The sequence below is a fragment of the Bactrocera dorsalis genome, chromosome 4 (assembly GCF_023373825.1).
Source record: "Bactrocera dorsalis isolate Fly_Bdor chromosome 4, ASM2337382v1, whole genome shotgun sequence".
Lineage (NCBI taxonomy): Eukaryota > Metazoa > Arthropoda > Insecta > Diptera > Tephritidae > Bactrocera > Bactrocera dorsalis.
Window position 1 is genome coordinate 46,721,003 of NC_064306.1, and position 64,869 is coordinate 46,785,871.

The following is a 64,869-nucleotide window of genomic DNA, read 5'->3' on the forward strand; positions in this document are numbered from 1 at the left end:
AGCAACGCCAGGCCGACCAATCTATCTTAAGACGTGTTCGTCCTCAGCTACGTTTTCATGTGGCGAAGTGTCGAAAAAGAGCGTTCAGGGTTCGCGTTCGTCACAAGAAATGTATAGAATATGCGAAGAAAACTATGAATTATGGGGTATAGGTCTATGGTATATCGCAGTTCTTCAACTCTAGAAAAGCGAGTCTTCAAATTTTCGCCGATTGTATCCAACAGAGGAAACTGCTCTGAAACCCTGTAGAATCCGCCACTGATTAAAGTCATGTACGAATACTGTAGGAAACAATGTTTCCATATTTCCATAACATACAGTGTGCGACAAAACTAAAGCACGAATTCTACCTTATCGGTATTTAACTGAATAAAATCATAAAGTAGGTATTGAATGATGTTTTATTGAGTTGTGTATTAGCTCATGTATTCTTCTTTTAAAATTAGTAAAAATTAAACATATTAACTTATTAACAAAAAATATAAAATTCCAATATTTTTAATTAATTCACTTAGTTTCCAGTTTTTAAAAACATTTTTAAGTCAAACTCATGAAAGACTTCGTAGGAAGGTGTTCTATTTATGTGTGTCGCCTTGAAATCTATAATCATTTGAAATATCAAGATATTATTTTCCTGTATTCTTCCAAGAGTTTGTCTTACTATAAATATTTGATCGGTGGTTTCTCTTCCGGCTATAGATATAATAGGAGAATGGCACTATATGGGAACCAGGTGAACATATTCTAATTTTAATTCATATCAAGCTATATCTAGAAGGTTTACCAGCTGACCAAATTTGACTCGGACTGAGTCAATTAAAGTATATGCCAATTGGATTAAGCATTGGCATGTTTGTACGAGGGCTGCTATATATATTTCTGGCCTAATAATGAAAATAGGAATATTTATCAACGAAAATGGTTTTATTGTTTTTCAAAATATTCTCAATCAAGATTTATACACTTTTGCATGCGCTCAAACCAATTTTCGAAGCACACATGGCCAGTTTTGCCGAAGAAACAGGCGACCATTTGCTTCGAAGTGCTTCTTCCACGAACAACTTTCGTTGGATTTGGCTCGTCTTGGAAGACCCACACGGTCGATTGCTGTTTTGTTTCGGGCTCATACGCATAGATCCATGATTCGTCACCTGTGACGATCTTATAAACGTCTTTTGAAGCACCGCGATCGTATTTTGTCAGCATTTCTTTACACCAATCCACACGAGCCTTTTTTTTTGAGCGATTGTCAAATTGTGCGGGATCCAACGAGAACAAACCTTTTTTACGGCCAGGTGTTCAAGCAATATCGAATGTATGCTGGTGGGAAAAATGCATAGGCATGCTTCTATCTGAAGGTATGTTATATGACGGTCTTGCATTATCAGTTCACGTACGGCATCGATGTTTTCTGGCACAACGGCTGTTTTTGGACAACCTTCACCGAATTCGTCTTTGAGCGAGCGTCGGCCACGATTGAATTCGTTGTAACGTTTTTTCCAGTGCTATAGGATGGTGCTTCATAGTTAAATAGCCATTGGCCAAGATGAATTTTTAATTCCCTGTAAATAAAACAATTCACTATTAAATGACAAATCGTTCTGAGTAATGTTATGCTAAAAAATGTCAAACTTTCCAATGGAAATGTCAGATTGCACCTGCAAACACTTAAGTGTTGCCTAATCCAGAAAATATATATATAGCAACCTACGTACTGTCTCAAAATGATCGTAAAGGCGACAGTAAATATTTTTAATCTTGTTTTATCAATTTTGGTCAGACGTTAGATATCATTTTATGCTTAATTTTACACTAGTATTCTTACAAGGCTACCGGCTTTTTTCTGAAATTTTTAGTGCTCAAGCTCCTTCGTAATATTATCTTGACTTTTTTGTATTTTAAACTTTTATATATTCGATGTCGTCGATGTATTTGATCTATTGAATATGATATGAAAAAATTGTTATCAAATTAATGAGTATAAATAATCCATAGTTGCATATTTAGAAGAGTTTCACCGCTTTTAAAGGCTTATTCCCTACTTTATAAAATAAAAAAACATAGAAGCTTCGAATTTAATGGGGAATGTTTACTATCACAAGAAAGAACATTATTTGGTATTCATTTTTTTAAGATTATTTCTTTCAAATGTTGGCCGCGGCTACGTCTCAGCTGGTTCATCTGATGAGTTCTATTTTCGATGACTCCTTCGATCTTTTTGACCGGTAACTGGCGAATGACGCTCATGATGTTTTGTTAAAAGACCTGAATCGAAGGAGGATTGTCTACATAGAGCTTAGACTTTACACGTCCCCACAAGACAGAGTCTAACGGTGTCTCACGATCTTGGTGGTCATTCGATCTGCCCAAAACGTGAAATTATTTGCTCAACGAAGTATTGTTGAAACCAAATGTCGCTGAGATCACGAGTCGAATCGTGGTCGACTTCAGCCTTCGGGCCTCTACTTGGATCAACGTTATAATTTTTATATCAGTTTTTTTTAGCACCGGTGCTATGGCATCTTGGTAACCTTATCTAGAAAAACTACGATCTCCTAAATCCGAGTTAATCGCAAATATCTTAATTTAAATAACAGCGTGTTCGATTCGCCACTTTTCTTCGCGTTGAATATACAGCCTGATCTTCTTTCAAGAAAATTGCATGTGATCTCTCTGGAAACGCCTCTCTTGATAAATATTTACTTTTTATATGTAATTTATTATTTCAGTCTATGAAATCTATACCAACTCTTGGTATTACTTGTAACTTCCAAGACTTTGCAAGTCGAAGACAACCACTTTTTCTACACTGCATATTAAAATCCATTTAAATCGAACGTACATGCTATTACTACCAGTATCGATATTTATGTACCGCCCGGTGTATAAATTGCGGCGCGACATAATTATAGCACACGTTGCTACTTTTTAATAACCATTTAAATTTCACACTTCCCGCTGACCTTGGGAGTGGTGTGGTCGATTTAAGTTATCATTATCCAAAATTAGCTTTTACGCGATAAATACTTGATTGCTAGTTTATTAAATACGAAATAACGTTACGCACTTACACTCGCTTAATCCAGGTCCAACTCGGTGGTGGAATTCTTCGCAGTTTATAAATAATAAGCTAGGGAGATGAAAAGCGGAACCACACAATTTATATGAAAATTTTAAAATTGCCTAGACGTAACTTTACTTAAATATAGTATGTTTATAGGCATATATGTACATATGTGAGTGTTATTACAGAAACGGTTAAGATAACTTACGCGCATGCGTCGTTATCTTTATCGCGCGGCAGCCAACACACGATGATTGCCGGATTGAATTGTAATCAACTGTGACGATGAGGCCACGGCGATTATAACAAAAACATACTAGATTAAACAGTGCAACAACAAAAAAGATAGTGCAAGGTTGGATTTATTAGTGGCTGTACATTTTTATATGAATATGTATAGGGTGCTTTTTTGGATTTTTTTTTGAAAGGAAGGAGCTGAAAAATTAATGAAATTACAAATATTTATTTGGTTTATGTATTGTTGCTTGGTTTTATTAGTGGACATATGTACGTTTTTATGTGAATTTGTATAGGGTGTTTTTTTGGAGGTAAATTTTTTTAACGAAACACGGAAAAATTAATCAATTTACAAATATGGACTTGTTTTTTGTAAAAAAATTTTACGGTTGTTTGTTTTTAAACAGATTTTCGGGCATAAGCTCACTGAGGCTTATAAGTTCAGTCCAATTTTGTACAACTTCTTCAAATTTAATTGATTTTTAACAGCTGATAATAGATTGATTTCCAACTCCATAGTAGCGGTCGTCTGGTCATCATAGTCCATTTACTTAAAGGATCTTTAAAAAAAAGAAATGTCATGGAGTAAAACCGTAGAATTTAGAATCAAATTTGCTGTTCCATTACTTGAATGATTCGACCCCAAGTCTTTATCGTGCAAAAATAGATGATTTCGTGCCCTTCATAGCTTAATTGTTAACAGAGATTCGACGATAAAGCAGTAAATTTAGGCCTCCCATACAGTACAAGTATAGTAGAAAGTAAATTTCCTGGGTTTTTATACACCTTTGTGGATTAAAACCCGATATCAATTCGCAAGGGTAATTTTCTCTCCCTCTAGATTAGTCTATAACTCTTAAAACGGCACCCTTTATTTATATAGGAAATAAAATTTAATAATTTTATGGCTTGGCTACACTTTCTACTGTTATTTTTTTTTATCCAACTGAAAAGAAAACTAGTTATGAACCAGCCTGCAACTAGTACCACTTCGAACCTTACTAATTTTTTTTTAAATCCATATTTCCATATTTTTCTGGAAATATTCCCGTCCTAGACTATGTTTCAAATACTCGTAATATTTCGAAAGAAAAAAATCGAGTTACTTCCTACACATGTCAGTTCTCTTCGAAGTAGGATTGCATTTTAGTTCAGAAAAACTAGATAGAACCTTTTGTGACTAGCTTTCCATTTGTGGTAAATCAGTAAATTTCTGTAGAGCTTCAACCGTCACTGCTGGGTATGTATGTATGTATATCTACTTATGCATGTGCTAGTTAATCCATATCTTGTACACCCTATAATTGTTGGCAGTTATTGACTTGGTAGCTGTTATCCTTACGTGGCGGCGCGATCGTCTCAATTAATCGCATCACCTCTATCTGAAGGCAAATTTTTTGCAATCAAGTGGATTAATGAATTTTTATTTACACACTCAAACGTGATATCGATCGATTTATTCGACAGATTGTTGTGCTTTTCCACTTGTTGATTCCCCTTTTGTTTTTTGGCGTTCATTAAATTGCTCAATACTTGGCCTTACTACTAGTGCTAGCGTGACCACTTGAACAAGTGCATATATTGTAGAAAAATTTACTTGTAATTTTAAGAGGCGTTACTGAATTTATTTGGGTTAAGAGATAATGAAAATTGGCAAAAATTCCAATTTAATTTTCAGCGTCTGAAAAGACATAAAAAATAATTTATAAATCGTATAAATTTTGCTGGTTATTACTTTAATAATTTTATTATGCGGAACTTTCAGAATTAATTCAGTAGCGATATCAATAACATTCGAAAGATTGCATTTGAGCTGAAAAAATTTTGATGTAAGTTTGAGGAATTTATTGATGATAGGGTTCTATTCATAGATAATTTTGTACTAATTAAAATTTGAGAGAAACTTGTTATTATTAAATTAGATTAAAATTATAATTATTCTTTCTTTGATTAGAGTGGATTTCTAGTCCGGTTCCGGTAACTCTAAACTTTTTAATACCTTTTACATTGTAAGGAGTATCTGCATGCAGGATCTATATTAGACTAGAAATATCCGGTAACGAGTGTTATGAAACCACTGATATAATCCCAGTATTCCAAAGTTTCATATCTAAAATATCAATTTGTTGCAACTTGGTACGCAACTTACCAATTATCATTATTGGGAATGAAAATCAGAGAATATCCAGATTTACTTCTCACATGGGAACTCACGAAGAAAATTTAAAGAAATGATGAAGACTCCGTGCTGTATAGTATGTATATAGATTTTGACAACAGAGTACCCGAAAATTGTAAATATTTAATTATTCTTGAATATTTATTTTGTCGCCTCCATTTAACAAATTTTGTTGTAATCTCTTCGACCGACTGAAAACAGATCCCACGGAGCGTCAAGTTCTTTTTGGGGACCGTAAAAAATAACTGGTGAATACGATGGATCATCGATGGTATTCATTGCATTTTTAGCTTTAAATTTTGTCACAATCGTGGCTCGATGTGATGGTGCATTATCGTGTAAAATCCATGAATTGTTCTTACACATTTCCGACCGTTTTTGACGGATGTTATCACGCAAACTCCTCAATACGGCCAAATAGAACTCCTTATTGACCGTCTGTTCTTCCAGAACAAATTTATAGTGTGTTAAACCACGAATATTGAAAAAAAAACAATCAGCATCACCTTGACTTTTGAGCGTGTTTGGCATAGGTATGTCCAAAGAGACCTGTTATGGTAAAAAAAAATCAGTTTTATAGGGACAAGTCGAGTAAGAACGCGTTTCATACCCAAAATGTCCATCAAAATCATTCGAATGAATTCACCTGGGATGTCGAACTATCTTGCTATCTCTCTACCGCTTGCCTGACTATTTTCAAGCATCATAACCCTCACCTTTTTAATATTTTCATCAATTGAAGATTTCGAAGGCCGTGCAGAACAAGGCATGTTTTCAACGATCTCTCGACCGTCTTTGAAGGTTTTGTACTACTCGTACTAGCTTGTGGTTTTGATTATCGGGGGAGTTTAATTACAATTTCTGGGTGCTCTTTTGTCACGATGTATATAATCTTGTTGTATAGTTTATATCCTTTTCGAGGTCCCCAAAAAGAGTTTACATTAATTCTCTATTCTCGTCTTCTTAATAAGCTACTGTGCCAATAATGCATTCAAAAGGTTCATAGGGGTATAATCCTATAATTCATATTTAAGTATGATCCGATTTTCAGTTTTACTATTTATATATTTATATCTATTCAGGGATATTCAGCTCATCGAAATTGCTTTAAAGGTATGCTAGCAATGTGGTTATATTTTCAATATATATTTTTTTATGTTAATGTTCTGTTTCATAAATATTTCTGTCTCTTGCTAAAGTAGTAGGAGCGCATCTGCAATCTCATCAGCATAAATCTCCTTGCTGATCGCTTTTTTTTTTTTTGTTTGTAAATTATGTAGGAACTCTGCCGTAAATATTGTTTAAGCTCGTGTCTTCTTATCTAATATTCAAATCAGCAGTTTGACCATTTTTTGATATGAGTTGTTCACCATTCTAGTTATTACTTCATTTATCTCGGCGTCATAAGCCAATTCCCAACACACTTTCGTCTTTCCGATATATCAGCATCTTGGCATATACTTCTTAATTTGTTGCAACCTAATATGTAGCTGATTTTGATGTTGTTTATTCAGATGATTAAGTGCCATTTTATTTGTTAGCTGGAGTTACATTTTGATTCGTGGTTTATTTTCTGTGATCAACTCAGCAGCAAAAGGGCGAACGGTGTTGAAGCAAGTGAAACTGAAGCCAACAGAGACAATAATAAAATTAATATATATTAATATTAAAAGGTAAGCACGACGCTGGTTTGAGCAAGTCGAATATATTAGATAAGCATATAGGGAGACGACAAATATTAATTGTAGATATTATCTACGAATTTTATGAGACAAAACGAGCAAAACATGAGATTACAGCTGCGTGTCTACTTTGTAATAGTCACATTACTACTTAGTAGGGATATCACAGAAGGATCATATTCAAAATAATGGCATAAGAGACTAGACAGAGTCTTGTTTTAGTATATAGTACATTATTCACTTGCAGTTGTTGTCTTTTATTGTATAATTTGTTCTTTTTTGACAAAGAGAAATGCCTCAGAAGATGATACCGTGTTTAGTGAAAGCTAAAAGATGGAGAAAATACAGCCTTTTGATACAAAATTATATTATAAAATCTACCATTCGCGAAATGTTATAAAAGTTCCGAATAAAAACCTCAACGAACTGGGCTTAACAATTTATAAAATGCCGGTTTTTGAACACGCGACGTATTTTGCCGAAAGTTGCTGCATATTCCAGCCAACCTCCAACTAATGGCATTAGATATGCAGAATACTGAACCTTGATAACATCGATATCTCAATATGAATCGAAAGCCCGAATGAGTTTACTTAACAGCGTGATCCTTCTCCTCTCCATTTCAGAGGTTGTCGTTAGTCCTGTCGCCTTCCGCACTGCTGATTTTTTCATTTCTTTTACTAAACTGTCAGAGAGGACTCAAACGAAATTACTTCATCCAACGAACATTCCATTCGGAATAAATAAGACAAGACCGCTTTCGCTTTCAACTGTATTAGGACAGCTGTATAGTATGGGCTCTCTGCCAGCTTCCAAAGATGAAGATATTGGAATAAATATCTATGATCACTGAATCAAATATTCACGGTCTTTAGACCCTCACATTAATGTATTTAATAGTTGTTAGATTAGGTTAAGTTACGTTAATCTGGTAGGCCAATGAGACACGCATAGATTAGTTTTGGTCCTTTGCGATACCAGATGGGGTCCAGTTACTAGGTCTAAAAGGATGATTATCCTTTAGGATGCCTGCGCTTGACTCGAATTAAAACAGACTCTGTGACCTCACTATCGATACCTTCTCCAGTGTATCATACAGCGTAATCTTGCAAATGCGGGACAAAAGCGCTCCCTTGATTCTACGATACGAGGTTACTGCATTGATTGCTGCTTGGCTGTCTACGTAGATGTTGACTTTGGAAATGCAGGTGAATTTAAAGATATTGGAGGCCAACTTCGCGGCTTTCACAATAATAAAGACCTCAGCTTGAAATACATATACTGCAGTGGTGTGGCAACTTTAAAGACTGCCTCTGGATAGTATATCCTCGCACCATTTTCATCGTCCATTCTCGTGCCATCCCTATAAATGTTTAGAGTGTTGCGCTTTTCCTTTGTTTGCTTTGAATTTTCTTTCCCAGTTGACAAGTGGGTTCATTTAGTTGGTGTTTACCAAACCGCACCACCCACCGAGGTATGCCCGAGATTCTATATGTAAAATCACCTGTTAAGTCTATCATCTATTATTTGACAAATTTGATCGATGATCTCTTTTCTCATTAGTTGAAATTGAGACTGATAGTCAGTACGATGATTTCTAGTTAAATTAAGTATTTTAGCTATGAGACTCTGGACTGCAGTCTCTCAAGTTAACATAACCTCACTTTCTCATTTATTTATTTATATTTTTTATATATTTTTCAAGCTGTCCACTAAATTTTAAAATTCCCTACAAACTATTCAACTTCTTAAACAATTTCCATACACCATAATAAATCACATTAAAATTACTTTACCTACAGACTTCGGTCTTAAAAGCTTCTCAATTAAAGGCTCCTAAGTAGATGAGTATCTGCGAAAGCCAAACAAGCAATTTGCAATCGTTTTCAATATCAAGCGATCGCTTGTTTTCGGCTGCATCGATGAATCAATCGCTTGCATGTATCGAACTAATGGCATGGCATTGCATAATGCAGCCGACAACAACAAAAAACATTTCGAAAGGCACTGAAGACACGCTTAATTCTATGCATTGCTTGTTGGCTAATCTTGCGTTTATCGCATGTTTGCAACCTCTACGGGACATGCTTTATTACACATGCCACTTGAGTGCGATGAAACACACACGCATGTGCACCAAAATATGTAAATCCATCACAACAACTACACACCAAGAATTAAGCAACAAATCTAAAGATTTTTGGACGCTTATCAACGCCACCAGCATCAGCAGCCAGTACACACATTAGCATTAGCCATAACGGCACCGCCGCGACTGCAACAAAGTGAAACGCTTCAAATTCATTCGTTGCGCACGCGCATCCTGTCCGCCGCTCTTCGGCAATTTGATGTTTGACTGTTTTTCTTGAAAAATATGCAAATTAAATGTAAATAAGCTTGCAACTATTAAATGAACGCTTTGTTGCACGTTGCCTCCACTTGCAACTTGTGTTTGTAGCGGCGGCAGCGGGTGTACCTCGCGCAATCGCATTGATCATTTGCTGTTGATTGGCTGGCTAAATACCGCTTCACGTTCATTTGGCGTATTTCATTGTTTTGTGGCACTTCGGTTGTCGTTATCGACAGTTTTCTCGTAAAATTTAACAGTTTTGCATGCAATCGATAATGTTGCATCTTTTGCGTTGCATATTTTATTGAACATAAATCTACAATTGTTTTGTCAACGCGATAATTCTGATAGAGAATCGGCTTGAGGCATTAATTAACTCTCCCTTTCGGGCAAAATGTCCCCAAGAATTTTATGTGAAGTTTTTCTTTATTTTCTGTCATCAAAGTATTATCTCAGTTTGTCGTGGAAGTTTTTCAGTTCTTCGATCGTCTCGTAGGTAATGGTCGCCAGTGGCGTTGTGTTGTTTTGAGACCCATTATCGAAATTATATAGAATGGTGATGGCGAGATGGTTAGGTTAGGTTAGGCTAAAGGTTTGATCTTCGCACCAAAGATAACGATAGTTTTCACTCATTTTTTATTGTACTGGGGTTTAAAATTTCTTCTTCCCTCGCGTAGAAACCGCTTACGTGGTTATAGCCGAGTTAACAATAGCGCGCCAGGTTTTTCACCACCTGATCTCTCAAATGGAGTAGAAGTCTTCCTTTTCCTTTGCTTCCCACGAGGCTGATCTAGCCAGCATAGGCGCTGTCTCTTCACTCGCTGAACTATCTCAATGTCTTCGTATTTCTCATACAGGTCATCGTTTCGACTGCGATATTCGTCGTTACCAATTCGCAAAGTACCATAAATTTTCCACAGAACCTTTCTCTGGAAAACTGGTTACGTCTACTCATCAGATGTTGTCATCGTCCATGCCTCTGCACCATATAGCAGGATGGTTTCCTTATTCAAAGTCGATTCCCATGCCAGCCGGTTCTATGCACCGGAATTGACCCGGATTTAATCCGCCCAAGGGCTGTTTTTTCGGCGAGGACTTTACTTTTCAATTGCCTACTAATCCGAAGTACCACCTGTTGTCAAGTGTTATTCTGCGTTAGAGTTCGAGGCTGACATTGTTGTTGCTGCCAGACCCATTTGTTTTGCTTCCCTATCCAGCAGAACTGACGGCGCAGATATTAAGACCAATGATATCAATATCATCGGCGTACGCCATCAGCTGTATATCGGCATAAAGGCAGCTCCTTTTCGAACTGTCAAAAGCAGTTTAAAATCGTCGAAGAGGTGGTGTGTGTTGATCCTCTTTTCACGGGTCTTTTCTAAGATCTGGCGCATGGTGAATATATGGTCAGTTGTTTTTTGGCCAAATGTGCTCCTTATCTGTTCTTCGTCGCCATGTTTGAATAGCTGGGCCGACAAACCATTGACCCCACCGCTTTGTTGTTTATCAGACCATTAATTGCTATTCAAACATTTTCATGGTCGGGCAATGGAATGGCCGCTGCATCGTCGTGGATTGGGGTTCATCATATCCAGGTGTTATACTTTCACTTCCATTCAGCAGAATAGAGAAGTGTTCCTTCCTTCCTCTGGGGGTTCTAAAAGAGTATGCCCCGATCTTGAAACCTTCTGTTAGTCGCCACATCTTTTCGTAGAATTTTCGAGTATTATCCTTGTCGGCCAGTTTGTCAAGCTCTTCGTACTCATTAACTGATTATGAAATGAGAAAAATTAGCTATTTATTAAAGAGAAGATTACATTTTCCCTTACTTAAGCTATTTTATTTTGAACAGAATTCAACCACATCACCCGTTGAGTCAACCTCAACAGAGTGTTGTGTGCTTACTTCAAAACTTTTCTAATAATTCTTAACATATTGGGTAAGAACTGAACTTAATAATATTTTAAAACCTGTTAAAGTGATATTATGGTTCAGATTTGATGAATGTTATGGGTCGTTTGCTCTGTACCTCGCTGCTAAGCTTCGCTGCTATGTTGATCGATCAGTTTATGTGCGTTACAGCATCAATATATTATACTTGAGAGGAATATGCCAAATTTTGCAGCAAGTTATCTTGTTTATTCATAAAGAAAGTTCAGCACTTTATTTGTTGTTCAAGCATACTGACTTTATCTCCTAACCTTTGTTTCCCTCCTATCCTCTCTTCTTCAAATTGTTTTCAACATAAATGTCAAATAGGAGGAGGTCGTAGTTATCGTTTGATTTCATCAAAATTTTGGATATTTAAGATGTTTTTTCTCAGCAAGTTTGGTTGAAATAAACCTATTAGGAGGCAAGGTCACTTTTTGTTAACTATTTAGTTCATTTTTGTATTTTAATTTGGAGTTTAGTGCTTTAAAATTTACATTACTTCATAATTTTTCAATTTACGGCATTTTGTGAATGCGGCAATGGCTCGATTCTGGTCATCTGTAATACCAACAATCCTATGGTGGCACTTGTATTTTTAAGGTTTGTTTTTATATACCTCAGACTTAAAAAAAACTAATATAATCAGATCGTAAATTTTTGCCTTGACTAAAAATTGAAATTTTTCGAAAAAATGCATTCACATGCATATATATTTCTTTCTCTCAAATCTGTCGAACACTTCATCGCATACACTTTTCTAAAAATATAAATAAAAAACTGCTTCTATCCGTGACAATGCTTCTCTGGTAAACATTGCCGTGACCAGGATTCGAACCTGGGTTACTACGGCCACAACGTAGGGTCCTAACCACTAGACGATCACGGCTATTGGAAGCTTGTCTCAAACCGCATTAAATACTCGCATTCAGCCAGCTAAATATAAGCCAATGCAAATATGAAAAAGTATAATAAAAGAAACCCGCTCCACATAAGTATGTAAATCAACGCAACAGCAATTCAATTGCGTCCAACTTCAAGCGTAGAAAATTAAGTCATTAGAAAAGTGAAAGGCTGTGAGGTACACAGCAATTGTGGCGTGATACACTTGGTGCGCATAGGAACAGACACAGACGTTGGTTTTTTGTTGAAACCAAAATAAAAATAAGAAAATTGCGTGCATTATTCCGAAAACTTGAATATATGTATGTATTTTTATATTACCACTTTTGGAAGATTAATACTTTACTTTAAAATTGCTCGATCCGATATACACTCAATTGGAAATACTTTTTCTCCACAAAACATTATCTTTTTAAAATGAAACTCAGTTTTAGTCCTAAGATATCCATATTGTGGCACTGTTACAGAATTTGTCATTCAGAAATATTTATTCCACATTTGAATCATACTGAAAAAAACTACATTTTTACTTATTACACTTCAAATCATTATTAAAGCTTCAAAACAGGTTCCTAAGTCAATCCAGTCATGACAACTCTTAACCCAATTTACGAGTTATAAGCCTCGGCTGTGATAGCCTTCAGTGAATTTTTTTTCGGTATCTGCTCATTTTTGGAGCGTGATGAATATAGAGCCCTCAACCACATTGTCAACTATTTACATCGAAGTCGTTTTTGCACAAGAATCTGGTCTTTTGGTATGAGTTTGGCGTTCACACGCTTCTTACCTAAAACATCAACCAAGATGTGTAGTGCCGACCCATAAGAGTTTTAGCGATCCACTGCTATATCTCTGATATGAACACAACGATTTTCAAGCAGTGTTTCCCCTACTTTTCGTTGTCATCGCCATTAACAGGTGGTGGATGGTCGACTCTTTCTGCCTTTGGGAAGCATTTGCCCGATGCATCTCGCATGTGCATTTGTCCGACGGCGGGCAGGATGAAGGAAACAAAAAATTAAAAGAGCTTCCTATTTTTTAATAATTTATCTTCTAGTGAAACTAAAAAAATTCCAAAAAAAATTTATAAAATTTTAGAAATTTTTTAAAAATTGAAAAAAGTGCTTTTTGACCAAAAAAATTTTACTATATGTTCAAATTTGACTTTTCTTAGTTTTTTTCAGTTTAAATAGAAGATTATTTAATTCCAAAGCTAATAAACTTTGCCGCAATTTCTTACGACTTTTAGTTTTTTTCTCTATCCTGCCGCCAATTAAGAAAAATTGTAAAAATGAAAAACCGAGAAATCGCGCGTCAAAGTTTTCGCTTTCTACCCAATCATACTTTCCTTCTAGCTTCGAAAATATTTCAAATTCCCATCTTAAACTTTGGGGACATATTCTTAGATTATTTTTTCAGAGATTTATGCAAAAAAAAAAGATTTTTTGAAGCCTCTAGCAGGCTCCCCCTTAATTTACATTAGATTTTTTCACTTTCCAACATGCAAATAAATCACCAATGAATATATCGGGATAACCCTTTGCCCGAAAACTGCGCTTAGACCATCTTATGACCAAAAATGGTTCAAATAGGACCAAAACTATTCAGGCCATCAGATACTGAATACCAATCAAAGTTCCGGCCCATAAACCGCACCAAACCGTAATTTTTCCGGAAGCAATGGTGACTCATGGAGATTCGCCAGAAGCCTCATCGCTGAAGATGATTTTTCGCTGAAAATTTTTGTTTTTCAAGTTGTTGCTCGGCCCAATTCACGAACATACGACGATTCTGGTTATCAAGCGGCTTCTTACATCAATTTAATCTTTTAGGGATGTAGACAAAGATCGTTTCGCAAAATTCACCACAACAATTCCCAACGCTTGAAAAAGACCTATGAGAGACTGATTTGGGTCTTCCTCAATTGATGCGGTAACGCTAGCAATATTCTCGACACTCTTCTCAGCGCCCTTAAACTTGGGACCACTGACTCCGTATTTCGGTACTAAATTTTAATAATTTCGATTCACTGTTGGATCGTATTTCTTTTCGTGATAAAATGGCTAACTTAACTGAAGAGAAGTGTTAAAAGAGTAGGAAAAAATTTGGCGTCGTTTGAAAATTTGGCGTCCTGACAGTTGATAAAATGTTCGGTTACATTCGAATTTAAGCCTTCCTTATTTGTTAGTTTATTGGTATCAAAAATCTTCTTTAGATATATTACTATATATCTCTACCTTTGGTTCGTGTTTGGAAGTGTCTATATTTCTTTAAAGGAAATTTGTAATCTTTTGAATGAATTTCTATATTCCTTGTAAAGGAATTTGGTTAAAAGTTTAGATGAAATTTTCTACGATTCTATCCTCTCCTCTTCTAGTATAATTTAGTGTTTCGGCATAACATAGCAATTTTAGTGAAACTCACATGGGAACACTCACTAACTTGTATTTATAATTTTTTTTAATTGTGCGGCTTACAAATAAATATATATTTCAAATATCAATCAATTTAATATTTCTGAGAGGAATAAAAGCAAAGGATTTCACAAACGAGTACACTTATCTGTAGTTCATCAACAATTACAGGCTTACAACGATTTCCAGGCAATCGTGGTGGTCTTTTTACAAACGCACTAATAAAGTACTCGTACGCTGCTCGATCGTCCAATTGATTTCTTTGTATATGATTGATTGGCAAACTCCAAAAAGGAAAAATCAAAATCACTTGAAATCTCAACAAAGAAACGATAAAAATCGCTTGATAAAAAATCGCCATAATCAATGCTGATCTCGGAAGAGACTGCAAATCAACAGCGACAGCGCTCATTAGTGGAACGATGGACGCACAGCGATGTTCAAATGCACGCACACACACACTTGTGTACAACTGTGGTGGGTAACGAACGCGGTGCAGATATAAATCCTAATCCTGCAACTGCAAAAACATAATAAATCCTCAAGTGAGCGCCTCTTCGCATTCGCGCATGTGGGTACACGTAGCATTACAACAGCAATCTGGCCACCACTTAATTTGAAATACATCACAGGGGCGAATTTGTCTTACTTATGCGCTGGCCTCGTCGCTTTACCGTTGCTTACAATAAATCACGCAAATAAATTGCACCGAAGCAAATAAATCGCAATAAAAATATAATCAAACAATCAGCGTCCAGGAAAAAAAATCAAAGAAATGAAGAATAAACAAACCAAAGTTGCGGAAAAACAATTGGTTGCACGGTAGCAATAAAAATAACAACAATGCATTGCCAAATTGGCCACAACAATTGATGAGCGCATTTTTTGGACCGCACACAACGCATGCGCCTTACGAACCCAGCGTTTTGCCTCTGGCCAGGCTTAGTACACTTGCTGCAGGCCTTCAATGCCTAAAAGCCTCGATTATTTAGGAAAAAAATCAATTGCTTGCCAGTTGGCGATTTCTTATTTTCTTTGTTTGATTTCCAAATGTAAGGTTGCCGTTGGTCCCACATAGGTCCTTAAACTCTGTCAGTTGGTAATTGCTTGTTCTTGCGGATGAATTTAGTTTTTATTTAATTTATAATATTTATTTATTTGTAACAATGGGTTAAGCTAAAGTATCAATATTTATTTTGTCGCCTTCAAATTAATCCCCACCTGATGTAATACACCTATGTCAACGATTTTTTCAGTGCTCGAAACACTTTTCATAAGCATATTTTGGGATGGCACTCAGCTCTTTCAGCAAGATGTTTTATCTCTTCGACCGCCGGGTTTCGCAGAGCGGAAATGTCAGTTTGAGCAACAAAAAAAAACACACGAAGTCAAAGCTGGTGAATACGATGGTCGATCGTTGGTATTCATTGCGTTTTTGGACCTGTTTACTTTACTCTTTTTGAAAAAAAGTTGTGCTTTATCGAGGAGTCGAGCAACAACGCGTTACATACCCACAATATCCACCAAAATCATTCGAACGGACCAGAAAGATATCCGTAGTGTCGTCAACTGTTTTCTTGACATTTTGGCTTTCAATTAAGCTCAAACTTTCAATAATGGATTGGCGTTTGCTGACTGCGATGGCCAATAACCATAAGATTTTCTTTTTTCCATTGAGTACAGAGTCTGTTCCTATTGCTCCTAACTTTTGGATCTGTGTAAATATTGCATTGCACAGTTGACATTTTCCTGCTCCTAGCAATTTTTTTTAACGTGTGTCTTGGAATGTAGGAGTTTTATTACAGTTTTGCTGTATTCGATGTCAGATCTTTGAAGTTTGTCCCATATTGTATTCAAAGATGCGAATATGACTTCTTCCGCCAAGGAAAACGATGAAGATTCTGAAGAAGAAATTATTCAACCGTCATTTAAAAATTATGTAACACTTTCCTTTGCAATTTTAAATTCCTAATTAAATACGAATAAAAACATAGAAACTTTAAATTTAATGGGAACATTCTTTGACATTTATTTTTTCTAAGATTATCTTTTTCAAATTTTCTATCCGTTGAGTCCAATTTTTGATGACTTGTTCGATCAATTCGACTAATAACTGCGAATGACACGCGTGATGTTTGGCTCCAAGGCCTAAATCGAATAGGGATTGTCCTTGGACTTTATACATGGAAACAGGAAAATGTTTAACGGTGTAATATGACGCGATCTTTGTGGCCAATCGACCGACCCAAAATCTCAAATTATCCCCTCAACGAAGCGTTCTCTCAAGAAATCCGTTGACTGCTGCGATATGTGGGAAGTGGCGCCGTCATGTTGAAACCAAATGTTATCGAGACGAGCATCAATTTCAGGCATCTAATAGTCAGTTAATTTGGCGTGATAACGCTCCCATTAGACGGATACGCTTTTACCAGCACCATTTTTGAAGAAATATGAATATGATATGGATAAAACTGTCCATGTTCATCTAACGGTTGTTTATATCACCTAAATCCAGATAGATACAGAGTTATACGAGTATATATTTAAATGATATGAATGACGAGACGAGTTAAAATCTGGATCTCTTTGTCTGTACGCCAGATACATTAAATTTTACCCCCTGAGATGGTATCAGAAGGCTTTATATGCCACCTTATGACCAAAATTTGTCCAAGTTGAACCAAGACTGTCCAAGCCCCTAGGTACCGAATATGTGGATACCAGTATCTATACTTGAATTTATACCGGAAATATTGGCCAATTATTCTCCTTTGATTATTATTGTTTCGTTTGAACATCTATTGCGTTCATGGCCATCGATATTTAAATCGCTCTTAGTTTGTGAATTACACACAGAAGGTGAAACCTCAAACAAACGAGACGAATAGCCTGCAGGAATCAAGGGATGTTTTTGGATCGTCATAAGCAATTAGGTTTGGTACACTTTTAATCTGAAGCCCGGAATCACTGCAGCTGTAGATCTTGTTACTCGAAAAATTATTTTTTTATTTGTATTTGTATTTTTTTTCTGCAAAATTTTACAATGTATTTCTCAAATACGTATAAATCTATCATTAAAATTTTAAAATAATCCATAAAGTAGGTACTTTTTCATTCTTAAGTCCCTAAAACCATGTCCCACTAGGTGTGCTACTTAATTTGATCAATATAAAGTACAAAATTGGTTTTCGAGTACTGTAAGCTGGAGCATTGAAGGAATATTACAAGTTTACCTTTCCGTTTCTTTAAATTTAAGCACCGTGTATGATCTGTTTTTATTTAAAAAATGTCTTGTAATAATAATCGAGGTTTAGATCACTGACATAGAAATTTTAGATGTTTTTCTGATCTGACTAAATGCCACTTACTTCTTGAGATGGACAAATAGATTTTTATGGGAAAGAAAACTCTACTTCTGAACATTAACGCATTTATGATTTTAAAATATTTGAATAAGGCAGCATGCATGTTGGAAGTAGGCTAAACGAATTCTAAGATAACATTTTTGAATAAAAATCACAGCTTTGACTTACTTGCTAATTTTAAATTTTTAGTATTTTTTTTTTTAACTACTCTTCAATGAATGCATATAACGGGTGATTTTTTGAGGTTAGGATTTTCATGCATTAGTATTTGACAGATCACGTGGGATTTCAGACATGGTGTCAAAGAGAAAGATGCTCAGTATGCTTTGACATTTCATCATGAATAGACTTACTAACGAGCAACGCTTGCAAATCATTGAATTTTATTACCAAAATCAGTGTTCGGTTCGAAATGTGTTTCGCGCTTTACGTCCGATTTATGATGAGGCTCATTTCTGGTTGAATGGCTACGTAAATAAGCAAAATTGCCGCATTTGGGGTGAAGAGCAACCAGAAGCCGTTCAAGAACTGCCCATGCATCCCGAAAAAATGCACTGTTTGGTGTGGTTTGTACGCTGGTGGAATCATTGGACCGTATTTTTTCAAAGATGCTGTTGGACGCAACGTTACGGTGAATGGCGATCGCTATCGTTCGATGCTAACAAACTTTTTGTTGCCAAAAATGGAAGAACTGAACTTGGTTGACATGTGGTTTCAACAAGATGGCGCTACATGCCACACAGCTCGCGATTCTATGGCCATTTTGAGGGAAAACTTCGGACAACAATTCATCTCAAGAAATGGACCCGTAAGTTGGCCACCAAGATCATGCGATTTAACGCCTTTAGACTATTTTTTGTGGGGCTACGTCAAGTCTAAAGTCTACAGAAATAAGCCAGCAACTATTCCAGCTTTGGAAGACAACATTTCCGAAGAAATTCGGGCTATTCCGGCCGAAATGCTCGAAAAAGTTGCCCAAAATTGGACTTTCCGAATGGACCACCTAAGACGCAGCCGCGGTCAACATTTAAATGAAATTATCTTCAAAAAGTAAATGTCATGAACCAATCTAACGTTTCAAATAAAGAACCGATGAGATTTTGCAAATTTTATGCGTTTTTTTTTAAAAAAAAGTTATCAAGCTCTTAAAAAATCACCCTTTACTTAAACATAAATTCTTACTATATATGTAGTACATACATATTTATAAAGTATATACTGTAAGTACGCATTATTTATCATATCTGATCGGCTGGAGGCTGCTTTGAAAGCCTGCACTTTGCATGCAAACAAACAATCAGAGCGCATTTCGCATTTGACTCGGTAATATTGTTGCAGGAGACGCGCACAACAAATATAAAATTATCTTATTACAAATTAAACATACCAATTCTTGCAACTCCGACGAGGCATTGCGGTGGTGCAGAACAATTGAATGGCCCGCCGAACGGATTGGTGCGTTATGCGCGTCTGTGACTGCCCATTTGGCTGTCCGCCCGCCGTTATTGCCTCACGCGAGCGGCTAAATAGATTATGCCAATTGATCGGAATCACTTCATAAATTTACGCAAAAACGCAAAACAGCAACACTAGCTGCGGGCCACAAGCAACAGACAGCACACCATGCTTCGCCAAAATGGTGGCGGCAGGTCGGTGGAAGCGGTGAGCGCAAAGTGCGATTGCGTGTAGGCGGAAGAGGCCAAAATGATATTTTTTCGGAATTTTTTTTTGCATTTTTTTGTATCACTTACTTGAGGTATCGATTCCGATTAATTTCTTTTTGTTTTTGGTGTTTTATTGGTCCTCTGTCTGTGGTTTCCTCGCGCCATTTAATATTTTAAATGGCTTGCCAGCAATTACAAATAAAACAACAATCATTCACTAGCCGCAAGCGTTTACTGGGAGTAGACGGCTTCACGCGCCCACCGACGAATCTGCGCACACGTACACACATATATACATATATTATATGTACCTATACTTGGCGGTATGCTACAGTGAAGCGTCGATTGTGTGAGCATTGCTTTTGCACTGCCGTCGAAGTAAGCGTGGCCAGCGACGTTGGAGTGCAATGAACGCAAGTGATCACATCAAATGAATGAATTGAATTCATGAAGCAAAAACAATTTATTGTAATATCAGCCAACAACATGCCACAGAAGGCAGCAGCGGCAGCAACAGCAAGGCACGCATGCATCCTCCCACTGCTGATGCAGTTGCTGCGCCGGTTGTCGGCCACAAGTATTCATTCACTCATTTCCGCCTGCGAGCATAAATAAATTTTGCACTTAAGTAGGTAGGTTGTAGGTAGGCAGGCGGTTAGGTGGTTAGTGTGTGTTGCAAGTTACTTGGCTTTCATATGCTTGTAAGGCCAATTTATTTTACATGGCAACTTTTTTGCGCTTTCGTTTTGCATCTTGCTTGGCGTTGCTTCGCGTGCAAAAATCGATCTGCGGCGCATTAAAATAAAAATTAAAGAAATGCTGTTAAATTTCGCGCTTTCGGCCAGACATTGCAACACCCTCACCACTCGCGCACTGCCGCATGTGACCCTGTGTGTATGTTGGAGACGCAACGTTGCTGCTCGCCATGCGGTACTCACTTAGAATTTTCGCCGCCAAACGAGTTAATTCGATGCGGAATCCGTTTATGCAACATCACTTGCATCACTTGCCACAGCCGTTTTCATTGTTTCAAGCTTCAGCTTTTAAAGTTTCATTTATTCCGCACGTTTTTTGAAGTCGTATTTTTGGTACCTTATTTGGGGTGCCTTGGTGTTGTTGCCTTATGTTGCTGTGCCCGTTACCGCCGAGCGTGCGAAATTTGTTTGAATATGCAAATGCTCCATTGCTCCTCCAACACCAGTCTTCCGCTTTAGCCTTCAACCTTTTTGCGCGGCTCATGCAATTAATTTATGATATTCAAATGAAGTTCTGTACCGTTCGCTGCGGATCGCATTACCAAATCGCCTAATGGCATTCCGCGCGCAGCCAATTGCACAAAAAAGCTGTCAAAATATGCATTTATCGTTGCTTAATTTGAGTATCAGTTGTTATTTATTGGCATGCGTTTGTTGGTATCGGCTTGAAATTGTTGTTTTTTTTTTTCTTTGAAGAATACTCTACTGGGTCTTAAGAGTTTCGAACTTTATAGTTCATACGAATAAGAGTTTGGGTTCAACAGTTTTTTCTTCAACTGCTGGCCATATAATGACCATTCCGTTCATAATTCATTGTGACTAAGAGATAGAACTGCTTACACTATCCATATAGGAGTTATAGTATACTGAAAAATCCTTATGATCTCAGAAAATTTGATATCATTTCGGCCGCTCTATAGAATTTTGAAGTAGTAAGCTTTTGAAACAGTGAATTTCGTTTGATACAGAAGTCCTAGCTACTTTTCGTGGATATTCTGACAGCAAATTGATTATTTGCCTACTTCTGTAACCAGCTTAACATGTTCAGAGCACGTTTAGACACCGCTTACGGGAGTCGAGTTTACAACAGCACGCCAGTCGTTCTTTCTTTTAATGAGTTTGTAGATTTTGGTCTTTGTTCGTCGAGAGAGGACGTTAATTCTCAATTGAATACTCAGTTCGAAGTAGCACCAAGAGTTATTCTGCGTCGGATTTCGAGGCCGACATTGTTGTTGCTGTTAATACTGGTTCCAAAATCTACGAGATTATCTAGGACTTAGAATTTGTGACTATTAACAGTAAAGTAGGAGCCATGTCGTGAGTGCGATGAATGATTGTTTGATGACAGGAGATATTTCGTCTTGTCCTCGTTTACTGCCAGACCCATTTGCTTCGCTTCCTTATCTAGTTCAAGAAAGCAGAACTACTCGTAACAGCGCGGTTGTTTGAGGCCAATTTGATGCCGACAGCTGTACATTATCATAGAAGATGGTTCCTTCTCTATTTAGTTCTGCAGCTCAAATTATTGTCTTAAAAGTGGATTGAAGGAGTCGCACGATAGGGAGTCACCTTGTCTAAGCTTCCCACTACATTGAAGGTTTATTTGAGAATGATCTTACTTAGATTAAATATACACAATTTTGTTCAGTAAGTTCTTCTTTTGAAGATGATTTTATAATGTCACTCTCATAAGAACCCCCGTTTCAATTGGCAAAAAAACCGAGACAGTCGATTTTCACAAGCTTCGTTTGAGGCAAACTTTTTGCCAGCAAAATCATTAGCCATCTGTAAGGCTGCTGTGAGTCGCTTTACGGTGTCCTGATGGAACACAACTTTTCACTCATAGCTAGTGTCTTCTATGCAATTACATCCTTCAGATAGTGCAAGTCCGCGTAATAAGTTTTTACGATTCCCATGCCACACATAGCAAAAGCTTAGTGATATCAATACGGGCTTGGCCAATATTTGCGCCGTCTCACATCGGTTTGACTGTCTGTTGTCGCTAGATATTGTGGTAAGGCACCCACATTTCGGTATCAGTAAACATCAGATTCAGAAATGAATCTATTTGATATACCAGGGAAAACTGTGAATCAAGTCTACTATTGCCAAGTATTCGAAAGATTGCGAAAACGAGTCAACAGATGGCAGAGTTGCAGAATAATTTTCAAATATACGGTTTTTATGGAATCATTACTTAGTTGTCATACCTCGTGTTTTTATACTACGCTTCCTGATTTACTTTCGACTTATTTTGACAGCTATATTCTCGTGAACGGCCGGAAAATTCCTATTGTGAATTGAAGTACGTACGTAGAACCGTATCCCTTTCGGGCTTAATTAACGAAAGACGCACCATTTCGGTACGTATACCATATTCGTAAGATCTTTTAATTTGGCTATTTCGTTTCATCGTTATGTTCAAGCCATTTTTTGTCCTCAATGAAACTACTTATATCCGTCATTCCTATTGTAAAGATAAATTCAAGGTCTAGTTCTTCAAATTGCTAACGACTCCTTATTGTAGCTGTAAATCTATAAGTCATTAGTCTTATCATATTTTGGCCATATCTGTTTTCTGTATTTTATTGCAGATTTTCTTCCATTCAGAGCTATTTGCTTAAAACGTGTATAGAGCTCCTTCTTAATCGTTCCTATCGGATATGATATTTTCACTGCCTCGGTGTCGGTTGGAGAGGCTGACTGGGCCAACACGAATGGGTACTCAAATTATGGAAAAGTGGATTTGACCTGCCAATGAGCTCAAGCGGACTATACTGGAATTAATCTTTAGCAACTGTAAGGCTGACAATGCTGCCTGGCTATCTACGCATCCAACCGTAGTTATTCAGTTGAACTCCACAGACACTCTCTATGCCCAGTATTCCTGCTTGGAAGACACTAGCTGAGTTTGATAGACGACTAGAGAGAGATATATCAAGATCCTTGGAATGTACCTCATCTCTACTTCGCAGTCCATATTGAATCTGTCGTTACAGATTGAAATTGTATCCTCCCACTATTAAACCTCTTTTCGATCGATGTCTATTGAGATCCAACCTTGGAGAACATATTCCATTTAGATTGGTTTTGAGATAGTCTATGGTCTATGGGCAGTTGATGCAGTATCATATTAAGAATATTATCGAATTGAAATACGAAAATATTTTCTTCAGAAAGATATACCGTTTCACCTCTGTTTTCGTTTCATTTTTTCTTAACTATAATCCAACTTCAATCACGCATTCCACCCATCAATAATCGGGCATAGCATCTTTGACGCGTCCATTGGCATCATCGCCGCGACTTTTCAATGAACTTTGAAGTAAATTTTGTTGGCATGTCGATTGAACTGTTCGTATTGAGCGGTCGGCAGTTGTCAGGTGACAAAATGTTATTGTTTTTATGCCGACTTAACTTGACAATACGGCAAAACAGTAACAATAACAACAACCTTACACGTTGCAACACATATTGTCCCAAACTAAAAACAACAAGAACAAACAGTACTCATGATTTTGACATAACAAAAGGATTTACGTCACGCACGTGCAACAAATGCTACAAAGTCAACCCACAAAGACAGGAGAGCCCGAAAAAAACGGAAAAATATACGTAAAAGCGAGAAAAACAAAAGTAGCGCGTTTAACAGTAAGTGAACAGCTCAATCGATTTTTATATGGTTCACTGATTTTGACACTTCGATCGTATTGTTTCGCAGCGCAGCGCTGGACTACTGCACATACAGACACAGACTCGTAATAGCGAACATACACTACTACTTCAAGCGGTCGCACAGGCAGGCGAACACTTGCTTCTGCCCTGTAGGAAATTTTTCGTATTTTTAATATTATCTCAATTTAGAAACTAGTTCCATAATTAAAGCAGGATTAACTAAAATTAACTGAAGAGGCAATCGAAATGTGAAATACCTTCCCTCTCAGTTTTCGACAGTATAATTTTGATTTTTAAGTTTTAATTATGAAAATGTTTCCAGTTTCCGAAAAATATTAGTTGTTCACTTGGAATATGGTATATATGCCATCTGATCAAATTTGACCCGGACTAGTCCATATAAACTGCATGCAGCAAACTGTGATGATGTCTGAGTGGGACATATGTATGTATGTATCTATCAGTGAAGGTCGTTAAGATATCAAAACTTACCCCAAGCGAGTCGTTCTTCCACATCTGATAATATCGATAACGTTAAAGAAACTGTACTCAAAAATCGTCATGTTGGCTTTAGAGAGGATCGACTGGACTATATTGGTAAATGTTTTGGGTATAAAGTATGTAAATGCAGGACTCGTACCAGACGTGAATCTTGTGCAAATCGACTTTGAGTAGAGATCGCACTAGAGATGATTTACAACATAGCGGACAACCCTACCTTCTACAGACGGATCATTATTGATAACAGACGTGGGTTTATAAATATGACGTCGAAACTGTTCAACATTCTAGCACTCCAAAAACGAACCAAAACCGGAAAAGGTAAATTTCGCTGAAGGAACTGTAGGTCTTTCCTGCCGATGGCATGCTTCTATTGGCCTTAAAAACCTAGTTTGAAGGCGATAATTAAGATTTTTTATTGAAATACGTGAGAAAATAATTTTTGCCAGTCCGGGTCAAATTTGATCAGATCCAATATACATTTAACACAAGCCCTTGTAGGTCTTGTCGACGATTTTTGCTTTTTTTTCTCTCTGAAACTGATTTTCTAGATGAAAGATCACAGCCATAGATCGTTGGTAACTAGTTCAAGTCAGATTTTCAGGGAACTAGTTCCAAAGTTCTTCCAAGTACCTGATTTATTCTTGTCGACAACGAAGTTTAATTTCTGTAAAAAATACTTCGAGACACCTCGACGTGTTTTTAAACTGTTATCTATAGTTTATTCAATTTCCTACAGGGTTGATTTTACTAGCTCATAGCTACCACTTTTTCAGTACATATTTTTGACACTGTTGTGCGACAATTCTGAAAGAACTGGTGAAACATATTTATACTAACATTTTTAAAATCTTCGCCGTTTATTCCAGTTCGAGCTAACGGTGTACGAAATCGATTTGATTTAGCGTAATTCATATTTTTTTATTAAACTCTTCACGAGGTCCTCAGTACTGCTGTAGTTTATTGCTTCTTCTTGCTTTACTACCATCTGGTTGACAAAGAGCGACACGTTACCCACATTCATTCGCTTTTCAAGCCAACAACAACAGTCTACATTCAGTGTGGCGTTGGCGGAAAAGTTGAAAGCCGACGATCAGCACCGAATAAGTACACACACAACAATAAAAATATGTGTGTGCTTGGACATAAATTTTCAATTTTCAAGCTGCTCCAAATTTCCATTGCTTTACATATTTATATTATGTAAGAGATCCTTCCAACTGCATTTATTGTAGTTGACAGTACAGGACCTCCACGCTTGTTTTATTTTAGAAGAATGCTTAAAGATATTTCACTTGGACTAAGCATAGCAGTATCTGTTAAAAATATAAAAATAGAGGAATTTTTAGCACGTCCATGTTCTGCTTAATTAAAGCGTTGCGGCGGTGACAATTCTTTAACGAACACAAAACACAGCGGTCGGCAGCAAGTGGAACGAAAGAATTTTCCTCCGTCGGAGTAGTTGACTCCTGTGTAGCGGCAAACGTACATAAATTAGCCAAATTATCCTTTCTCTAAATTTTTCTATGGTTTCTACCGATTTTTACGCTCACCACCTTTCACACTTTCGACGCTAGGCATTCTCTGTGATTTTCGTTAATTTATGCATTTACATTGATTCTGGTCTGCCACGCATAATCAGTGACAATACTGTCGTCTGCTGTGGGCGATTACGAGTTACAACTTGACATTAGTTATACCCACACTTTTGGACACATGCATCTATATTAGTATTTTATGCTCAAAATAGTACTTTTTCAATCAAAAAACATAAAAATAAATAAATGAATAATTTATTAATTAATAAAAAGGCCGGAAGACTATTTCATTTACATTACAAATGCTTATTTGAATTAAAATTATCTTCACTCTGGGAATATCACATATTCTTTTATGAAAGAGTTAAGATGCTCGAATAAGTAACAAACGAAAAACAAAATTATGTAAATGAAGATCATCTAGTAACTCCTTTTTTATGATTTTTCAAAAATATTGTAAAGAAGATATTATATCCGGTTATAAAAACGTGAGAAAAAGATTTCATATCAAAAACGGTGGGCAAGAAACAGTAAGACTTTGTTCATAATTTTTAATTTATTACTCAAAATTTATGTCGCCCCTCTCAATCTTCTCTGGACCCCAATTCATTTCTGCCAACGTTCAATGTACATAGCGATTCAGATTTACTGTCCTCAATTGACGGTTTTCCGGAACGATCCATTGAGTGTGCTGAATAGCCAGATGTCGGACGGAGCTAAATAAGGCGAATATGGTGGTCGAGATACGCTATTGACTATATATATGACTCTGCAATATCGTGGTAGAAATATCAAAAGTAGTCAGCCCATAATTCCGGCCTCTTTTTACGAATAACTTCGCGCAAACGACGAATATTACTCAAATAGTTATTCCTTGTTGTCAATTTGACCAGTCGATAATCGAAGAAAGTTGTCAACATAACCATGATTTTGGACTTGCTTTGACATGTTTTTTCGGCTTAGGTTCACCTTTGCAACGACATTCGGGCGATTGAACGTCTGTTTTCGGGTCGCAAGCATAGATCCCAGACTTGTCGCTAGTAATAACTTCTTTTATGATATCCTGGACGTTGGAAAGCATTGTTTTACAGATTGTTAACACGACGATGTTTTTTAGTGATTTAGTAAGCAATCGTGCTTTCAATATTCCTAGTCTAAAATGATCTTTCAAAATGGGTTTCACTGATCCTTCTGATACTTCAACGATGCCAGTAAGATCTGTGACTGTTAATTGTCGATTCAAGCACCAATTCCTTTATTTTGTTGACGTGTTGATTATCAATTGATGTTTGATTTCAAGTCATTCTGCCAAGCCGTTTTTTGAGATACGACGTGTGCAAGTTTGAAAGACAAGGTTTTGATGAAAATAAGTTTAAAGCTTCAAGGCCGCTATCTGGTGCACCGAGCAGCTTCTTCGACTTTGAAGTTTTAAAAATCATTTTATTACCGCTATTGAAGAAAAGAGCAAAGGAGCAATTTAAGTAAAAAAAGATTTTTTGAGCCCATCAGATGCGATGGCCTCCATGTAGAGAAGAAAATAGTTATATTAGAGCAAAAAATGTTCTGATGTACAGTTATATTTCACTTGATAAATAAACCAATCCTTTAAATTCGTAGATAGAGATAGTCAGAGTCAGGCAGCAAGTCTTTGCAAGCAAAAAATAGGTTTGGTGTGCCGGGGTAGACCTTCGTTAGGTATTTTCGTTGGTTGATCTCCAACGACGCCATTTATTAGGCAGTAGCCGGTAGCCGATTAGGCAGCAGCTCCACTATTAATGGCATTCAGTGTTTTTCTGAAGAAAAGCTACCTACCTTGCGCCAGTAATCTAGGAATATTCACTTTATGGTCATTGAAAATGGCTTTACTCCAATCAGGTAACTGTTGGTATGATTATTGCGGAAGTATTCCAGCAGTGGCTGTCTAGAGAAGTGATCATTATGTTCCATAATCTAAATATTTTACGGAGTGATTAGTCTGCCTATTACTGCATGCAGGCGATCACATAGGTAAGAATTACAGTTCATTTATGTATAAAATTTGCATCACAATTTATGGCAAAGCTTTCATCTTGAGACAATTGCGTGCTGGACGTGGTCGAATATTAAGATAGTTGATGGTGTTGCGAACAAATTGTCTTTATACCATATTTATAGAAAAGCAATTCAATTTTATTCCTTCATGCCGTAAAAGTAACATAATTTATATGAATAAGCTAAACTAACTGATTCATTTTCTTGTTTATTTCAGCGGCTACAGTTCAGCGATATTTTAAAAACAATCTGGTGAGTGAACTTTAATTATAATAATTTCAAATTAATATTTTTTATGTGGCCACATTTATATATACATAATTAAGTTTAACTACTTTTATATTTCGGGTTTAAAAAACTAAAACTAATATTATTCATCAAAAATCGCTTTATTGTTACCCAAAATATTCTCAATTATGATTTCAAATTTGCGTGTGTTTAGGCAATTGTCGAAACTCGTTTGCTCTGATCGAGGTGCCTTCAAAACATGCATTCTAAGCCATCAATCGTCTCATCAGGCGTGGAAAAATGTTGGTTGGTTGATTTGGTTGTTGTTGGTTAAATTTTCCCTTACGGGAACCAAAATAAGTCATACCGAATTCAGCGTATGCGAGGGATGACTTATCAAATCGATGTTTTCAGTGCGGAAAAATGCAGTTGTTTTAGTCGAGTCAGTCAATTTTTCATGTGTCTACTTTCTGCAAAGGAATTTATGTTATTTTTCATTACAACAAAGTTATGAGCTGCAGATTGCAATATTAGGGTTGCCAAATCCCGATATATAAAAGGTAACGTACGTACTCGTTACCCACTCTTAAGAAGTCTACTTTAAGAAATAGAAAATATCAAGTCTGCCAGATTCTGATGTTGTGAAGTTCTTTTCCATATACTATTTTGAGTATGTTAAATAATAAGTAGTGGAAACTATATTGCCACAAATTCGCTAAAAAAAATGTATTCTAAAATACAAGTGTCTGTACCTATCATATGAACTGTCAATTTTCTCACCACCAACTGACAATCTGCCAATACCTGACAATGCTGTTGTTGATGATGATGAACTCAAGTGGCACAACCTTCAAAAATGCTAAAGTTCAATTTTTCATACGCTCCCCGCCGTTTATAATTTTTCAAAGTGAAGATATAGGTGCAATAAAGCAACCACATGTGGCGACTCGCGCGGTAGCAACAAGTAGCCGACGCATAGTTTGTGGCACCCAAGTGTTTCGCATGCCACGAAATCGAATATAAGGGCTTTTCGAAAATCGATAAGGAAACACTGCATGCAGTTCCAGTTCAATGAAAGAATGCACAAGTTATTGTATTTTATTGAATACGCTGTCACTTGTGGCTGAGCATAAGCACTTGCTTGATTAAAAGAATTTTTATAGTGAAAACCAATAATTCTTTGCGAAATTAATGTGCCGGCACGTTTTGCGCTGTCTGGAGCAGCTCAAGTGTTGTCTAAGAGCCAAATTGTTGCCTACTGAAGTAGCGTATGCATTTTATGAATACTCCTACAATTTACTCCGAACAGCATGCGGCGATTATACGATATGAAAATATTTATAAATAAGTCCAGTGTTTTGTAACGAAACAATAAGCGAAAAGCACTTTTGCCGCTCGTGCAGTAGAATTCCCTAGAAATACTTCAAACTCTTGCACACATTGCTTTTTTTTTGGTATTATTCTCTTTTTCGCATTTTTCTAGCTCCTTTTCTTTTCATTTCGTGTTTTTTATTAACCCGTTTTGGTTTTGGTGATCTCTGTTGCATTTTGTAATTTCTCATTTAAGTGGAAATTGATTAATCAGTCGCGTTTCAACGATTGCGCATGCGCCTTTATACTTTGTGAAATTCACTTAATCACTTAACTAAATGCTTAGTGAGCGCTTTCGAGCGAGTATTCCACCGAAAATTACTTATTTTCTCCTTTGTAGCTTGGCGGCCGACTTTAAAACCAAAAGTGAAGTGATGAACTTTTATGGCACCCGCGGGAATTGACGGTATTTACTTCCGAAAAAGTAAAGAATTACGTGCAATTAGTTGAAGGGACATTAAAAGAGGCAAGCAAGTGTTTGACCTGAAAGTGCCTATCGGTTTAATGACTCCAGCAGTGCCTGTATAATCGAAAATAACAAACAAAATTAAAATAAATACAAAAAAAATTAAAAAAATTCTTGTATAAAGAAAGTAATATATATTTTAATTTGGGCGCCAAATATTGAAAAATGAAAGGTTGTTTTTCAAACCAGTAGTTTTGAACTACAGCCAAGTTTAAAATTCGTAGTCATTAGCTTGAGTAACCAAAAGCACTTTAAGCGCTTTTACAGAGAAGACAGATTGATTATTCAATGATTTTTCATAGGATATATGCAACATATTATTTCCTGCCTCACCTTCCTTTATTACTACTTTTCTGTTACTACCTTATTGCCACTGGTTTTCAAAGCAGTAAAAATATATTTAGCTTAGCTATTTAAAACTTAATTTTAAAAATAATATTTTTCAACACTTTTTATCTTTAAATGCTTCTGAAGAGGTTATTGTCAAATTTTCGAAAATTTTTTCGGAAAATATTCAATACTCCCGACCCACGGTCGCTCAATATTCAGTAGATCACGTTATGCCGCGTACTTTTTTGTTCATTCGGGCAGATTCAGATATCTCGTCAGGCTCTTCAGACTTAATTTTCATTAACTCATAACCTAGTCATTGCTGTGCAACGAATTATCGAAGAAAGAATCAGGTTTTAGAAGAATATCACATATACATATACATATGGTTTAAAGAAATAAAAGATGATCAGTTTCGAGGTTCCCCACTTTTTTAAAGAAAAAACACAGAAACATCAAATTTTATGGGGATTGTTTATTATCATTCGAAAGATCATTCTTTGGTATTTGTTTTTTGAAGATTATCTCTTTCAAATGTTGGCCATAACTACCTCTTAGATGGTCGATCCATTGAATTAAATTTTTGATGGCTCGTTCGAGCATTTCGACTAGTAACTGGCGAATGACACGCGTGGTGTCTTGCTTTTATTTCGGTTTCTCCGAATCTATAATCCTTTCAGAAATAAAAAAAATTTTACTTTGGCTGACCAAATTTCGAGAACATACGAACGTTTCTGTTGATGATGAGGATGCAAAATACAAAATAAAAATAAATAATGCTACAAAAATAGAATAGAATTAAATGTAGTTTGCATGTCGCATGTCTACTGCTTACTAACATAACTTTCTCTACCCATTCTCTCCTCGGTGTGAAGCAGTTTCTTTCTGGTATGGGACACCACCGCAATACTGTGTTATGATTCCAGAAGCCGCAGCAGAGCCCCGGTACCCATATTAGGTATACATATATTAAATATAAACTGACTAGCTTTCCCCCATTTTATGGTCACCTGCACCAATAGCGATTTGGTCTGAAAGGCTGAGATCGCTTGACTCTCACTGACAGGATCTCCGACATTTCATTTAGGATGCCACAAACATCATGACATTTTTTTAACCTGTTCCGTGTTAAAGAAAGATATTCTGAACATTTACTACCGGCTCCGGTCGTGTTTAAACTTTAGATGCTCCATGATCTCAATTGACTCACCGTGATTTGCAAGATGTCAATTTTAGACTTTTTTTAATAGCAAAGGGTTATCGGCAGATAAACTTGAATGTTAGGAGATGAGTTTCTTTTGTGATCCCTATGTTATGATATAAAACAATTAACCGAGTAGATTCATAAAACTCTAAACCACTCTAAAGGGTATGGGATCAAATATATATTTTCGAGGGAAGGTGTCATAATTAAAAAAGTAATTTCTGAGTTTTTCGTCGTTAGGTTCCACAATAGTCACAAATATACTTCAAGAGACCTTATTTTATCTAGGGTATGGGTATGGTTAAACTAAAAAATGGAAATACGAAATGTTCAAGTTCTTGAGGATACTTTCCTTTTACGTATCATAAACCGCAAGTAGTGCTGTGGATATGGAGCAAATGCATGACGAGAATTGGGTAGAGTGTTATTTGAACTAAGTTTCGGTGCTAACTAAGAGAGTAAAGGTCCATTTTCAAAGTAGTTTCAAAATTCGTAGAGTAAAAAATTCATGTGAAGTATGAGAGAATAAGGAAAATTATTTTTATTGACCAAAGAAAATAAAAAAAAATGTGTGGACATAACTTGGATATTGAAGCTAGCTCAGAACGAATCGTTCTTGGAAATATTCATCAAATTTAGAACTTAAATGATATGTGTCATCTGATTTTAAACCAGTCGTTCTTCCTTTTCGCTGTTTGGCGTCAACTGGAGATTCTAAGCAGCCAGGTCTTTCTCCACCTCGCCTTTCCAACGGAGAGGAGGTCTTACTCTTCCCTTATTCTTCTTGTATGTACTGCGTCGAATACTGTCAGGGCTGGAGTGTTTCCACCCATTCCGACGGTACGTCGAGACTAACTACGACTTCGGATATGTTTCATAGACACCAAAAAACTTCAAACTCTGGACTTTTCTTGAATACACATTAACCATATTAATGATTTATAATTAATTTCTTGTGAGTTTACTGATTACTTTTTCGACTACAAGTACAACATTTTATCAAGAAACATTACTATTAAGTAAAAAGAAAAAGTAATTCTTATGCACAACACGTTTTCCGCACATAATTTCACAAAGTAAATAACATCTTTCAATAAAAATTGCAATTTTCTGATTAAGCACTTTAGATAGTTTATGAGCTTTTAAATAACTCGCGACAACTTGCACAAACTTTCTTACTTTACTCTCTTTAAATTTCAATTAAGTCTCCAAAGCAAATGGGACCAAATTAGTGGCAGCCGTTAAGATAAAACATCAAACATTTGCGCATGCGCAGTGGCAACAAGTCGTTAGTTGTCGAGACGACTAACTGTCCACATACTGCCCATTCGTCCATGGCAGATGCTACAGCGCGCAGTCTTAGGTGGGAAACTTTTCGCTTTAAGGGACCCAAATTACGGCAACCCACCGCCAACTGCTGCGCCTGCACATGCGCTTGACATGGAGCGGCAATCAGCAGGAATTCAGCGCTTGCCAGTGTCTCACAGTTGGCTGGTAATTGCAACTGTGCAAGCAACTTCAATTAGGTAATTTCAGCCCTTTTGCGCTTCCGCAAGCGCTAACTGTGGGATGCATGTACTAAAATGTATGTATGTATGTACATATGAGTGGTAGTCAAGTTGCACGAGGTGTGTGCCATGTGCAGAGCGTTACTTGCAGTCACCTGATGTGGACTGATGTGGAGGCGACAATCTGATACACTGGCCTCTTGGCTGGTTGACAGCCGCCGAGTGACGTGTGGCAGCAACGCTGATGGTGTTTGATGTTGCCAACGACAAAGCGACAATGCCAACAGGTTGAATGCCCATGTCGCAGGCATTATTTACACACTCAGCATACAATGTGCGCCCGATCGTGTTATGTAATCACCAAATGTCTGTTACAAGCTAACAGAAATGTTCTACATTATCGCACGCATCAGATGTTAAAGCCTTTTTTTGCACTTTTTTGAATACCCTTTTTATGGCATGACTTGAGACCAAAAGATAAATAAAAGCATAACTTGATGAATAGCACGAACTCATCAAATATCCCACATATTTTGGCAACTGACAGGAGCAATGACTGCGCGACAACAGCGGTACCATCGCAAAGCATAAAATACATACCTGTGTATACTATATGTTCATATGTATATATGTATAAGCATATAAGCTTGTGTTACATATGAACACCGGCTCTGCATGTTCGCACTCAGTTATGGGTGTGTACCCGCTTCAAGTCATTTTCATATCATTTTGCTGTAATTGATCCTTTGTGATCTCCTCTGATTTGCCTGGCAGTTCTTCATCGTACCACCATCGTTCATATTTGCTTTCCACGCGTAACATATCACTTACACACTACACCACAACTTGTGCGCTTCTACCTTATTTGCTTTAGCGCCTGCGGTCCACACACTATACGGCTTTTTAGCTCCTCGCCATTTGCCTTACCGCCTTTTCTACTTCTTCAGCAGTATTTGATGATCATTATGCAAATATATCTGTACCATGTGTGTGTGTGTGTATCATTGGCGCTGTGTCGCTTCTTCTTTTTTATCTGCCGCAAATTACCCAGCACTCTCGTTGATGCAGCCTTTATTTATTGTAATGTTGAGTGGTCTCAGCAGTTCCATTGAATTATTGTTTTTGTTGTCATTGTTGAAGATGTTGGCAGCTTTTAACTCCAAATAATATGCTGGTTGGTGGTGGCGCACGCGTCACAGCCACAGTGTTCACTCGTCTGCACAGTTTCATCTAGAAGTTAGGTTAGTTGAAATTCATTCGCTTAAAGACATATCACGCTAGATTAGTTTAGGTTAGAATATAAGGTCGTACCTAACAGAAATTTTACATGGATAGCTTAGGTCTTGGAACCAATTTTTACCTTAAACTTCTATATAGAATATCATGAAACCCTTACAAATCGAAAAAGCGCTTTGAGCTTATCACAGATTTGTTGAAGCCTCTAATGCCAGTTTCGGCTATGCCTCCTAGTTCGCCGAGGGTGAGATGTTTCAGTCTTAGTCTTGCAAAAGCTGGAAAATGTAATAGAAATTGGAAATCCACTTTACCCTCTACTATACAGTTTTGACAACTTGCGTCTGACAATATTCTAAAACTTCTTCAATAGCGGCTAGTTTAATTTTGCTAAGGCGTGTAGTTCAGTTGCTCTCCTACATACAATTCTGGACCAAAGGAATCTCGCTCTCACACAAAAGCTGGTCCTCAACCAACGCCTGTAAAGAACGCAAGAGGGATCCAACTCGTTCCCATTCCGTTGCTAGCGGAACAAGGGTGCTCATATCTGTTAGCTTTGCAGTTAACAACAAGCTCATTGTTAGTGTTGTATTGCCGCTATGCAGCCAGTGTGAATGCCCATCTACCTTAAGGAAGTTGACCTACGTAGCAGTAAGACTACTACTTCCCTTAATAGCAGCCACTTTTGCGCGAAAAAATAGTCAATTCAACAAATTTGTTTATGGGGCCAGTGACCCTATTGTTCACCTTTAGTCAAGACAGAAACCTCTGTTAACATGTAGCCCTGTCAACAACCTTTGATACTTTTTATGTAACGGGTGATTTTTTTGAGGTTAGGATTTTCATGCATTAGTATTTGACAGATCACGTGGGATTTCAGACATGGTGTCAAAGAGAAAGATGCTCAGTATGCTTTGACATTTCATCATGAATAGACTTACTAACGAGCAACGCTTGCAAATCATTGAATTTTATTACCAAAATCAGTGTTCGGTTCGAAATGTGTTTCGCGCTTTACGTCCGATTTATGGTCTACATAATCGAGGCTCATTTCTGGTTGAATGGCTACGTAAATAAGCAAAATTGCCGCATTTGGGGTGAAGAGCAACCAGAAGCCGTTCAAGAACTGCCCATGCATCCCGAAAAATGCACTGTTTGGTGTGGTTTGTACGCTGGTGGAATCATTGGACCGTATTTTTTCAAAGATGCTGTTGGACGCAACGTTACGGTGAATGGCGATCGCTATCGTTCGATGCTAACAAACTTTTTGTTGCCAAAAATGGAAGAACTGAACTTGGTTGACATGTGGTTTCAACAAGATGGCGCTACATGCCACACAGCTCGCGATTCTATTGCCATTTTGAGGGAAAACTTCGGACAACAATTCATCTCAAGAAATGGACCCGTAAGTTGGCCACCAAGATCATGCGATTTAACGCCTTTAGACTATTTTTTGTGGGGCTACGTCAAGTCTAAAGTCTACAGAAATAAGCCAGCAACTATTCCAGCTTTGGAAGACAACATTTCCGAAGAAATTCGGGCTATTCCGGCCGAAATGCTCGAAAAAGTTGCCCAAAATTGGACTTTCCGAATGGACCACCTAAGACGCAGCCGCGGTCAACATTTAAATGAAATTATCTTCAAAAAGTAAATGTCATGAACCAATCTAACGTTTCAAATAAAGAACCGATGAGATTTTGCAAATTTTATGCGTTTTTTTTTTTTTTAAAGTTATCAAGCTCTTAAAAAATCACCCTTTATATGCAGGTCTGCCTTTTTTACCTGCCGCTGTCATATTTCTCTTGAGTAAAAATTTCGAATGAAGTTCTTGTGCCACCAAAATAGTGATAAATACCGTAAATGTCAAAAATATAATACGTCTCTCTCGAGCGCATGACTTTTCGATTTTAATCCAAGTTATGGGATAATATTCCATGACAAAAACACAAAATGGTATTTCCTGGGAAATCAGTGAATTCATATTTAGAAAACCTTACGAAAAACTTCATTAGTTGGGCATTTTAGATAAGATTGTCAACCATTATATGTAATTTGACATTTGGTTTCCTCTAAAAAAGTTCAGGATACATTAAAATGCTTAAAAAGGTTTCGAACTATAGCTCGGCTCGACGGATACGAAAGTTTCCGGAGAATATTTGTCTTTAAAAATTTCTTAACGCCCTTTATTCGTCGCCTGGCATTAAGAAGTTCACTAAAACTACGAAAAAACCACAAGTAAGGAAGGGCTAAGTTTGGGTGTAATCGAACATGTTATAAAACGAAGATTGCCTTTTATATTTCGAGACTTGGCAGCACTAGTGTTGCAATCTGGTAACTCACGATTGTAACGTAAAGTTTGACATTTTTGATGGCATGCATACTCACAATAGTTTGGCATATGAGCGCTATTTGTGTTGCATACAGTAACTTAAAATAATCTTCTTGATCAAAACTTTTTCCCGGGATTATTTTTTACAACAACGAAGACCGAAGCAACTACATTTTTGAGCACACAAGACATCGACTTGATGAGTCATTCTCCATATGGAGTCTCACAGTAACTTAAGATAATCTCCTTGACCAAAAAATTAAATAAATTTACAAAAACGACGACTGAAACAACTGCATTTTTGAGCACTCATGACATCGTTGTGATGAGTCATCTTTTGTATAATGCTGACTTGGCAGCGATTGTCTTCTTTTTATTCCCGTTCGTAAAAAATAAACTAAGAGGTCCACGTTATTCGACACCTGAAGAGCTGCTTTACCGTTATGTAGTCGCTAACAGTACACTGTTCCTACATCAAATCTACAAGCTTGTTTACATGGGCCTCATTGTCGCTTCACTCTTAAATCTAGGGTTTTTTTTAATTTTTAAAACAAATGCCCATATTAGCAATTGCCCAACGTTTATTGAAAACAAGAACAAAAAAATTTGCATTGTCGTCGTGATACTCTTTCCGCTAACAGCAATGATTCATCAGTAGCAATGCTAATAATGCCTTTGATCAAATTGAAGACAATCATAATTTCAGCGCGCACGACGATGATGATATTGCAGACCGATGCCTGTGGTGTTGCATACTACTTATATAATGATGAAGTACAATTTGATGGCAGCGGCAAGTGGCATTACTTCTTGCTCACCGCTATATTGTTGCTGTTGGTGACGACGGTGCCATTGGTGATTGCGCTTCATGTGTGTCTTTGCATACTTTATTTACTCTATTTATATAAGCAAACATGCATAAGTACTTGTATGTATGTGTGTAGATGTAGGCAGTCGCACGCCACCGTCCGTTGGGCAAACAATAACGGCAGCAGGACATTAAGTCCGCGCATATATTACGCCCATCGCAATATCGTTTAGAATGTACTGCAAATTGTGGCCGCTAAGTGGCTGCAGGCATTTAATGCTCCTCCACAGCACAGGTGGGTTAATTAGTTAGTTGGCGCTCGTTTGTTTGGTGGGTTGTTGGGTTAGTGGGACCGCCACGGCCGGCTGTTTGTTTTGCTTTGGCTTGCTTTTGAGTTGCTTTGGCTTGCTTTTGAGTTGCTTGCTTTGATGAGCTTTGTTGGTATTTGTATGATTGCTCGCACTGTCATGTTATTAGCACAACGAACGGTGTTGAGTGTTGCCGTTTTTAGCCTTGAGCTATACAAGCAGGAAGTTGCCGTTTCTTCGAAAGGACATTATTGGCAACATATTACATATATATATACATATATGTATAAGTAGTATAGTAAGTAAGTAGAATAGTATGTATATAAGTAATATAGTTTCTTACAGCTGTGCGTTTGTGTTGCGCAGTAGCTTCGTTTGACGCATGCGCATGCGCCACTGTTTCAATGCAGTTTTATATGTTTTCATATTTCTTGTTACTGCTCAGCTGGTTGCAGCTGTTTGGTCAAATTGTACGCTTTTAGTCTTATCATTGCGGCCTGTATGGTGTTGCATACCCGCTCATTCAATATTCATGCGCTAAGCTCTTCGTTATTTATAGCGAATTAATAATGTAAATGGTTCGCTAATCCAACTTCGTTGGTGGCATTGCACCAATGTATTTATTAAATGGGCTTATCCGGTATTTATGTGAATTGTAATGCAAAATGTTGGTAATATCTGGTCGCAGTAGCTATTATTTACTACAATTAGTAACCCTGTTAAATGTATAAATTGGTTTCGTTTCAAAATGAATTCGATATCAAGCTCTCATTTGGAAATTAATTTACTTTGCGGAAAATAAAACTTGTACATGGACCAGAAATAAGAAAATAAACAAACCTTTTTAGTACCCACTGTCAACAAGTTTTGATAGCTCAGCACAATATTCAATTGAGTTTATTGAGTAGTCGAAAAAGTTTTTTCGTATTACTAATCAAATTTCAACAAATTTTTTTATATTTATAAAGAACTTTAATGGACCAAATATGTACAATTTTGGTCGACGACTTTTTGCAATTTTTCCACTAAAAATAATGTTCCATCAGTGTAAAACGTTTCTGGTTTCTTGACGAAAAACTGCGACAAGTAATTTTCATTGGCTACTCTTGAAGTGAACTTTATTTCATTAAGGGAGTTCTGCATTGTCCGAAACAAATTGTAGTCCGATGATGCAAGGTCAAGGCTATATGTTGGGTGTATCAAAACTTCCTAGTCAAGCACTTCCAGTTTTTGTCGAGTCATCAAAGATGTGTGTGGTCTAGCGTTGTTCTGATGGAAGACGGAGCTCTGTCTCTTGATCAAATCTGGCCGTTTGTTTTCGATTTCTTACTTAAATCTCCTCAGTTGACAGTAAACAGTAGAATCAATCATTTGATCAGGTTGAAGCAGCTCATAGTGCATAATTCCTTTCCAATCCCACCAAACACTCAGCGTAACCTTTCGAAGCGTCAATCCTGGCTTTGAGACCATTTCAACACGCTTGGACCATGATATTTTTCGCACATTATTGTCGCATTTGATACACTTTTCATCTCCTGTTACCGTTCGCTTCAGAAAAGGTTCGATTTCATTTCGTTTCAGCCGCAGATGTCAATCCAGTCCATTAAATTTTTCACAGACAATTCATGTGGTACCCGAACATAGAGCTTTTCTTTGTAGGCAGCCTTTTTAAATGGTTCGAAACCGTTTGATGATGGAAGTTAAGTTCTTTAGTGTGTCCTGGCTGCTTATGTGAGGGTCCTGGTCAATCTTCTCCATAATTTCATGGATTTTTTCAACGATATATCGACCCAAGCAAGATGCATCTTTCACATCGAAATTTCCAGAACGGAAGCGAGCGAAGCAATGCTACACGAACTGAAACTTCACAAATTGATATACTTACCTTTTTTATACAAAAATTTCAAAATATAGCGAATTTTTTCAGTATTTTCACTCATTTTTGAGCAGCTGTAACTTTTTTTCAACTTTCCCGATCTTAATTTTGTTTTCTAATTGAATGATGAATTTTTTTTTATTTAAATCTCAATTTTTCAACACTATATGGTATGACACAATGTTATTGGTAGCACTGGACATATACGACTGCAACGACATCTATTACCAAAATACGAAAAGACTTTTTCGACTATCAAATATTATATACTATATAAATATATTGTATTAAAAATTGCCGAAATGAAATTTAGAAATCATATCATCACTATTGGGAAACCCGATACCTAAAAAGTAGCTTTCCAATTTACATATGTTCGGCATATACTAGAATTATGATCAACTTACGCACTGATATAGTTATAGACCCATTAATATAAATCGACAAATAATTCCTGAGAAACCCTCTTTAAAACACTTTGTAAAAATAGTTCATAAAACTTTTAATAACAATAAATAATTGAATCAATGGCTCTGCAATTTTTATGCGTTACTAAATATACATAGTAATACCGCTTCACTGCGTTTACTCAGTAACAAAAGAGTTTCGCTATCAAAGTCAAGATAATGCTCGCTGTCAAGGTAAAGCTGTACGTTGAACTGTAGTTGCCATTGTTATTGTAATAGCTGTTGTTGAAATTGGTATTGCAATCGTTCGTGTTACACTTGTAGCAAACCTGATATTGGCTGAATCCAACAGCCATGAATGAGCACAAATCTATAATGCTGTAAGAGCAGCCGTAATAAAACTGCATAACGCCCTTGTCTAATAAAAAATTAAAATAAATCAATAAAGTACATAAATATTATTAGACTAAAACTTATTATTGAAACTCACTTCTTAAAATATCCTCAACCACACAACTATATGTCGAACTGGTGGTATTTAATATGGTTTCATTCACATATAAATATTTGCGCATATAATTCACCGTTTGCTGAGCCAATTCCGGATCGCATGTCGCCGATTGTTTGTCGTTGCAGTTCTGACCCGAAGTGCTGTCGCAAATGTAACAGTCGAGAGATGTGGCTGAAAGAAGCATGAAAATTAATTTGGTTATTGAAAGTCGAATAATAATTGTAGTCTCTGGATGATGACTAGAAGAGAGCATAGGCTAAAACGCGATTCAATTCCTGTTTAGGCAGAGCAATGCGAGTTCCAGTCCCGCAAAATTCTAAATTTATGATAAACTCTGGCTATTTGGTGTTCATGAAAGGAAAATAGCACGATCTCTTGCTAATAGAAAAAGTCAAAGCACTACGGAAAATATTTTATATTCAGACGAAATTTTAGAATATTTAGTAATAACGGGGTTTTGAATAGGAACGCTACAGAAGTAGACCCATAAGGATTCCAAACGACGCCATATTTCTTCGCGCTCTTTTGACATTTCTTTTCAGTTGTACAATCCAACAACGAGTTGAAATCATTTAAATTTACTACCGAACTTCGGAGTCAGTGGCCTCAACTTTACGAGCGCTACGTCCAATTCATGGTTGCCATAATCCTGTCAGATTAAAAATTGAGCGTCTAGTGAAAAAATTTGAATCCACAGGACAGTTCAAATGTTCCCAAGCCAGTAAGATAAAGAAGTGGTCGTAGTGTTGAGAATATTACTGCCTACAGCGCATCAATTGAGAAAGACCCAAATCAGTCTCTCACACTCCGTTCTCAAGCGTTGGACAACTCTGTGAACTCGTTGTGACGAATTTTACGAAAACATTTTGGTTTACATCCCTACAAGATCAAATGACGCAAGAACTGAAGCTGCTTGACCAACAGAATCGTCACTTGTCCGTAGATTGGGCTGAGCAACAATTTGAAAATGATTCGGATTTTCATCGAAAAATCATCTTCCCACGATGAGGCTCGTTTATGGTTGAGTGGCTACGTCAACAAGCAAAATATGCGTTATGGGTCAGGCAGCAATCCAAACGTACTCCAGGAGTCACCACTGCATCCCGAAAAATTGCGGTTTGGGTCGGCTATCTCATTGGGCCACACTTCTTCCGTGATGATCAGCACCGGCACGTTACGGTGAATGGAAATCTCTGCCAGTCAATGATAACCAAATATTTTTGGCCCGAATTGGATGATATGGAATTGGACAATATGTGGCTCCAATAGGACGACGCCCCAAGCCACACAGCGAATGTCACAAACGATTTATTGAAAACCAAGTTTGGTGAACGTGTTATCTCACGGAATGGCTCAGTCAATTGGCCGTCTCGATCGTACAATTTGACGCCGTTAGACTATTTCCTATGGGGCTACGTTAAGCCTATGGTCTATGGCAAAAAGCCAGCGACGATTGATGAACTTCGTACGTAAAACTGCAGTATTATCGGCCGATTTATGCTTGAAAACCGTCGAAAATTCGGTTCAGCGTCTGGGCGTCTGCAAGCGTGCCCGTGTTGACATTTGATTCATATCCCAAGCCATTTATGTTTTAATTAATAAATGTTTCATAACGAAAACTTACTCAAACCAATCCAAGAGCAAGCAATAAGGAAGATAATGGTAAAAATTAGCACTTTATTCATTTTGTAGACACTTAGTTAAACACTTAATGCAATTTACTGCAAGCGAAACTTTTCAAGGAACCTGGCGGTCGTACTATCGGGTAGCTACTAAAAATAAATGCAGGTGGGGTGCGATAAGGCCATGCGAGATAACGCCATATGGCCTTATCACTCAATTCAAAGAGAGATAAAGCCATATTCACGTCAAAATTTCTGTATGGCTTTATTTCCAATTTCAAAGAGCGATAAGGACATATGGCGTTATCTCGCATGGCTTTATCTCTCTTTTGATTTTCCCTTTTACGGAATATTTTCTGTTCTATATGCATTCAAGAAGGTGTAAGCATTCTGTAAAAGGGAAAAATCCAGGTGCAATGAATAACAATTAAATGCATATTCACAATGAAAAATAAGGGTTGGGTTTAGTTTAGTATCTCATTTTCACTGCTTATTCCTCTTAAATGCGTGCACGGATTTTTAAAATTTATATAGCACGGATAGCCAATGAATTAAGCTTTGGTTTAAATGTAAATTTATTGTTAAATGTTAATTTGTTTTTTAGATATAAGTAAGCAAAAAACGCACACTTTCCCATTTGCTCAAAAAATGGCTCTCTTCTTTTGAAGTTTTTGTTGCACTGCTTGCAAAAAATTTAACCAATTTAACACACACACATTTTTTGAAATATATTTAATTGAATTAATGATAAATTATGAATTTTTGCAATTTCATGTATAATTTAATAAATAAAACAGTTTTCAATTACGTGTTATACTGTTCCTTGAAATGTAAGCAAAATTACTGAATATGAACTGTCAAATGACTAAGAAAATAAGCACAAAAGGAAGACAGTAATAACCCAACGAATCAAAATGGTAGGTCTTATATACTGCGGCGCTTGTTTCAATGTAATATATTATACTAAGAATATAATGAAAATTTGGAATAAAAAATCGCGCGATTTTTTATTCCAAATTTTCGCCTGCGGCGCTTGTTTCAATGTAATATGCTGAAAATATAATGAAAATTTGGAATAAAAAATCGCGCGATGAAAACCCAATTTTATTATTTAGGATGTCTTGTATAAATGGTTGGTTGGGTTATCTTGGTACTTCAACTACTTGTATGCATTATTACCGATGCATATACAATTTTTAATTTTCAGTGTTTTTATTATTTAAATAAAGTGGATTTCCACTTTAATTCATTGAAATAATAAACATAGAGTCACTCTATGTGTAAAAATACATTAATTTTATAATAATTAGTGAATTGTATGGAATTGTATGGAAAAACTATGATTTTACACCATTTTCAGGAGGCTGCCCTAGAGCCCCCCGTGGTCCTAGAGGAGGAGGGGTGCTATTATTCAAAAGCTCCATTCATTACCTTTCAAATGAGGGGGGTAGCAAGCCCCCAGCCCCCTCCCGCTTTGCGCAAAACCTCTTAAAAATGGGATACTAAACTAAACATTCCCCAAAAATAAATTCATATGAGAGATAAGGCCATATGGCTTTAATTCACAATTGACAAAAAAAAATATGGCATTATCTCTCAATGCGAAGCGTGATAATGCCATATGGCTTTATCTCGCAATTGGATGGGAGATAGAGCCATATGGCGTTATCTCGCATGGCTTTATCGCACCCCACCATAAATGCAAAAATGCAACTATAAATAAAATGTGGATATGAAAACAAAATGCATGAAAACCAAAAAATCACCACACCTTATCGACAAAGGTGGGGTTCTAGGAAAAGACACCATACATCAGTCTATCGATTGTCACTTAATCCATATGTATGTATATATAATACATATTTTTTTAAACCTTGATAAGTATGTATAGTGTAAAAGCTGATTCATCAAGGCTTATTTAATGTCTAACGTCGGAAGGGTTTTATATACATATGTACATGCTGCATTCCAAAGTAAACAGGACTTTAAAAAAGAAACAGAATAAATGTTTTTTTTCGGTAAAATCAATTTATTTCATTCCAAATAGTCCCTTTCTACTTCAATATAGCTTCAAAAAGCATGTCGAACGAGTGTTTCAGCTCGTTGGCCGGTATGGTCGCTAGTATGCCGGTGCAAAATTTTGAATGCCCTCTACGTCTGCATAACGCCTGCCTTTCATGAGCAAATGCATTTTTCCGAAAAGGAAGAAATCGCACGGTGCCATATCAGGAGAATACGGGGAGTGGTTATTGGTTAAAATTTGATTTTTGGTCAAATAATCGGTCACAATGATGTCCTTCGAATGTTGGATTCTGAGCAATTCTTGGTCGTCAGTCAATTTGTGCGGAAACGATTCGGTAAAAGTTTTATCAATTTTAAAACAAAATTTATTGTTGACTCTTTGTTCGAAGCTCATTTTCGCACCGAAAAATGAAATGTTATGAAATGCTCACTGGACAATCGATAAAGATAGCAGATTCTAACGCACCAGTCGACGTTTAGTGGCGCCAACAAGGGGGCGCTAAATTCAAAAAGTCCTGTTTATTTTGGAAACCACCTTGTAATGCACCCCAATCAATTTTGAAACAATTACAAAACAAACGCGTCGAGCAACTCTAAGACCACTAAAGTACTGATATACAAAATACCTGGAAATTGTAATTAAAACTCAAAATATTTCTCTATTCGTCAGAATTTATTTTGGCGCCTTCAAAGCAATCCCGACCAAATGCACTATTTACTTTTCATAAGCACTTTTTGTGATGGCCTTCAGCTCCTTCAGTTTTCTTTTTACTTTTCGACTATTTTACTCAGTTCTTATGAAAATTGGGCGAAATAGGCTTAAATCTGTGTCGAAAACATGCGTTCTGGACGCTTCAAGCGTCAGTTTAGGTGCCAAGGCGGCACTGTACGGTGAACGACTCATCAAATCGATGTTTCTATGTAGTGTTCAAAATGACAATTGTTTCAGTCAATGTGTGACGCCCTGCATTATCGTGGTGAATAATATATGGATATATCATCTTATGAACATCTCAAACTGTTTCCTTCCGTAATATGCTGATAATAGTTAGAATTTGGTCTAAAATCCTGTTAGACCATGGCAATCTAAAGTTCGATGTTCACAATACAAATAACCTGCAGTCCAGATTTGGCCTTTTTGTGAACTCTGTAGATTGATTGGAATAAATTTTAGAATCCTATACAAAAAGCGCTCATAGCGCCTTTTAGATACATGAGAGCCTTTTGATCTTACAATGGAGTTCTTAACAGTATAGAGGATCGATGATTTATAGGGCACACATATTTCGATAATCTATAGTATATCTTTAATAATACCGTAGTAAAGCTTTAATAAAAAACTGCAATAAATTTTAAGTTACATACTTCCCTAATCTAGCCGCTCAGTTGAATCAGGGACATGACACTTTTTTAAATGGGTCTTTCCCGAAACAGCATTTTACGAATTTGCTTGAATGATTGCTCGGAAATATAGATCCAATCGCTATTAAATTCACACTCATCCAAATTCCCAAAGATAATATAGTTTTTGTTCACCTAGCGATTGCACGTATCGACTAAAACTGAGAGAAATAGATATAGGATTATATGTATACAAATGATCAGGATGACGTTAAAAGTTGAAATCCGGGTAACTATCTGTCCGTCCGTCCGTGCACGCTGTAACTTGAATAGAAATTCAGATATCTTGATGAAACTTGGTGTGCGGGTTTCTTGGTACAAAAAAATCACGAGTTCGTAGATGGGCATAATCGTGGCAGTGGTCCGACAAATCTTTGTAGCCTTGAAAAAAGTGGGCGTAGCCTCGCCTTTTAATAAGTTTAATGTATATATCTCCTAATTTACTAAAACTACAAAAACCAAATTTGCCCAGCAAAAATATTATAAAAACTCCTACCGACGGTGTGAAAATGGATGAAATCGGAAGATAACCCCGCTCACACCACATATAACGGTAAAAAACGCGATAAATCAGTAACTAAATATGCCAGAGACATTAAATTTTATCATCGAGGTGGTATGAGAGAGCTTTTTTTGTGTGCTGGTGTTAAAATTGGACGATGGGAATGGTACCGCCCACTTTTCGGTGAAATCCAATATCTCGAGACTTGACCAACCGAACACTTCGGTGAGCAGATGGTTCCACTTTTTGCGCGGGTCGATTGGTCACCAAGATCGTGTGATATCACACCGTTCGACTTTTTCCTGTGGGAATATGTAAGGTCTAAAATGTATGAGGACAATCCGGCAACGACTAAAAATCACGCGTTTCATTCGTCAGTTAGTAGTCGAAATACTCGGACGAGTCATCGAAAATTGGACTCAATGGATGGACGATCGGGGACGTAGTCGCGGCCAACATATGAAAGAGATAATCTTCAAGAAATAAATGCCAGAAAATGTCCTTTTAAATTATAGTAAACATTCCCCATTAAATTTGAAGTTTCTGTGTTTTTTCTTTAAAAAAAAAACCCTAATTTTCGGGTTCTAACACACAATTGCTAGAAAACGCAATTAAACAATAATATTGGTATGATCCAGTTATGGATACCCAAAATATATTCATAAATATCAATATGTGACAATTTAAATGTCGCTAATTTCCTTTTGAACGCCTTCAAATGACGCCTCATATTGTATGTAAACCATAAATAATGCAGTGCGTGCTTTCAAATGTGAAACGCGCCGTCCAAAACCCAGTAATACGGGTTCCTGTCAAAATCGAGTGCATACGTGGAGCGGGCAGCAACAACTGAGTGCATTTATTTGGTTATTATTTGTTGGTGTTTGCGCTTTTAATTACGCACCCTGCTAGCTAGCGGAATTTTAATTTGAGAGCTGCCGCTGTGCCGATGAGCTTCCGTGTGTACGATACAAAAGCGCAAGCGCATGCGCATAACTTAAAAAAAACCACAAGTGAGTGCACTTTTGCATTGACGTGTATGTGAGTGTGTGTGTTTGCGCATTTGCGTTAGTGCAATTCATTGTCAGCGAACAAATACGAAAGCAATTGATGAATGCGTCGCTGACACGCAAGCTCTAACTTCAAATGATCGTTCGCACATTCGATCGGTCCGTCTGTCTGTCTGTCCGTCCGTCGATCGGTCGCACACTTAATCAAGTCTTTGGCGAACGCGAACGCTCGGTCATTGCTAAGGTGACTGCCAGCCGAGAATTGGCGAGTTTTTGCCGGTGAGCTACGCATGCGCAAGAAGCGGTGTTGCAACTTTGTTTGTGGTGTCGACATTTGTGCGGCCAACACGTTGGTCATTTGATATTTCGCATGCCAATTTTATTGATCTCTTGCCTCTTTTTGCCAAACATACATACATATGTACACATAAATTTTAATTGCGCTGCGCCAATTTCATTGATTTTCACGCAACTCGCAAAACAACAACTTGCAACATTCACCGAGAGTGACTTTTATATTCATTTGCGCGATTTGTGGCACTTGATTTGCCATTTTTTGAAGTCGCTTGGATTTGTTGGACATTTTGCTGCGTTTTCGCCGAACTAAAGTCGCCGTTTCAGTGTGTGCGTGCGCAACAGTGCGTTTGCAACACACTTTGTGCCACAAATTAAAATGTTCGTGTTTAAGCACAATTAAATGCTCACTCGTAGGCAGCAGCAGCGGCAACAACAACCACATGGCGACTATGTATAATCGCATTTAAAGCGAATTGCCATCGATTGCATTAAGACGTGCGCTCGCACTGCCTTGACGTTGAGGCATAAACTGCTGCCTGGCATCTCCTCCCGCCCCCTCTTTATGCGTGCTGCCGGCCATTAAGGCTGCGAGCAAAGCTTACAATAATTGCTGTTTGGCTGTGTGTAATGCATAGTGTTCACGGCACGTTGCCATTTTCCGTTGAACTAATTAGTTCGCTGGTGAATGCAACAACGTCTTATCGCCTGCACCGACGCGATTAATCGATTTGTTTGGGTGCGAAAACATCGTTGCTCGCATTTAAATTGTCGCACGCCTACATGCGTGGTTTGCTACATATGAACATACATACATTCCAGTGAAGGCAGGAGCATACGATGAGTCTGTATATATACGTATTGAGAGCAATCATCATACCTGCTTGTAAACACAGCCCTGAAAAATGCAGTTACACAAATGAAACCACCAGCAAATATTCGTGTAAATACTTTAAATAAAACTACTTTGAAACTTCTGCAGAAATTTAGACCAAACAAATGGTGATGGACCAGATTTCCCCATAAAGGGTGATCTGAAATCCTATATTCACTTGCATACATATCTACTGTGAGCTATCCATATACTGTCCATATATTGCGGGATTACAGACTTTTTTGTTGTTTTTGAAAATATTCTTCAATAATACCCTTTTGCTTGTGTTTGAACCAATTGTCCATGCATTTTTGCTATTCTGATTGAGATATCTCCAAAGCTTGATCTCCTATCTTTAGTAAAAATAACTCATTCGGCACTATGTAAGTTAGGACTATGCGGTGGATGACTCATCAAATCGATGTTTTGAGAGCTCAAAAACTCAATTGTTTCATTCGATGGGTGAGAGCTCGCATTGTCTCATTGAAGAGTAACCAATCTTCGGCGGTTGGCTTTCCTATAATCGTTAAACAATGGTCCTTGATGGAGGATAAATATTTTAATAAATTCATCGGTGTACTGTTGCTGAGTTAATCCACGTCAAAAGTAGTAGTAGGAAAATGTTCACCATTTAGTATCATTTTTTTGGGGATAAGTGAATGTTTTAAGTTACTGTAAACAACACAAATAGTGCTCGTATGGTACTGACATAGTACCATAGATTCTAAGTATGCATACGATCAAAAATATCAAACTTTACGGTGAAGTTGTGGGATGCCAGATTTCAACACTAGTGCTACCAAATCGCGATACATAAAAGGCAACTGGTCTATTAGTATTGAGAAATTTTCCAATCTAAGGGTAATCGGTATACATTTTTGCTATAAAACGATCTCAGTCAACTTATTTGACTATTCTCAGATATAACTACGATTTCAATAAAATAATGATTAAATACTCTTTTGATTCCAAATTCACCTTTTGTTTTTTAGTTCCTAACTCTTCGTCCTTTTTAAAAGTACATTTCACTTTAACTTTCCGCTTTTATTAACATCTATAACTTAATAAGTATATGTTATATACAAACTCACATAAAATAATAGTTTAATTATTAAAACCCATGCAAGTCAGCGCATTTGGCGCCAATAACTGGCGTCCTTTTGGCTTCCCAGCAAAGCATGCCCACACATTTAATCCAAAATACTTTTAATTCCATGCTATTACGGCTAATGACTTGTAAAAGCACATCCTGTTTAAGTTTTAAAAACTATACTCACTCGCACGCAACAAAAAGCAAAAATTTGGCGCAAAGTAAATGAGTCTTTAATAACCCAAATTGAAATCTGGCCTACATAAGACAACTAATCTAAAGAGGAATTCTTTAGTATAAAAAAAATAAGGAATAAAAATTCAAATATGATTAACTCTCTTTGGCTAATTATTTTTTCCAAGAGCAATAAAAAGCTGTTAAATTTGTGTATGCATGAAACCTTAAAGTATAAAAAGATACTCAGACACGGGGCTAGATCTGAAATTTTTTTTCAAATAATGTTTTTCGTTAAATTCTGAGACTGTTAGTACTGCCTTGTATATTGCAACTGCTTCCGCTGAATACACTGAAACAAAACTTGGTAGATACCCTGCTATTATTCTTTTCCCATGGGCTTGAACCAAAGCGAATGGACCACACGCCATTCGACTTTGACCCATCGGTGTAGTACATTTTCCATTCGTTCCGAAAAGGAGCTTCATTAAATAAATGAGAATTTCGCCGCGACTTAAAGTCTATTTTACCCTCTCCTAAGTCATAACGACTCACCCAACCTCAGCATATTGATAAACATGGATTCAAGGGCCTTTATTCTACGCCTACAGACTACAGTGAAGTCAATTAAAAGGTCTCCAGCTCCATGTCGCAGAAAAGGAAATTCCCACATGTTATATAAGTGTTCTTAAACTTACAATGATTAGTGTAAAAAGCGACAAGTAGTTAGCCTGAGTTTGCCCCTTGGGAGGTTGATTACATATTTAAACCTTTTAAGGTTGTAACCAACATAGGTATGGAACATGCCTAGGAGTTGTTGCCAATACCTCTCCCTATCCACTCCTTCATCCTTGCGGAACAGCTCCTTTATGGTATGGGGACCAACCGCAATGAAAGATTTGGGTCCCTCCATGTTAGTGGATGCTACGGAGTGGACGAAATCATCAGCTAGTTCATTCCATACTATATCTTTGTGACCGCGTACCCAGATAAGGTGCATTTGGTTACGATTCAACAGACTGTTCAGTCGTTCTATACACTCCTACACTAATAGCGATTTAATCTCGTCGCTGGGTATAACTATACTTTCATTACGATAGTTGCGTTGAAGGCATATCTTACGCACCGAGTTATAGCAAAGACCTCTGCTTGGAATATGCTCGAAAAACTACATATAGGATTGGAGAGTTTGGCGCGTTCCATGCGACATTTTCGAGCCGTCGGTATACCATTAATACATACATATGTATATCTAAAAGCAGATCCCTAAGCTGTACCTCGAGACTAGTATCGTTCCATTCAGCCTTACTACTGCCGGTGAGCTTGAACTTCTTAGTGAAGTTTACATATAATACTTGCTAAAGCTATCCTTTAAAAGAAGAGCCAGTGATACTTCGCCACTTAGTAAGTCCATCATGCGCTGGAAAGACATTTCCTTACCTCTGCCAAACCCTTCTGCCGTCATTTGGAGCAGTGTATATTTGGCAACCTGACCAATTACTAGATGAAGCGGTGTGAGATCCAGCGTGACTCAAATACCGCCGTCGGATATGTTCGCATGGCACCCGACACGCTAATACAGGCGAGTCGTATCATCTCCTAGAGTTGAAGTCCTACCGAGGTTCGCGATGCTTTTGGGCCAAAACCAAAACTCCATATATGATAATCGGTCGCACAATTATAATTTACAAACACCTGACAATCCTTGGCCGAAAATATAGTTATAGACCCAATACACTGAGATTAAAATGTGTTAATTCTTGCAGACTTAAATCAATTGCAAGTATTTTGTTTACTTTTGTTCCGTCTTACTGAACAAAATCACAGCAGGTACAAGGGACCCAAGGCATACTCATATCAGTTGAGAGCGAATCACAAGAGAGCTTAATGTGCAAATGTCAACTTAAATTTCAGTATCGTACGGTAAAATGTAAGTCCGCGTATGTGCACATAGCGGATAGTGGGTATCACAGTGACCCTGTGAATGACAATTCTCGGACTTATCACTGCTAAAGTGACGTAAAGACACAGTGAATGCACTTAAGAATAAAGAAGAAGCAGAGCGCATGCACAGTCCATGTCAACACTTGTCAAAGCAACAAAGAGACAAGCGTAACTGACAACAAATATCTTACCTCACAACAAAAGCAAACACAGTGATAAATATTGAATGAGGAAAGCAAAAGAATAAGAACATATCACGGGTAATACGAAGACCGCGTGCGATCAAACGTCATATTAGCGCTGAGCTGCTGTCGAGTCAAAATCGTGTGTGGATCGTCGAACTGACAGTTTCGACGATTGAATGGCGCATAAGCGTGTAGATACGAAAGCAAAGCAAATACCCAGAGAGAAATGAGAAAAAAGTGCTACAAGAATGTTATTAAAAGTGACAAAAAATTGCAGCGATCGGCAAAGCTTCGAAGTGAGCCACTTACACTTCCCGATTTCGTGCCTATTACAACACGCTGCAACAAAAACATATTTTTTTCCTTTTTAATGCGACTTCATAAAGGCATGGAATCATCAACATCGGTACCGGCAAATGATGACCACGACGACTGGCTGTGCGACGCTCACGTTGAGTGACTGGCGCACTGTCTGTTGATGTCTGTCGGCTATGCGATCGAACGCGGTATAAACACAGTGAGGTGAATGGTGAGCGCAGTGTTGTAGCCAAGTCAGCAGCAATTGTGGCATACTGCGCGGTAGCATTGAGGCGGCAGCAGAGCTATCATCACCAACATCAAGTAACAGCACCGCACAACCATCATAATCATCAACAATGAGTGAATGAGTGCACCAGCAGCGGCCGCATCATCAGCAGTAGGAGTCACAGCACAGTCGCAGGCGCAGCCTTCAACGCTTCGCGGACGGTGGCTCAAGTGGGCAGGATTAAGTGCGTAGGTATTTGGCTGCTGAATGCCACCAGGCCACTACTGAAGTAGTCCATTCATGCTTTGTGGCAATAAACGAGTTGTCTAACTGCCTGCCGCGCGCCTGCATACATATACATACACACACAAATACAACGAACAGTGCAAGCTCACCACGTTGATGCGGCGCTTTCGATTATGACTTTAGAATGCGCGTGAGTTGTGGTTATTAAACTTCAGTTTAGTGAACCGCGAAAAGAAAACTACGACTTGTCAGATTGATCGTCAGAATTCTTCTATTTATTTATTTCCAATATTTTCTTAAGCTAAGTTCTATTTTCTGATACAAAATACATTATTTCTTTTCTTATTATTATTTTGGCTCAACCACTTGTAGTTGCGACAATATTTGTCAAGTGGCCTACTTCTCACATTACATCAATTGCATTCCCTCAAATATTTATGTTGCACTATTTATTGTGACGTTAATTGCTATCGCAATATTCGTTTGAACATATTAAATGTGCAGCGGAAATGCAATGTGATCCAATGTAAGTGCCCTGGTTTGTTTCGAAATATGATATGCATATTTCGTGTGGTCGCAATATTGTTGCGGTAACAAAAAGGGAAAATATTTAAGTAGACCAGTTAATTCTAAGTGTTTTGGGGTAGGTCGTTAACGTTGACGTCGGCATTATTTCTTTGTTGCAGTTCTTATGAATTGCAGTTGCATTCATATCGGTCATGCCGATAGTGGTTGGCATCGACGTCGACGTAACTCCTCCCCCCCTTGATTGAGCTCTCTCCTGGGAGATCACATTAGTAATTTTGAAATTCTTTCTCTTGTTTTTACAATAAATGATTATCGAAAGACTGACTATAATTACAATTGATATTGTATATATGCTTATATGTATGTATTGTTGTCGTTTTTGGTATTTAACTTCATCTATAAAGTTTATATTTTCTATTTGTTGTAATATAATATCATCAAATATAAGTTTCTTATTTATATCTTTAATGTTGTCTATATCGCTTGCTAATACAATGCTACTTTTAATTATTTTACTTTTTGTTGAAAATGTTTTATTATTAATTGTTATGCTACAATTGTAAAAATGTATTAAATAGTTTCCGCTTAAGGGAGAGCTGTTGTTTATAATGCAGTCACTTTCTACACTAGTATTTTTAGTATTTTTTACAAATATAATTCCTTCGTTAATGTTTATAATTTCGGAGGCGTTATTAAAAATTTTCATACAGTTTCTTTTTATCAAACAATTATTAATTGGCTTAAGATGTTGTAAATCTATATTATCATTAAATTCGTACAATTCATTGTTATATCTTAGTGCATATACTTGTTGAAACATTAACTCAAAGTTGCTTATATCTCCTAACGGCAATATTATAGATGTGTGTAGTGTTATTATTTCTGTTGGAATTTTGATAGCGAAAATAATATTATGGTTTTTGTCTGTAAGGGATCCTAATTTTATTTTTTTCAATTTTTGTGAGTCTAAGTTGTATTTTGTTATTTCTTGGTCGGTTATCATGTTGCTATGTAAAATTCCTAAACCACTTGCTGCTATATTGTCTTGTATGTGTTCTACATTGTCCTGTAATATTTTCAGTTTTAGAGAAAAGTCGAGGTATAAAATTTCGTCTTGGGTCCTTTTACTTATGCTCCCTATGGAGTTTAGTTTTGCAGATATCATATCCCTATCGTTATGCATAAGTCTTTTTAATTCAAGAAACGTTTTATTGAAATTAGTATTAATATCTATTTGTTTGTTTATTGTTTCGATAGCCTTGTGGTTGTTTGTGTCGATTATGTTGAGGTGTTGTTCAAGGTCTTGTCTATCATTGTCGTCCATGGTACCGTAAAGCCATTTTTGTACAGTTCCTACAGCATTTAGTAGGCCTCTTTTTTGTCTGTGGGGTGTGATAGTATTTATCTTGCTTCTAATAAATTTAATTTGCATGTTTAGTATTGCTTGTCCTACTTGCAGATTTGCCGATTTTATATTAGATTCTATTTCATTAAGTAAATTTGATATTTCTAGTGGATTTATAACGTGTAATATTGTTACATATGACTTAACTATATCTGCATCGCCTGTTTGTATTTCTATATATCCTTTATTGCTTTCTATTTTATCTATTGTTACTTGTCCCAGCCCCAGGGTCCAAATTGCTGTCAGGATCAAAAGTTTCAGGATCCATTGCCCCTGCAAATTTGTATTTCCGTTTAACGTTGTTTAAATGTATATCGTTTAGATTTGTTTTTATAAACTTCGGTTGTTCCTTATGCCTAACGCTTTTGTAATTCTTTACGTAACCTATATTTCTTTCTTCTACATAGTGTTCTCTGTTTTCGTTACTCTTGTTTATTCGCTTAGATTTTTCTTTGAATATTCTGTCATAAATTGTGCTCTTGTTACATTTACCTTCCTCAATATTTATGGGTTTTTCTTTTGTAACTGAGTGGTAGCTGTTATTATACCATTCTATAGCTTTGCTCATTTTATTTGTTATACTAGAGTTTTTATTTTCTATACCTAATACTCTAATTTTTTCTCCTAGTGTATTGTGTAGGCGTTCTACATCAGAATTGCCGGTGTGGTTATTTGGTTTAACGAGATGTAGTTCAATATTTTCGTTTCTGAGGAAATCTTTAACATTAATGCTTTTAAATTCGTTATCAGCAATAAGTTTTTTAAAATGTCCTCTTTGCGACTTATATTGGTTTATTTTTTCGATTATAGTTTGGCTGGTCCTATCTTCAAGAAAAAATGCTGTGGCGAATTTAGAAAACCTGTCTATAAAAGTTAGAAAATTCGCTTTTGAATTAGTGTAGCAATCCATGTGAATTATTTCTTTGCAATCTTTCGGTGTTTCCGTTAAATTAAATTTTGCTCTTATAGGCCGCCTATCATATTTGACTCTGTTGCATGTATCGCAGTTGTTTACGAATTTGTGCACCAGTTTTTTCAAATTTGGGAAGTAGATATGTCTTTTAACTCCTTCGTAGTTCTCCGATATTCCTGTGTGTCCTGTTTCAAACTTGTGATAATTTTGGATATGTCTGTAGGCTTCTTCTTCGCTATTTATATCTTTAGCGTGGTATGAACATTTAACAAATTTAATGTTGTCGAATCCATCAAATAACTCGATGATTTTTTGTTGTAATTTATTATATTCATGGTCGTTAACTTCGCTGTATATGCCAATTTTGCCTGAAGTGATATGTCTTCTGAGGATATCAGAAATATTGTTGTCGAGATCTACTGGTGTTACGTATATTTTTTTATTGTTGTGTTTTATTTCGAACTCCAATTGTTTGTTATCTGTTAAAATTATCTGAATTTTAAACCGATTGACTATGGTGTCCAAAATGGGTATATGGTTGTTCAATTGCTCCTCCTGAGAGTGTATTGTATTTACATCGTTTTCGTCTAAATTATTTTCTAAAGATAGATTGCTACCTGTTTCCATAAAATTTATTAAATTGGTGTTATTATTGATTCTGCTAAGGAAATCTGCTACTTTGTTTTCCTTTCCTTTTATATAATTTACGTTCATGTTGTATTCTCCTAATTTTATTATCCATCTTTGTAGTCTAGGATTTATATCTTTACAATGAGCCTTCGTGTATAGCCATTTTAATGGTTGATGATCCGTTAATAAATCAAATTGGACGCCATATAAGTAAGGCCGGAAGTAGTTTGTGGCCCAAACGATTGCTAACAACTCCTTTTCTGTTGTAGAATATCTACGTTCGTGGTCGTTGAGTGTTCTACTCGCATAACATACAGGATGTCCATTTTGTTGTAATACGGCACCGATTGCGAAATTGCTTGCGTCAGTAGTTAATGTAAATTTCTTTTGAAATCTGGATAACTTAGTACTGGAGCTTCTGTCATTATTTGTTTTAATTTTTGAAATGAGTTTATATATGTAGAGTCGTTAATATTAATTTTAACATTTTTCTTTAGAAAACGTGTCATAGGTTGTGCTACTTTCGCGTAGTCTTTTATAAATTTCCGATAATATCCCGTAGCTCCTAGAAAAGACTTTATTTGTCTTGTTGTTTTTGGTAATTTTAGATCTTGTATTTTATTTATTTTCTCGAAATTCGGTTTAACTCCTTCAGGTGTTAAAACGTGGCCTAGAAATTGTGTTTCTTTGGCACAGAAATTGCACTTGTCAAATTGTACCTTAAGGTTATGCTTCTTTAGTGCATTGAAAATTTTTGTTAGGCTTTGTATATGCTCTTCTAATGTTGTACTAAAAACGAGAATGTCATCCATGTATACTACGCATATTTTATTTATGTATTCTCTAAGAACACAATTCATCAGCCTTTGGAAGGTTGATGGGGCGTTTTTGAGACCGAATGGCATTCTAACGTATTCGTAATGACCAAAAGGGGTGGAAAACGCGGTTTTCTTTCTATCTTCCTCTTTTACTAAGATTTGGTGGAATCCTTTTGCAAGATCGAGTGTCGTAAAGTATACAGCTCTTCCTAATTTATCTAATATATTATCAATGTTTGGGATTGGGAATTTGTCATCGATTGTGATATCATTTAGTTTTCTGTAGTCTATCACGATCCGCCATTTCTTTGTTTGGGAGTTATCTGATTTTTTTGGTACTATCCATAAAGGACTATTGTAAGGGGAATTACTATTTCTTATGATTCCTTGTTTTAACATTTCTTTAATTTGTTTAGTTATCTCTTCTTCGTGTATCTGTGGGTATCTGTAAATTTTTGAATATACTGGAGTGTCTATCGTGGTCACTATCTCGTGTTCAATAGCTGATGTACTAGTAAGGTCATCTCCTTCTTTATAAAATATGTTCTTGTAATTTTTTATTAACTTACTAACTAAAAATTTCTCTTCTTTATTTAGATTTGTTGTAAATTGCTCAATTTGTAAGTCCCTATTTTCCGTACTTTCTAATTGATAAATTTCATTAAAATTATATGGGCAAGAATTCATAAATTTTATCACTTCGTTATTAATTGTTAAGGTATCGTTTCTCATATCAATAACTGCTTGTAATGGTTTTAGTATATTTTGCCCAAGGATTGCATCGAATCCTTTATTATGTAAATTAGTTAATTTCCATGACATATTTGCGTCAAAATTAAATTCGAGGGGTAAACTTGTTATTATTTCCCATTTGATTAGTGCTTCACTATTAAATGACCGGATTTTTATTGGGTTATTTAATAGTATTCTGTTATACTTCATTAATTTTCTATTGTCGATAAGGGACGTAGTAGAGCCTGAGTCGATTAGGCATGTAATCTTTTCATTTTTTATTGTTAATTCTACTAACGGAAGGTAGTTTTGGTATGGTCCAAGGGAAAATTTACTTCTTGGTTTATATGGTCTACTTCCATTGGAATTTCATTCCTATAGTTAATACTTCTTTCACCGTTATAATTGTTATGGTTTTGGTAAGTCCGTCTGAATGAGCTTGCTGTGTTATTACTTTGGTTTTGATTATTGAAACGATTACTGTTTAATCGTGTTTGTTCTGTATTTCCTTGTCTAGGATTCATCCTTGTTCTTTCGTTGTTGAATTTATTATTAGAATTGTTAAAATTATAAAACCTATTATTTGTTTGGTTATGATCCCCAGGTCTTTGATTGTTTATTTTATTTCCTACTTGACCATAATAGCTTCTATTAGTAAGTCCTGTTTCTTCTAATACGTAAAATGCTTCCCTTAATGAGTTAATGTTCCTACCGTAAATTATTGCCGATAAATGAGGCGGAATATTATTTAAAAATGTTTTTAATATTAATGACTCATTAGTCTTAGGAGAAAATTCTGTCGGCTTATTTTCGTCTAAATTATATTTTGAGTTAAGCTTATCTAATATGTTTTTTAAGTTGTAATAATAATGACTTACATTATACTGCCTGGTTGTGATGGCCTGGTGGAAGAGTTGGTGGTAGCTTTCCCTTATTCCGAAGTTCCGTATCAGTTCTGTCTTCACTTCGTCCCACGATGAGTCTCTGTTTAGTGTCCGTATTATCTGGAGCGCCTCTCCTTGGATCTTGGTCTTTATGTGTCTCTCCCATACATAATTTTTGACCGCTTGGTTCTCGTCGAACAAGGGCAGGATCAGTTCCACCTCTCCAATGAATGAAGATATGTCGTAGGTCCCGTCGCCTCTGAACTCTTTGATTTTCGCAGCTTCCTTAAGGAGGTCCGACGCTGATATCTGGTTTAGATCGTTGTTGGTGATTGCCATTGTGGTAGTTAAATGTGTAGAATTATGTTTTTTTTTTTTTTTTTTCTTCAAGAAGTTAGTTCTTTTATATTTATAAAATGATGTAACACTGTTTGAACCCGCAAGCAATAGTAAGTTTCTTATAAATGATTCAATGACTTTTGGCGATTTCGTAATATGTCAGAAGTTCACTCTAAAATATTTATGTTGTGTCAGGCTCTTTTTCTTTGTCTAAGGACAAAGTTCCGTCGACTGCGCCAGTTGTGGTTATTAAACTTCAGTTTAGTGAACCGCGAAAAGAAAACTACGACTTGTCGGATTGATCGTCAGAATTCTTCTGTTTATTTATTTCCAATATTTTCTTAAGCTAAGTTCTATTTTCTGATACAAAATACATTATTTCTTTTCTTATTATTATTTTGGCTCAACCACTTGTAGTTGCGACAATATTTGTCAAGTGGCCTACTTCTCACATTACATCAATTGCATTCCCTCAAATATTTATGTTGCACTATTTATTGTGACGTTAATTGCTATCGCAATATTCGTTTGAACATATTAAATGTGCAGCGGAAATGCAATGTGATCCAATGTAAGTGCCCTGGTTTGTTTCGAAATATGATATGCATATTTCGTGTGGTCGCAATATTGTTGCGGTAACAAAAAGGGAAAATATTTTAAGTAGACCAGTTAATTCTAAGTGTTTTGGGGTAGGTCGTTAACGTTGACGTCGGCATTATTTCTTTGTTGCAGTTCTTATGAATTGCAGTTGCATTCATATCGGTCATGCCGATAGTGGTTGGCATCGACGTCGACGTAACTCGCGCGCGCCTGTATGCTGGCTCATCAGCGCGGCTCAACAGCGTAGGCTATCCACCGCAGTTATATCTATATGTACGCGTGCGCTGTGCCTCAGTGATGCGAGGTGATGACTTCTGCTTGAAGAGATTAACTTTAACGTGCCATATTATTATCTGCGCGTATGCGCCACAAAATCAACAGACGCGCGCCTCCACTATGCGGTGCGGCAATGAGCGCGCGGCTATCAGCAGGCAAGACAATGTCATGAGGCTTCACATTGAGCACTTAGTTGGTGGATAATTTGGCTTAATGCCGTATTGGCGTTGCCGAAAATCACACACACACAAACACTACACAAGCTATAATTGCCACAAACCTCCGAATATATCTGAAACGCAGGCTTTTACTCAGCTTAAATGTGTTCCTTCTGTGCACAGGATATCATTTGGGGAAATCTTAAATTCACAGGATTTTGATTTGCTCGTGTTGTTCTTTCTACCCTCTTATTTGTTGTTCCGCGCTTCTAAGCTTATGTTTGTTTTAAGCACATACACATTTATTTTTTGTGTATTTCTCTTCTTTATCATTCATGCTGGTATGGCGCGCCTGCGCTCAAGATCTTCATCTCTCCCTCCTCCTCCTTTTTCCTGGTTTCGTTGCATTCATCCTCAAATACGTATTTTTAAATTAAAAGCATTCATCACAGTGGCGCACAGATAATTTTCGTTTACCGTTCTTTTAATTTCATTAATATTTATTATCTCACCACTAACTGTAATCGCATATTTTTATACGCTTGCAACATGTTGCTATAGAGTGTAATAGTCATGTCGCTCTAAATGTTGTATGCATTACCTAAAAGTAAGCGAGATAGATGTAGTGTTACAAATATATAAAATTATCAAGATGACGAGCCGAATTGAGGTACATTATAATTTCCTAACATTCTTATTTCACAGTGCAAAAATCGGCGAAATCGGCCCTCTACCGCGCTTACTTCCAATATAACACAATTTGAAATTTCATTTGATTCTTTCATCTTGCGGTATAAAAATCAAGAATAAATTAATATAACGCGATACTACATTGCACGAATAAGCCATTCAAAATATTCAAACTCCTTGGTACGGCATATGTGGATCGGAAATAGCGTTCAATGTGTGAAATGCCAAAAATGAGGTGAATCGGGCTAATACTTTCTTTAGCCCCAATATACCTAATATGACTATTGAAGGCGTCACGGAAGGCATTCTTTCATTCATTCCTCCCTGTCGTCTCAAAATGCTTGCCTTTCATCGGCATTTTCAGGCAAGGAGACCTGGCCCTCCAAACCACACCACTTCTTGCTAAAGCAACATCTGGGTAAGCCTGCTTGATCATATCAAACGTCTCTGTCGCAGATTTACGCATTTCACAGAGAATCTAATCGCATACCTCTGCTCTAACGAACGCTGCATTTTTGGCTTGGACCACTCACAGAAACATATCGTGCGAAAATGTTTGTCCTGACTCTCCAGTTGCTCGGAGACAACTGACTCGTTCGTTTGCGAGGAATGCCTCAAAGTACAGCCGCGGCGGAATAAAATCAGTCCTATTACTTTCCGGACAAAATCTGTATATACAAAACTGAACTTCTATAGCTCGAAGTTCTACATAATTCAAACTCTTAAATTGGCAATAGAAGTCAAATTTCTTTCCATAACTCGAAGACTGTCTAACTCGCGGACTATTGTGAAATATATATAATTCCTTGGATTTCGATTTTCAGGTTGACATTTTGTACCTTAAGGTATTTCCCTGACTTTGGTTTGTGAAAGTTGCAAGACTATAAAATATTCGGTTCCACCCTAATTTAGCCCTTCCTTACTTACTTTTGATAACATTTACTTGTTTGCTCAATTTGCTGATGGGCGATAGCACCACGCGTGGTAACAGGTGAAATTTACTGTGCAAAATGCTAACTGTAATTGTTAAGTGGCATGAAAGAGGAAGCAAAAGGGCTACTGATACAATTGGAGAAATTAAGTTTAAGTTGGTTGTACGTTTGAATTCATGTTTTCTGCGTACGGGAATATAACGGGTGATTTTTTTGAGGTTAGGATTTTCATGCATTAGTATTTGACAGATCACGTGGGATTTCAGACATGGTGTCAAAGAGAAAGATGCTCAGTATGCTTTGGACATTTCATCATGAATAGACTTACTAACGAGCAACGCTTGCAAATCATTGAATTTTATTACCAAAATCAGTGTTCGGTTCGAAATGTGTTTCGCGCTTTACGTATCGACAAATTTTGTTCAGCGATGAGGCTCATTTCTGGTTGAATGGCTACGTAAATAAGCAAAATTGCCGCATTTGGGGTGAAGAGCAACCAGAAGCCGTTCAAGAACTGCCCATGCATCCCGAAAAATGCACTGTTTGGTGTGGTTTGTACGCTGGTGGAATCATTGGACCGTATTTTTTCAAAGATGCTGTTGGACGCAACGTTACGGTGAATGGCGATCGCTATCGTTCGATGCTAACAAACTTTTTGTTGCCAAAAATGGAAGAACTGAACTTGGTTGACATGTGGTTTCAACAAGATGGCGCCACATGCCACACAGCTCGCGATTCTATGGCCATTTTGAGGGAAAACTTCGGACAACAATTCATCTCAAGAAATGGACCCCCCGTAAGTTGGCCACCAAGATCATGCGATTTAACGCCTTTAGACTATTTTTTGTGGGGCTACGTCAAGTCTAAAGTCTACAGAAATAAGCCAGCAACTATTCCAGCTTTGGAAGACAACATTTCCGAAGAAATTCGGGCTATTCCGGCCGAAATGCTCGAAAAAGTTGCCCAAAATTGGACTTTCCGAATGGACCACCTAAGACGCAGCCGCGGTCAACATTTAAATGAAATTATCTTCAAAAAGTAAATGTCATGAACCAATCTAACGTTTCAAATAAAGAACCGATGAGATTTTGCAAATTTTATGCGTTTTTTTTTTTTAAAAAAAGTTATCAAGCTCTTAAAAAATCACCCTTTACTTGAATGCACATATACATACATTAGGGTGCTTTCTTTTATTGAATTATTAATTTTTTTTCAGTCCCCTCACGAAATTTCCTTCCCCTGAAAATTTTAGCTCTTAATATTAACATTAAGAACTGGACCAAGGCATGTAAAAATTTTCCATAGAAAATACACTACAATCGTGAGTTTTTATCTTTAAATTCCTACAGATCAGAGGTATTGTATGGCATCGCTTTGACTTTAGACTTAGACGCATATTTCTCAGAATTATTCACTCTACAAAAGTGCGCAGTGCAACAAAGTCGTAACTCACACCGGTAGTACGGGGCTCTAAACCCGATTTTTCCAAAAATTTCGCATTTTATGATATACATATCTCGTAAAGGACAGGACATGTTTCCATGCCACAGTGAAACAAAAAAAGTGCTCATAGTGTCGACAATATTGCTACCGCTAGAAGATCAGTTGAGGAATACCCACACCTCTCTCACATCTCATTCTCGAGCATTGGGCATCTCTTTGACGTCGTTGTGATGAATTTTTGCGAAAAGATCTTGGCCTACATTCTTATAAGATCAAACTGACGAAAAAACTGAAGCAGTATAGGTTTAATTTATACCTGAAAACAGTCGAAAATTGGGTTCAGCTCCTGGATTTCTGGCTTGTGGCGGCATCCTGTTGGAATACTCGTAAAGAATTTCATTGATATCCCTAAACCGTTTTTGTCAAACCGGGGTCAGCAAGACCCCTATAAATCTGAAAATAATCTGATTTAAAAAAGTCTTTTTTAAAAATGTAAATAGTGCAATTTTAGTTTCCTTATTCGATTTCGTTACAATTTAAATTTTTTAATAACACATTTTTAGCTCAACTTGTTCAACATTTATTACACCACTTTTAAGTGTGGATAAGTTTCATGTAGGTACAGTGTGCCAAAGGTGCGACTCAAAGGTCCTTAGTAAGCACTTGTATGTATATGTGTATTTATGTGTATTAATTGTAATCGAAACAGATCAAATCAACCTTGCTAAGCTTGCCAGTAGTTTTCCCATGTGCATATTTGCATGACATACTAGCCTATCAGCCGATGTATACATATACTCGTATTTAAGTGCTAATGTAGGTGCGCATGCGTGCGAGTATGTCCATAAGCCGCTGCAAAACAACGTCAATTTCGATCTACATTTAATCTCCTTGATCTGATCTTTAGTTTTTACGACTATTATAATCCTTAAACATTATTAATATAGCAACCGGCAGAGGTACATGTATGCACATATTTAGTATAGTGTGTACTACAAGTGGCGAGGCATAAAATTTTGCGTGCGAACAACGCGCAGTAAATATGAAAACCGATTCTGAAGCTTACACATCACAACCTCGCACCAAAAGTCAATGGACTGTGAAACAAAATGCAAAAAAACAAAGTTTAAATGAAATAAAAACCAGCCAAAAGGCGTCTAGTATAATCGTATGTAGCACCGAAGAAGCTACAGCAAGAGGCGGCATGCCAGCGCGCGACCCGTGCAACAATTATCCATTCTTATCCAACAGCCACGACCAACAGCCCGTCATCAGCATATGAACATGATAGTTTTGTGTTGCATTTATTACATCATGTTGTTGTTGTTGCTGCTCTGATTCTCATTGTTTTACGTAGGCCACATTGCGCGCTTATTGCTGCGCGTTTTCTGTTATTGCTATTGTTGTTGCCACAGTTTGTCGTAAAATGCGCGCCTTGCCTGGCTCGCCGAGCGAAATGTGGTTTTCGACACGTAACATGCGCGATTTTTACGAGCGGCACTTACGGTCAAGTTCACCGCAAATGCTCAGCCATTCACTGATATTGCTAGGCATTTCAGCTAAGTTTGTTGTTATGTTTACATTTTTATAATTTGTTAGCCGGCTTTTATAAGCGCGAGCGCGCATATTTTTATGTAAAAATTTTGTGCCATAATAAAAGATATTGTGGCCCATGTTCTCATTTTTAAAAACAAGCTTTGCGTGGTCTTTATGCCAATGTTTTGGGCAATTCTAATCAATAGAGGCGCCAAATAAAAAATATAAA

General features: G+C 36.9%; 2 protein-coding genes and 1 non-coding gene across 4 annotated transcripts; all 3 read right to left on the reverse strand.

Annotated features, from left to right (window-relative positions):
• Positions 1-12,258: 12,258 nt before the first annotated feature.
• Positions 12,259-12,330, reverse strand: Trnah-gug (transfer RNA histidin (anticodon GUG)). The gene has a single exon. It is a non-coding gene; the product is annotated as a tRNA-His (tRNA).
• Positions 12,331-40,433: 28,103 nt separating this feature from the next.
• On the reverse strand, positions 40,434-43,260 carry LOC105230255 (uncharacterized). Of its 2 annotated transcripts, none has more exons than XM_049455230.1 (3): positions 43,116-43,260; positions 40,846-41,037; positions 40,434-40,773 (listed from the first exon to the last, which is right to left on the reverse strand). In XM_049455230.1, exons 1-3 carry the CDS (start codon positions 43,123-43,125, stop codon positions 40,538-40,540), a joined length of 438 nt encoding a protein of 145 aa, XP_049311187.1. In that variant the 5' UTR covers positions 43,126-43,260; the 3' UTR covers positions 40,434-40,537. The 2 variants fall into 2 exon arrangements, with proteins under 2 accessions (XP_049311187.1, XP_049311185.1); XM_049455228.1 differs by lacking the exon at positions 43,116-43,260 and adding an exon at positions 42,491-42,645.
• A 4,923-nt stretch (positions 43,261-48,183) lies between these two features.
• Positions 48,184-59,636, reverse strand: LOC125778404 (uncharacterized). The gene is made up of 3 exons (XM_049455759.1): positions 58,661-59,636; positions 54,413-54,962; positions 48,184-48,305 (listed from the first exon to the last, which is right to left on the reverse strand). Exons 1-3 carry the CDS (start codon positions 59,003-59,005, stop codon positions 48,184-48,186), a joined length of 1,017 nt encoding a protein of 338 aa, XP_049311716.1. The 5' UTR covers positions 59,006-59,636.
• Between the last annotated feature and the right edge of the window lie 5,233 nt (positions 59,637-64,869).

Bases quoted from the DNA above. Each gene is read 5' to 3' on its own strand.
- LOC105230255 (XM_049455228.1), bottom strand. From the start codon at position 42,551: ATGAATAAAGTGCTAATTTTTACCATTATCTTCCTTATTGCTTGCTCT. The intron at 41,038-42,490 runs GTAAGTTTTCGT...TGCTTCTTTCAG, and splicing joins TTGCTCTTGGATTGGTTTGA to CCACATCTCTCGACTGTTAC. The intron at 40,774-40,845 runs GTGAGTTTCAAT...ATTTTTTATTAG, and splicing joins GGTTGAGGATATTTTAAGAA to ACAAGGGCGTTATGCAGTTT.
- LOC125778404 (XM_049455759.1), bottom strand. From the start codon at position 59,005: ATGGCAATCACCAACAACGATCTAAACCAGATATCAGCGTCGGACCTC. The intron at 54,963-58,660 runs GTAAGTCATTAT...ACAAATTTGCAG, and splicing joins TCACAACCAGGCAGTATAAT to GGGCAATGGATCCTGAAACT. The intron at 48,306-54,412 runs GTAAAAGGACCC...CTTTGCTCGCAG, and splicing joins AAACTCCATAGGGAGCATAA to CCTTAATGGCCGGCAGCACG.